The sequence below is a fragment of the Bufo bufo genome, chromosome 6, assembly GCF_905171765.1.
Source record: "Bufo bufo chromosome 6, aBufBuf1.1, whole genome shotgun sequence".
NCBI classification, from domain to species: Eukaryota; Metazoa; Chordata; class Amphibia; order Anura; family Bufonidae; genus Bufo; species Bufo bufo.
Window position 1 is genome coordinate 355,727,988 of NC_053394.1, and position 60,948 is coordinate 355,788,935.

The 60,948-nt window shown below is 45.6% G+C and overlaps 1 protein-coding gene and 1 long non-coding RNA gene across 2 annotated transcripts; one reads left to right on the forward strand and one right to left on the reverse strand.

Annotated features, from left to right (window-relative positions):
* Positions 1-31,593: 31,593 nt before the first annotated feature.
* FOXJ1 (forkhead box J1) lies at positions 31,594-54,312 on the reverse strand. The gene is made up of 4 exons (XM_040435828.1): positions 54,302-54,312; positions 36,147-36,252; positions 35,011-35,555; positions 31,594-33,214 (listed from the first exon to the last, which is right to left on the reverse strand). Exons 3-4 carry the CDS (start codon positions 35,521-35,523, stop codon positions 32,408-32,410), a joined length of 1,320 nt encoding a protein of 439 aa, XP_040291762.1. The 5' UTR covers positions 35,524-35,555; positions 36,147-36,252; positions 54,302-54,312; the 3' UTR covers positions 31,594-32,407.
* On the forward strand, positions 50,161-60,501 carry LOC121003890. Its single transcript, XR_005779618.1, has 3 exons — positions 50,161-50,277; positions 60,296-60,298; positions 60,457-60,501. It is a non-coding gene; the product is annotated as an uncharacterized LOC121003890 (long non-coding RNA).
* The last annotated feature ends 447 nt before the right edge of the window (positions 60,502-60,948 follow it).

Genomic DNA, 60,948 nt, shown 5'->3' on the forward strand with positions numbered 1-60,948 from the left:
GGTAGGGCAGGGACCAGGGAGACATCGCTCTGGTGCCCCACTACAGCATTCAAATGTATCGCTGTCCTGCAGAGATGAGTGTTTCCACAATGAAAGCGCTCATGGCCCTTCTGCTGCCCCCTATTTGCCCCAACCTGTCGCTCCTGAGGCAATCGCCTCACCTCGCCTCATTGGTGGTGCACCCTGGCTCTACCATACCATCTGAAGGGACAAGTTCATACCTCCAGGTTTACAGTATAAAGTCGGTTTCCCAAATGGACAACTTCACATCATAGAACAAATAGTCAGAGAGGAAAGTCCCTGGATAGATAGGTTCCTGCTCTAGTAGATATGGCACGTTCTTGTATCAGTGATTCCCAACCTTATTAACATGGAGGAACCCATAAGAAATGTTTATATTCCAGAGGAACCCTTACTGCCGTTCCTACTTCAAGAAGCTTGGTGTAGGGTGGTAAGCTCAAAAAAGTTGATGTTTATTGATTGCTTTGCCTGTCCCCATGCCAAGCATCTATGACCAGGCTGAAATCAGTTTACCATCCCTCCTCTCCATATTTCTCACTGAACTTGTGGTGATCAGCTGATTGCCAGGGCCACTCCTTTTAGAAGAGTTGTCCAGTTAAGACAACTTCTTTAAAAGTTTTTTTTTTTCCTGAGATCCAGTGAGTCCAGCAAACATAACCTAATTACGCATAACTTGCCTGCAGATAAAATTTTGTGATATACTTTCCATCCTGAAGTTGTGTGGATTTGCTGCTCAGGAACCCAGTCATGTGATGCTCCTCTTCTGAAAATCCTGCTTGCATTAACGTCACATCCAGGCCGGAGGGTCTATGGATGGGACATCACTTCTGCTGTGGATGGGGCTAGAACTATTGCTCTCCCTGGTGCATGCGCAGAAGAGATGGATTCAGAAGTTTGCACATGCACCAGGTGAGAGGAACAATTCTGGTCCTGTCCACAGTGGAAGGGATGTTCCGTCCATAACCCAGGCTGGAGAACTGGTTAAGCATAGGACGTCAATAGAGACAGGATTTTCAGAATAGGAGTATCATGTGACTGGGTTCCTGAGCAGCCGATCCACACATCTCCAGGGCGGAAAGTATATTATGTGTTTATATACAGTATATGTAAGTTATGGGTAATTAAAGGGCATCTGTACCTATGACACTGGCTGACCTGTTACATGTGCGCTTGGCAGCTGAAGACATCTGTGTTGGTCCCATGTTCATATGTGCCCGCATTGCTGAGAAAAATGTGGTTTTAATATATGCAAATGAGCATTTAGGAGCAATGGGGGCGTTACCGTTACACCTAGAGGCTCTGCTCTCTCTGCAACTGCCGTGCCGTTGCACTTTGATTGACAGGGCTAGGTAGTATAAATGTAATCACAGCTGCTCCTGTCAATCACAGTGGAGAGAGCATGGCAGTTTCAGAGAGAGCAGAGCCTCTAGGTGTAACGGCAACGCCCCCATTGCTCCTAGACACTCATTTTCATATATTAAAACATATTTTTTCTCATATGAACATGGGACCAACTGGGTTTGCAAGACCCATCAGGTCCTGGGGAAAAAAAAACTTTAAGAGAGTTGTCCGAACTGAACAACTCCTTTTCTAAATGGACCCCCCACGGTTCAGCTGACACTAGGATATATATTAGATGTACTTCTGCACCGTACATTTCCACTAGCATAGAGCATTGACTTTGATTAAAGTTAGAACATGAAATTAGACACTTATTTCCAGGTTTCCTACACTACCAGGGGCGTAGCTATAGGGGAAGCGGCTGCTTTGGGGCCCTGACCCAGAAGGGGCCCATCCAGGAGGAGGAGGACTAAAAGATTTTGTCAGGGCCCCCTCAACAGTATTACACAATGACATTATATACAGTGACAGTATAGACAGTGTAGGAAACGGATGGAACAGCTGCCGGGCCTGGTCTGAGAGAGCCATCTTTACTAGCCACAGGAATGGGGGCGGCATGAAAGGAAGGGGTTGCGAAAAAATTACTGGGGGAGGCGGGCCCCATTAAAAAATTTGCTGTGGAGCCCAGTCATTTCTAGCTATGCCACTGTACACTACCATAGACGGGTACAGGTGCCTCAGCCATTGGCGTGTGTAGTAAATGAGTATGGCTGTCATCATGGCCGCTCTAATTCCAAGCCATGTCCATATCCTTCTGACTGTCTCTGCTGTATCTGACGTCATCAGTTCTGGCTTTAATCCGTTTTTCCGTCTTCCTTCTTAAATCTCAGTAGTTCATTTCTCCTGTGGGAAGAAGCAGAGCTTACTCGGTGCCAATATCATCTTAACTAAATATCCTTCGTCCACAGACTATTCCAACCAGGAAAGTACGGGCCGGCATTGTATTACTCTGCGGGTGGTGCACATTTTTCACTCTGGTAAGTGACCTGTATTGCTTGTACAAAAAAAAATGAAGGTGACCCGTGAGAGGGAAAGAAGAGGGCAAGAGAGGGAAATTGGTGTTTGAGAGGGAGACATAGAGGGAGCCTTTTCCTCAGACAGCAGCGGAAGACAAAAGGCTGGATTAGCATTCTCAAACAGGGGCAGATTAGCCAAACTGTTTATTCTGCGTGTTGATTTTAAATATTTAGTGTAATTAGCAAGTGAAAGGCAAGTCATTGTGTACCGGAGTGGGGGCGAGGGAGCTGAGACTGCCATGCCGGGCCAGTTTTATGTAGGAGAGCCACCCCAGTGAATGTATTGAAGCGGAGGACTGTAGTAACTCCGCTGGACAGACATGTCAGACTGTGTACATCTACAAGCTGCAGAGGAATGTGCGATATCTTACTGAACAATTAATAGTCACATATTTTAGAATTTAAAGAGTGCCCCCGAATATAATGAATCAAATGCATATCACAGCCACGGTAGTACTGTCTCTTAAAGTAGGACCCGTCACCTCTCCTGACATGTCTGTTTTACTAACTAATGAAAAAGGAATTCTGGAACATCTATTCTTATGACTCTATGATGTGCTATTCCTTTATTATTCCTGCTAGATGTTATGAATGAATTACTGGCAGTTTGCAATGAAGGTCCAGCTGAGTGTTACCCAATTCGGGGGGTGTGTCCCTGCACAGTCTGACACTATCCAATCAGTGCTGCCAGTGCCAGAATGTCCAGGGACACGCCTCCAACTGGTAACACCCAGCTGGACCTTCAATGCCAAACGCCATCAATTCCTTCATAAGTAGGAATAATAAAGGAATGCCACATCATAAGAATAGATGCTCCAAAAATGTTATTATATGGGGGATGCAAGTGGTTATTAAAACAGCCCATACATGCGGCCAATCAGTGGGAACATTCGTAGGGATGATCCCACCAGCAACATAACAGACTAAACTGGCCCATCTGGTCAGTTAAAGGGGTTATCCAACCCCTATAATGCCTCCTCTAATGCCCAGGCCCCCGGGCAGGTTGTACTTACCTTGCTCCCTGGCACCCGCGCCGCTTCTGATGCCCGCATGGCCGCCGCTGCATCTCTCCATTGCACAGATCAAAACATCTGGCGATTGTGGGAGGGGGGAGCCAATAGCAGGCCGCAACGGGGACGAGCCCTCCTAGCATCACCTGCAGTATAATAGTGAAGGCGCAGGCTCAGGAGCTGTGCCTGTGCCACTACTTGCGGGTGGTGGCTGTGTTACACAGCTGGCACCCCACTTTAATAGCCAGGATCGCAGATTACTCTGATCCCAGTCATTTAACCGTTGGTGCTGATCACAGTATCTACGTGGTTTGGGAGTGGACTTTCTCTCATCCACATTGTCATCCATTCCATGCAATTGCGTGGTGTCAAAGGCTTGCCATGGGCCTGTCATGTATGGATGCCTATAAGGACCAGCCAAATTCACAACCTTATATGCAGACAGCACAGTGTTCGTGTCATCAAAGGATTCATGCGAAAAAAGTACATAGAGAAAAAAAAAATCTAATTTTTTTTCTTACCAAGGCCTTCATTTTTATAAGAAGCAAATGAAAAAACAAAAAAAAGACCTAATTGTTATTGTAGCAACCTGTAAAATAATATAGTGACCAAATCTATCCCATACAGTCAACATTATAAAAATACGGCAAAGTTTCTGTTTTTTGGTCATTCCACTTCCAAATAATTATATCAAAAAGTAGTCTATACCCCCGAAATGTCACTAATAAAAACTAAATATAGCGCTGTAGATGAAAAAGTAAGGTGTTTTGCAGTGACACAGGACACAGGAATAAATGAGTTTTAAAAATAGGGAGTTTTTATTGAGCGAAAAAAAGAGTAGATAAACATAAAAAACTACATGAATTTGGCATCGCCGTATTAGTACTGAGCCGCAGAATAAAGTCATTTATACCACATGCTGAAGGCCATAAGAACAAAACAAAAAATGGGTAAACTTGCTGTTGTTTTTTTTTTTTTTTTTTTTTAAGATGCCCCTTCCCCCCAAAAGTTTATAGCAGTTATATAATAGATTAAAAGGAGGCCACTTAAAAATACAACTCTCCTCGCAGAGAACAAGCCCCTCACATCACTAAAGATAAAAAAGATACGGCTTCTGAAACGTGGAGCTCCCCTGAAGTTCAAAAAAGACTGCGTCCTAAGGCCTCCTGCACACGACCGTTTTTCCCCCCGTTTACTGGCCGTTTTTTGCGTTCCGTATACGGAACCATTCATTTCAATGGTTCCGCAAAAAAACGGAATGTACTCCGTATGCATTCCGTTTCCGTATTTCCGTTTTTTCCATTCCGTTGAAAGATAGAACATGTCCTATTATTGCCCGCAAATCACGTTCCGTGGCTCCATTTAAGTCAATGGGTCCGCAAAAAAATGGAACACATACGGAAATGCATCTGTATGTCTTCCGTATCTTCCAAATGTTATGCCCAGCCCAATTTTTTCTATGTAATTACTGTATACTGTATATGCCATACGGAAAAACGGAACGGAAAAGCGGAACGGAAACAGAAACACAGCGGAAACAAAAAAACGGAACAACGGATCAGTAAAAAACGGACCGCAAAACAATGAAAAAGCCATACGGTGGTGTGCAGGAGGCCTTAGGGTCCATTCAGAGGTCCACAAGTGTTTGGTGGGACGCAAATTGTGGATCCACAAAACACGGATACCGGCCGTGTGCCTTCCGCATTTTGCGCACATGGACGGCCCTGTGATAGAAATGCCTACTCTTGTCCAAATGGGACAGGCTCTACCTTTTTTATGGGGCCGCGGAATGGAGCTATGGATGCGGACAGCACAAGGGAGTGCTGTCCGCATCTTTTGCAGCCCCATTGAAATGAATGAGTCCGCACCTGTCCCGCAAAGTTGCGGAACAGATGCGGCCCCTGAACTACGGACATCTGAATGGACCAAGGGGTTTTCAGGATTTTAATATTGATGGCCTATTCTGCAGCGCTGCTCTCATTTACTTCACTACACAATGGATGGGGCTGTGTAGTTCCAGTGCCAACTTCCAGCGCCAGGGATGTCGGACCCCCTCCGATCAGATATTGATGGCCTATCCTAATGATAAGCCATCAGTATTACAATTCAGGAAATCACCTTTAAGAGGTTAAAAAAATGATCCATGATACTTTCTAACCTGATGAGATTTTTGGCCATTTACCATTGCAGGGTTTTCAAACCAAGCCTTGCCAAAATTTCTGTTGACTTTGATATCTATGGGCAGCTTTAGGGCAAGGGCTAATGGCGTCCTTTAGATATGAGGAGGCTAAAAGGGTTATCCTTTAAATGGTGTCAGGTCCATGCACCCCTTTATGCAGACTATGTCTACATTTCAGTGGACCATGAAGTTTAGATTTTGGCCACTGAATCTGTTTACTATGACTGTAGGTTTTTAGTTATTTGATTAGTCCACATTGTCAGAGGATGTAGCACCTAAAGGGGTGCTCTGCCTTCTGCAAATTCTTTGTATGATGAACCATTTTATAATATACCTGCAGTATCAGTTCCTTGGCCTCAGTATTGACACCTGCTGCATCAACAGTTTAGAGGCTCTCAGGAGGTGACCTCTTGATGTAGGATATTGCTGCAGAAATAATGGGATTTGTGGCTCCAATAAAGGTTACGGGAAAACACGGCAGTCCGGTTAGACCTGTAGACGTTAAAAACACAGTTTAAAGGAGTAGATTCACCAATAAAATTTACAGGGGCAATAAGACTGGTAATTATGCAGCAGTGGGAAGCACTAAACTTTAATATGGAGATACACCAGGGGCTGTCGTCCCGCATACACCATGTACTCTAAATGAGACCAAAAAATATGATCAACTTTTTGTGATCTTTCCGTTATTTTTTATCGAGTGCTGAGATGACTTGACCACCATGCAAACCTGCTGTAGAGTTAACACCTGCCGTTGGGTGACTGTCTGGAGCCCCACAATACCCAGTAGATTGCCAAAGATATCTAAAGTTTCTTTAGTCTTCTAACAGGAAGACCATCCGCACCACTGGCTATAAAGGTGGTCCATATCAGTCAGTGAGTAAACCCTTACCAATCTCCTCCCCAAAACACCACTTCTGGGTTTTGAAGTTTTTTTTTTCTTGACTTGGTGGCCTAGCTTCAGGATAGGTCATCAACATCAGATTGCTGGGGCTTCGATACCCATCACCATGACCGATCAGCAATTTTGGGCAGCCCCATTGCTGGAAACTATACAATGGACATATCTGAAAGCAGAAAGCTTCATCCAGTGTGTGGTTTCTGGTGCCCACCTACTGGAGCTGCTTCCCTCTCAGCACTGAATAGTTTCTAGTGCTGGAGGCTACCCAAAACAGCTGCGTGGTTGGGATGCTGGGTGTCAGGTCATCAATATCTAAGTCCCAGAAAACCCCTTTAATGCATCAGAAACCATTAACTCCACGTGGAGCCAGGAAATGATAGTTGCCATTAACATGCCTCCACAAGAAGGTGTTGTCCAGCTTAGAAACTCACCCTATTCAGGAGGTTCTTTTTCAAGGTGGAGAGAGGCTCTTCCAGCCCATTGACTTGAATGGGCATGGTGTAATGCTTTATTTCCCCTGTGGTAGCGCTGCAGGGAAACTGAACACTTACCGTCAGGTTCCTCCACAGAGGACAGTGGATTGCTTACTATCCCAGCAGGAGGACGCTTTGCGATCTGCTGATTGTCAGTGCAACCCTCTTCTGACGAGTCGGGATTCTCCAAAGTGGAGAACTCCCTTAGGCTTATGTGACATCTAGGCTTATGTGACTTGGACATATTAAGTTTTGGCTTTCCGTTTGTGAGATCCGTTCGGGGGTCTCACAAGCGGTCCAAAACGTATCAGTTTTGCCCTAATGCATTCTGAATGGAAAAGGATCCGCTCAGAAGGCATCAGTTTGCCTCCGTTCAGTCACCATTCCGCTCTGGAGGCGGACACCAAAACGCTGCCTGCCAGCGGATCCGTCCTGACACACAATGTAAGTCAATGGGGATGGATCCGTTTTTTTCTGACACAATAGAAAACTGATCCGTCCCCCATTGACTTTCAATGGAGTTCATGACGGATCCGTCCCCCATTGACTTTCAATGGAGCTCATGACGGATCCGTCATGGCTATATAAGACATAATACAACCAGATCCGTTCATGACAGATGCATGCAGTTGTATTATTGTAACTGAAGCGTTTTTGCAGATCCATGACGGATCCGCAAAAACCGCTAGTGTGAAAGTAGCCTAGTGGTCAGGCTACGAATGGCTGCAAGGTAATACACAGTAGTATCTGCTGCTGGTATCTTGCTTGTAGGGCTCAACGACCTATTGTTATCACTGACAGATAACTAAATTGTGTGATATTACGGACAACACAGCAGGAACCCAAAGTAAAGTGAAAAATCGGATCGCTCACAATGTAAGGCCTCAATGGTCACGGCTATGATTATGGACTCGTCTGAAACGTGTTAGTGTTACCTTGTGTGGCCTATGCTGTGATCTAGAAGCAGGAACCCATTCCTAGAAATTTAGCATTAGGATCATTCATCCCTACACCTAAATGCGCTTCTTCAGAAACATTTACTAGAAACGACTGCGAAAAAGACTCGGCAGCCTAATGGCGGTGGGAATAAAGACGAGCGGCTGGGGAATGTGCACTTCTTTTTTTTTTTTTTTTAAAGGCAATTAAGTCGAGCTGTTTTTTTATGGGAGCAGTTCCTCTTTTATTTTGGGCATCTGCGGCTGAACAATAGCCTGCGGTCCAGCTCTGGAGAATCCACAATCACTCAAAGAGAAGGCAGGCATGTCCAGGCAGGCAGAGCCGGGCAGCTCGTGTGACCAGGGTGCAGCAAGTGCCCGTAACCCGTTCAGTACTGATGATTATGACTGTAAAGGAATTCAGTGCCTGTCCCGGGGCTGTCACTAGTCTTCCTATTCCTTCTTCATTCCATATAACGCTCTTCCCTTCTTATGGCCCCTTAGGTCATCCCTGTCCACATCTTTCATTCCAGAGAGAACAGACAATTCTACAGACCCATTTAAATTTTTTTTTTTTTACTCTTTCCAACATTTTTTTTTTCTTCTTCTTCGTTCTTCTCGCTTTACCCCCCCTCCAGCCTCCGACCTGTCCCTCCCCATCTTCTCTTGGTACACAGAGTTCTCTCTCAATAGCTTCTCATTTCTTGCAGGCTGCGGTCTGAGAACACGGTTAACAAGGGAAGGAGAAGCTCTCATTGTCTGAGACTTCACCCCCCTAAATACCTCCTCTGGTTCTGGGAGACTTATGCAATGGAGGCTTTTCCCCCTCCCCGCTCCCTCCCGGTCGGGATGCACTCAAATTACACTCACAAATACTTTTTGAATATAATCCAACATTGCTATAATGAGAGGGTGACACATTAAGCGGTTGTTGTTGACCTGCCTGGCAATAATGGAGACGGGCCATAGACTGCGGGCCACTTTAAATATTGTCATACCTGTTGCGAATATGATGGCGCAAACATGCAAGGAGCCGGTTCTGGCCTCTTTATTTGTAGCTTGGAAAGTTGTTAATCATTAACGCTCAGGTATCTGCCTCCTACAAGGAAAACGCTAGGCCGCCTGCTGTGGCTTTAGTGCGGTGAATCTATGGTCAAGAAAGCTTCCAGGGCTCCCCCCATGCAACCTAAGCGGGGGCGTAGTTATAGGGGATTCAGAGGTAGCACGTGCTCCAGGCCCTGGTGCTTGAGGGAGCCCAAAAACCCCTCTGCCACGTCATAAAATACCAGTATTATAAATGGCACTTGGCAGGTGGCCCCAACTAACAGTGGCCCTATGTTGTAAGTAGGTCCAAATTGACAGAAGGCAAAGACAATATAGCTAGGCCAGCAACACTATGGTGCAGCACAAAATACTGCCCCAGCATCAGTACAGCACGAAACACTGCCTCCCCTACTGCAGCACTCCGCTCTTTAACCCTCCTGAGCACGGCGATACAGTTTAATGCAGCGGGGCTCCTTACATCCCAGCCCACCTGAAAATTTCCTTGTAGAGTCTATGGCCAGTCCGACCCTAATCAGATTGGAGGAGGTCCAACATTCTTTACTACAGATGCTGTAAATCGTCACTGGAACTAAACAGCGCCGTTCGTTGTGTAGTGGACAGAGCTGGTTACTGCAGCATTCACATGAATGGAAGGGGCGCTACAGTTACCAGCTCCACTACACAACTGGCAGAGCTGGATAGTTCTGGAACTGATCGGTGAGCGTGCAGGGTGAACTTGGACCCAAGCTGATCTGACACTGATGGCCTATGCTGAGGATAGGTTATCAGTATTAAAACTCTGGACAACCCCAACCTAAGCATAGATGGGCTGCGAGGTTGAGAGGTGAAGCAAGAAGAACAAGGCCGTAGTGGTGGCCGTGCTTGCAAACTGTAGGAAAAGGTGCCGGAACCGTGCGAACACAAATAGGCTGCTGCTTTCTTTCTATGGTGTGCAAGCACCACCACCGCTGCTACATTGCAGGGTGGTCGTAACCATGGATACAAGCAGCATATAATGGGATGGAAAAATGAATCCAGCCAGCAAAGGAAGCAATATGGATAATAACAATACTTGAGTTAGGCCTCATGCACACGACCGTGGTGTGTTTTGCAGTCCGCAAATCGCGGATCCGCAAAACACGGATGGCGCAATTTGTGGAACGGCACAGACAGCCTTCAATATAAATGCCTATTCTTGTCCGCAAAGCGCGGACAAGAATAGGACATGTTATATTTTTTTTGCGGGGCCGCGGAACGGAGCAACGGATGCCGACAGCACACACAGTGCTGTCCTAATCTTTTGCGGCCCCATTGAAGTGAATGGGTCCGCATCCCAGCTGCCAAAACGGCGGCTCGGATGCGGACCAAAACAAAGGCCTAAGTGGCTTGTATTAACCTTCTCTACGTAACACTATGCTATTTGCTGAAGTGACACAACCCCTTTAAAGGGTTTTCCAGAATTATAATATCGATGGCCTATCAGATCAGCAGTTTTACAACCCCCGCAGTCCTGCTGATCAGCTGTTCTGCAGCATCGTCCACTACACAATGGATAGCGCTGTGTAGTTCTGACACTTGAGCTTCTGCAGAACAGTTGATCGATAGGGGATTTCCTTCTTTTTCATCAATTTGCTGGTAACTAAATGAATGGCGGAACATTCAGAGATTCAAATTTTAACTGCCATGGATGATGTTACAGTCGCAGTCTAACTGCCACCCAGTCTCACAGACAACGCACACACACGGCCCCTCTGCTCTCACACTTTCTAAGGCTGGGCATAACATTTTCAATAGATGGTTCCGCAAAAACGGAACGGATAAGGAAGACATATGGAGTACATTCCGTATGTGTTCTGTTTTTTTTGCGGACCCATTGACTTGAATGGAGCCACGGAACGTGATTTGCGGGCAATAATAGGACATGTTCTATCTTTCAACGGAACGGAAAAACGGAAATACGGAAACAGAATACATACGGAGTACATTCAGTTTTTTTGCAGAACCATTAAAATGAATGATTCTGTATACGGACCGTATACGGAACGCAAAAACAGCCCGTAAACGGGGGGAAAAAACGGTCGTGTGCAGGAGGCCTTACTGTGTGAGTACCAGAGTAGTATCAGATTACTACAGCAGAACCTTCCATACATAAAGGCTGTAGGTCACACTATCAACTCTAACTAGAAACACTTACCTGTAAACACTTTGTCCACTTCCTCATTGTTAGTCCCATAAGGCGTGCGAGAAATGACTTCCTTATGAGATATATAAGTCCCTCATGTACGTGCTGCTAGGACTGGACACAGAATTTCTCATCAGATTGATCCTGAGAATTGGATCCATAGAAAGAACTGCCAGGCTGTGCATAGGAGTCCAGTGGGCGGAGTCACACGATGGGGACTGAGTAGACAGCTGTCAGTCACTGGGTAGGACCACCTACCAGAGCCGTGATCCCAGAAAAAGCAGGGATTTCAATTAATAAACTAGATTGGCACTTCCTGAAGAAAATGCATAGCGCTTAAAAAGAGCTGAAAGTGGGTGTGTTAGGCCTTATGCACACAAACGTATTTTCATTCCATGTCCGTTCCATTTTTTTGCGGACCGTATACGGAGCCATTCATTTCAATGGGTCCGCAAAAAGAAATGGAAGGTGCTCCGTGTGCATTCCGTTTCCGTATTTCCGTTCAGCAAAAAAATAGAACATGTCCTATTATTGTCCGCATTACGGACAAGGATAGGACTGTTCTATTAGGGGCCAGATGTTCTGTTCCGCAAAATACGGAATGCACATGGATGTCATCCGTATTTTTTGCGAATCCGTTTTTGCGGTCCGTATACGGAACCATTCATTTCAATGATTCCGCAAAAAAAAACGGAATGTACTCCGTATGCATTCAGTTTCCGTATTTTCGTTTTTCCGTTTCGTTTAAAGATAGAACATGTCCTATTATTGCCCGCAAATCACGTTCCGTGGCTCCCTTCAAGTCAATGGGTCCGCCAAAAAACGGAACACATACGGAAATGCATCCGTATGTCTTCCATTTCCGTTCTGTTTTTTGCGGAACCATCTATTGAAAATGTTATGCCCAGCCCAATTTTATCTATGCAATCACTGTATACTGTATATGCCATACGGAAAAACGGAACAGAAACAGAAACACAACGGAAACAAAAAACGGAACAACGGATCCGTGAAAAACAGACCGCAAAACACTGAAAAAGCCATACGGTCGTGTGCAGGAGGCCTAAATGGAAAATATAGTCCTTCCTATGAGCACCATTGCCCAAAAGTAAGGTTCACCCCTTCTTGATTGCTAGGGACAGGTTCCTGCATAGTCAAGTCACCTGGCAGAATCCACAGCAGCATCCACATGAAGTACATGGGGTTTTTATGCATGGCTGTTAATTTCACCCTCGCCAAGGGTTGTCCCACGAAAAATATTCTCCAAATTTCAAACCAGCACCTGGATCTGAACACTTTTGTAAAAATTGCGTATAATTAAAAATTTAGCCACTGAGTTATTCAATAAAATTTATCTGTATAGCGCCACCTGCAGTTTTTTTTATTTCTTATTTCTTTGTCCGGCTCACTGAGATGGCCGCACATGCTCAGTTTTAGCCCTCAGCTGCCTCCTGAGTAGAGATGGCCAGTTCGCAGGGTTCGCCCTCGAACACTTGTGGGCTGCCATCTTAACTCACAAGTCCGGCGATGCACAGGTAAGTCCTTACCTGTGCCTGTGCTGCGAGCCGGTCTGAAATGAAATCCGGTCTCCGGGAGCAGGCAGTTCCGAGAACAGCCTCCGGGGGCCTTCATCGGGCTGTTCTCTGAACTGCCTGCTCCCGGAGACGCGGGCCAACACGGCGAACTGTCTATCACTGCTCCCGAGCAGAGTTTCTGACCAGAATTTTTTCTTTTTTTTCCTGGACAACTTATCCCAAAATCATGGACAGCCAACACTTTTTACGGACAAATTGGAAAACCATAAAGAATGATAAACATTATTAAGTAATACATGTCTATAACTCAATATACTGATAAAAACTCATTACCAACACTTACTGTGAGCTGTAAAGTGATGATAATTACCACCAAAATAATCTAGTCAAGTACCACCAGCCTCAAAAAAAAATCACAGACATGTCTATTTTTTTTCACGGACACAGGAAAAAAGTCACCTATTTTTATGGACTGTCCAGAAATTTCTGGACGGTTGGCAACCCTGCTCCTGAGCTGTGATGGGGAGAGAGCTGCAGCAGAAAGGACACACCCGCTTAACTGCAGCAGAAAGGACACTCCCCTTGAGCTGCATTGATATAAATCTAGCAGAGTAATTAGAGTAATGAATGGGGAGATCTCTGTGAGGTACAGGGCTGGTCCTAGCTTTGTAAAAAGAAGACTGCCATGTACTATATGATGTCTGATTTTCATTTTTTACATTAATCAAATCAGAACCTGGCTTCTTCTTCTAGTACCATCTTCCCTAGGGACATCAAGCAGTTGAGCTGGAATTTCGTCACAGGGTCACCAATTCCACAAGGAAATGGTCACCAACCCGTGGCTCTCCAGCTGTTGCAAAACCGGCTCTGCTTGACTGACAGGCAGGTTGTAATGAAATAAGTGCACGGCCTCTGATCTGTCTGCCCCTCCACCAGCCGCGCTCTGTTCCCCTGTCTCTCTGGATTTATGCCGTATTCAGTGATTATGGAATCGCCTTTGAAGAAGTCTATGAGGGGCTTTCTCACATGCTGTTTTCAAGCAGTTTTTGAAGCCAAAGCACGGAGTGGATAGTAACGGGAGGGGAATTCAATAGGAAATCCATTCCTAACTCTGGCTTTAAAAACTGAAGCAAAACCTCATGGGGGAGATTTATCAAAACTGGTGTAAAGTAGAACTGGCTTAGTTGCCCATAGCAACCAATCAGATTCCAGGTTTCATTTTTCAGAGCTCCTTTGGAAAATAATATGATGCATCTGATTGGTTGCTATGGGCAACTAAGCCAGTTTTGATGTAAAGGAAAACGGTATGACGCTCGAATTTTCATGCGGAAAATCCACATGTAGATGGTGCAAAGTAGATGGGACTTTACTCATGGAAATTCTCAAATCCACAGTATGTCAATTCTTTGTGCGAATTTTCAGTCCAGATTTCACCTTTTGCAATTGAAAAAGTGAGATCTGAGGAAAATCTTTGTTAAAATCCATGACAAAATCCACAGGTAATATGCAGGATTTGTTGTGGAAACGCATCAAAAACCATACGAAAACCGTACTTGCATAAATTGTACTGCCGCGTGCATGTACCCTAAGGGCTCATCCACACGACCATGATCAGCCCGGGAAACAGTCCAGGCTGACCGCGGCTCCTCTGATCTGTCATAGTCATCTACAGTTGTGCTCATAAGTTTACATACCCGTGCAGAATTTAGGATTTCTTAACCATTGTTCAGAGAATATGAATGATAACACAAAAACCTTTCTCTCGCTCATGGTTAGTGGTCGGCTGAAGCCATTTATTGTCAAACAACTGAGTTTACTCTTTGTAAATCATAATCACAACACAAACTCCCCAAATGACCCTGATCAAAAGTTTACACACCCCAGTTCTTAATACCGTGTATTGCCCCCTTTAATATTAATGACAACTTGAAGTCTTTTGTGGTAGTTGTGGATGAGGCTCTTTATCTTCTCAGATGGTAAAGCTACCCATTCTTCCTGGCAAAAAGCCTCCAGTTCCCCTAAATTCTTGGGATGTCTTGCATGAACTGCAGGTTTAAAGGGCTTCTGTCACCCCACTAAACAGTTTTTTTTACCTGTCTTCAGTCGGCGCAGGCGCACTGAGAGGAGGACGCTCGCTCGGTCGCTCCTTCCTCAATGCGCCTGCGCCGGGTGTAGATGTGACGTCATCAGCGCAGGCGCATTGAGGATGGAGCGGCCGAGTGAGCGTCCTCCTCTCAGTGCGCCTGCGCCGACTGAAGACAGGTACGGCGCAGGCGCCATATTTTGAATGCAAACAGGGCCAGCAGAGAAAGATCCCGTCCGCTGGCCCTGTCAATCAACATGCGGAGGGGGCGTCATTATGATAGGAGGATGCGGCTGCTACCAGCAAGTAGCCGCCCTACTTGCTGGTAGACAGGTAATTTACATATTATAAAAGTAAGTTTTTAGCAGAATCTACTGAACCAAAATGATTAATCACATTAGGTATGGATAAATCGCAGTATAGGGATTATAAGTACACAAAAAAAATATATGTTTAGTGGGGTGACAGAAGCCCTTTAATGTCTCCCCAGAGTGGCTCAATGATATTGAGGTCTGGAGACTGAGATGGCCACTCCAGAACCTTCACTTTATTTTGCTGTAGCCAATGACAGGTCAACTTGGCCTTGTGTTTTGGATCATTGTCATGTTGGAATGTCCAAGTAAGTCCCATGCGCAGCTTCCGGGATGATGAGTGCACATTTTCCTCCAGCATATGTTGATAAATTACTGCATTCATATTGCCATCAATTCTGACCAAATTTCCTGTGTCTTTGTAGCTCACACATCCCCAAAACATCAGCGATCCACCACCATGTTTCACAGTAGGAATGATTTACCTTTCATCATAGGCCTTGTTGACTCTTCTCCAAAGGTAGCTTTTATGGTTGTGTCCAAACAGTCCAATTTTAGTCTCATCACTCCAAATGACTTTGCGCCAGAAGATTTGAGGCTTGTCTCTATGCTGTTTGGAATATTGTAAGCGGGATACTTTGTGGCATTTGCGTAGTAATGGCTTTCTTCTGGCAACTCGACCATGCAGCCCATCTTTCTTCAAGTGCCTCCTTATTCTGCATCTTGAAACAGCCACACCACATTCTTTCAGAGAGTCCAGTATTTCACCAAAAGTTATTTGTAGGTTTTTCTTTGCATCCCGAACAATTTTTCTGGCAGTTGTGGCTGAAAGTTTAGTAGGTCTACCAGTGGTTTGGTTTCAACAGAACCCCTACTTTTCCACTTCTCATTTAGAGTTTGAACACTGCTGATTGGCATTCTCAAGTCCTTTGATATTTTTGTATATCCCTTTCCTGTTTTATAGAGTTCAACTACCTTTTCCCTCAGATCCTTTGACTTAGAATCCAAACAACATCAGTGCAGCACTGGATGAAAGAAGATGCAAGGGTCTGTCAGGAGTCAAGAAAGTCAAGTTATACACACCCACTAATTACAAGCAAACAGACCACAGGTGAAGATGGTTACCTTTGATAGCCATTGTAACCAGTGATGAGCGGCAGGGGCATTATTCGAATTCACGATATTTCGCGAATATTTGGGCAAATATTCATCATACTGTATATTCGTGAATTCAATAATTCGTGATCTCCAGTCATTATTATCTTGATTGCGAAAATTGGCAATCGGAAAATTTGCGATTAAAATTTGCGATATGAAAATTTTCAATCAACAGTACTCCTAAAGTCAAAGATATTGCAGCCTTCTCATTGGCCCACAAGCAAGAAGCAGTGAGGGATCATGGGTACTGCTGAAAAAAAATCTAGAATATTCGCGATTACGAAGATATAGCACTATATTCTAGGTATTTGCAAATTCTCGAAGTGCCGATATTCTCGATAAAAATTCGCGATTAGAATATTCGCGATCAACACTAATTGTAACCCTTTTGTGTCAAGTTGTGTACATGTTATTAGGCCAAATCACCAGGGTGTGTAAACTTCTGATCAGGGTCATTTGGGGAGTTTGTGTTGTGATTATGATTTACAAAGAGTAAACTCAGTTGTTTGACAATAAATGGCTTCAGCCGACCACTAACCATGAGTGAGAGAAAAGTGTCCGTGTTATCATTCATATTCTCTGAACAATGGTTAAGAAATCATAAATTCTGCACGGGTATGTAACCTTATGAGCACAACTTGTATGATACAGTTTGGGTCAGGGGAGCAGCTGTTGGTCTGGGAGTGGGGCTGACACACGGGCCGTGTTTCCTGAGCTGATCATGGTCGTGTGAATGAGCCCTTATAGGCCATCTGTCAGCAGATTTGTCCCTATGACACTGACTGACCTGTTACATGTGCGCTTGGCAGCTGAAGACATCTGTGTTGGTCCCATGTTCATATGTGCCTGCATTGCTGAGAAAAAGGATGTTTTAATATATGCAAATGAGCCTCTAGGAGCAACAGGGGCGTTACCATTACACCTAGAGGCTCCGCTCTCTCTGCAACTGCCGCACCCTCTGCACTTTGATTGACAGGACCAGGTGTGATGATGTGTTCACATGATGTGTTGCAGAGAGAGCAGAGCCTCTAGGTGCCAAAGTCATCTCATTCCCTTCCACCCATTTCTGGCTTTGACTTCAAAAACTGCCACAGAAATCTGTGTGTGATACCAGCCTAAGGGAGCTGACACATGGGATGGGTCATCCGCAACATTCACGGTGGAATTTCCACTGCAGATTCATTGTCGATTTTGCTGTGGATTTTACCCTCTGCACTGTAAAGGGTGAAACTCGTGGTGGAAATGCGCAGCAGAAAGTGACATGATGCAGATATAAAATCTGTACTGCAGTTTAGGCTACATGCACACGAATGTTCTTTGTTTCTGTGTCCGTTCCGTTTTTTTTTTGCGGATAGAATGCGGACCCATTCATTTCAATGGGTACGCCAAAAATGCGGACAGCACACCGTGTGCTGTCCGCATCAGTATGTCCGTTCCGTAGCCCCGCAAAAAAAATAGAACATGTCCTTATTCTTGTCCGTTTTAGGCATTGTTACAATGGATCCGCAAAAAAAAAACAGATGGCATATGGATGTCATCCGTTTTTTGGATCCGCAATTTGCGTACCGCAAAACACATACGGTCGTGTGCATGTAGCCTTAGGCTGTGAATTTTTCTTTCCAGCTAGTGCATGAGATTTCTTCAAAATGTCATCTACTTTGCTAGTACTGTAACACATGTCAGTCCGCTGGAGTATATCTGTCCCCTCTGGACCCACCCTAAGACTTTTTTCTCACTGCTTTTAAAAAAAATTGCTTACTGTTATAGAACACCTTGGATTTATTAACTTTTTGGTGTCTTAGCAGCTTTATTGTAACACTTTAGACATACAGTACAGACCAAAAGTTTGGACACACCTTCTCATTCAAAGAGTTTTCTTTATTTTCATGATTATAAAAATTGTAGATTCACACTGAAGGCATCAAAACTATGAATTAACACATGTGGAATTATGTACATAACAAACAAGTGTGAAACAACTGAAAATATGTCATATTCTAGGTTCTTCAAAGTAGCCACCTTTTGGCATTCAAGAGGTAGTCCCCTGAAATGGTTTTCACTTCACAGGTGTGCCTGTGTGATTTCTTGCCTTATAAATGGGGTTGGGACCATCAGTTGTGTTGAGGAGAAGTCAGGTGGATACACAGCTGATAGTCCTACTGAATAGACTGTTAGAATTTGTATTATGGCAAGAAAAAAGCAACTAAGTAAAGAAAAACGAGTGGCCGTCATTACTTTAAGAAATGAAGGTCAGTCAGTCAGCCGAAAAATTGGGAAAACTTTGAAAGTAAGGGCTATTTGACCATGAAGGAGAGTGATGGGGTGCTGTGCCAGATGACCTGGCCTCCACAGTGACCGGACCTGAACCCAATCGAGATGGTTTGGGGTGAGCTGGACCCCAGAGTGAAGGCAAAAGGGCCAACAAGTGCTAAACATCTCTAGGAACTCATTCAAGACTGTTGGAAGACCATTTCAGGGGACTACCTCTTGAAGCTCATCAAGAGAATGCCAAGAGTGTGCAAAGCAGTAATCAAAGCAAAAGGTGGCTACTTTGAAGAACCTAGAATATGACATATTTTCAGTTGTTTCACACTTGTTTGTTATGTATATAATTCCACATGTGTTAATTCATAGTTTTGATGCCTTCATAGTCATGAAAATAAAGAAAACTCTTTGAATGAGAAGGTGTGTCCAAACTTTTGGTCTGTACTGTACATTTATGTTTTGGGTGTTTTCAGCTCTTATACAGCAAAAAAAAAAAAGCCATGCTGCATTTAAAAAATAATAAAAAGCCTAAATCTATAAAAAGACCCAAACGCAACACAAAAAGCTGGGGAATAAAAACCCTTCATCTATGGGTGCAAAAAATAGTTTTAATAGGGGCAATAATGTCACCCTCACCGATCTGTTGCTGCTCCGATTCTGCTCCGATCCCTGCTGCTCTCCATTTCCTGGTCCCATCTAGAGATACAAAGCTGATTAAAATGGACGATCTCAACCAAAAGAAGTCTGCTGTGTTTAATATTTTCGTCCGATGGTCCGACTATAGATCTTTTGTTCAAAGAAAGATCGTTTGTGGATAAAAAAATCTTTCTTTAAAAGAAGGTTCTCAGAAAGAACTTTCGTCCATCGCCCAGTTTCATTGAATGTGTATGGCCAGTTTGAACAGCTACATGTTAATAAAATATAATAAAATAAAATAGAATTGTCTCCAATCACTCGATATTGTGGTTTTTGTGCCAAAAAGTATCGAAAACTGTGGACCCCTATCACTCCACACCCCTTTTATTGTCTCTCATCACTCCTCTGGAGTATTGGTAACTCCACAAGTGAGGAGCGAGCGATACCGGCAGCACCGACCATTATTTAAATACACGTCTACACTAGTGTTGTGCCTATGCTTGCACAACACCAAAAGGTGATCATAATCACTACTTTTTCTTTAATCAACTGATCAAAAAACAGTTTTGCCACATAACCAGTTTGAACAACTGTAATGGTCAATATGGACTAAAATGTGTATGGCCTTGTTTGTGCAGGGTTGGATTGGCCATACACCCTACAGGGAATTTTCCTGGTGGGCCGATGATCAGGGGTCACCCGATCCCTCCTCACTACCACTGGCCATACATAAAGATCTGATGCTCTCAGGTACTTCTGTACCTTGCCAGGGGCCACAGGTGCCCTCCTGAATTTAAATGTATTGCTATCCTCACGTGATAACGTTTAATACAGCAGCTGGGCATGGAAGCCCATGGCCAGGTACTTAGTTATGCCCTGCTGTTCACCCTCATAGGCCACTATATGAGGCACTGTACAAATGGTGCAGAGACACAGACATCTCAGGAACAGGATTTGGGTATTTTATTATTTTCTCTTTCTTGACCACTTAGGGAGCATACAACTGCGGCACTATAGGGGTCAGCATGCAGCATGCTGAAGTTGGCCCTGGCTTGGTGCTGTGGTCCACATTTGACCTCCTAAGTAGGACAGAATGTGACAGTTAATGATGGCCGCCACAGAGGGACAGCTTCTGCTGGGGTATTTTGTGCTGCACTGTGGTGTTTGGTTCTGTGGGATAGTACTCTGTGCTGCACTATGTTATTATTGACCCTGCCAACTTGTATTAGCCCCATCTACTTGTGCTGCCCTCCTTTCTGTCAACTTGGACCCACCTACAACATGGGGCCACTTTTAGGTTTTTTTTTTCCCCCAGTTCGACCCTGTATCCATGAAATGATCATTCACCAGATGATTGTGCAACTGATGTTCATCCATCAACTAACTTCTATCTAATGTGTTTGGCCACCTTTAGGCTCTGGCAGATCCTGGGCTGAGGTTTGCCGTCTCGAAGAGTCAAGTATCTGATGAGATGACCTTTTTCCATCCCTTCTTGTCTCCTCCAGAGGTGTTTGGCAATGGAAATAGGGAATAGGAATTGATAATGTATTGCCATATTTCTATAAGGGTGGCCAAACTCATTAGACAGAAGTTGGTTGATGGTTAAACAGCAGTTGACAAGCAATCATCTAGTGAACATTCCTTTCACAGACACGGGCATACGCATTTTAGTCCACATTGGACATTACAGTTGTTCAAACTGGCCATACATGTTCAATAAAACCGGACAATGGGCGAAAGATTTTTCATCTGAATATTGGTCGAACATATCAAACATAGCCGAATTATTCTCAAACGATAGTGGTCTGTCATCGGCTGAAATGATCTCTCGTTGTTGAATTGGATTTTCACCTGTAAGATATGGTTATATTTCGGGACAGCTACCCTACATGGTGGTAGGCATACCTTGAAACTGATTTTGGAGATGACAGACTCCCTTCAATGGGCTTGTACAGGATTAGAAGAACATGACACTCTTCTGTTAAAGGGAATGTGTCATCAGAAAATGACCTATAGTTTAAATTACGTTTTTATTTTTAGCATATTAAGAATTTTTGATGATGCTATTTTTAATTTTCCATGTCTATTTCTATATCTAAGCAAAAGCCATAAATCCTGCCGTTTTCGCACTGGCCACTAAGCCTAATAATAGGAGCCACTTCTTGCTCTGTACCAATGACTTTACTGCAGTTATCTGCTGATCTGTCCTTCTAATCCTGCCTGTAATGATATCACCTCTGTGTACAGGTAAGACAGGATCCACCATTCACAATAGGTGATTGTCACATCTTATCTACTCTTTCCTTGTACAGTGACCTCTGCACAGGTCACAGAGCATGCCCAGAAAACTCTCCCATAGAAGTCAATGAAGTCCCCTCCTGACTATTGTGTCTATGGCCCATGGGGCTGCCGTAAAGCAATTTTCTTAATGCTAACAGCTCAGGCAAGATGGCCGCCCCCATAATCATGTTCAGATAATAGAATAACCAACATGCCACAATGGGCTCATACATGCTGGGAATTGTAGTTCTGCAAGATCTGGCGAGCTGCAGATTGGAGCCCACTGTATTACTGCAATCTATTACGTTTCTTTGTGTGATTTTCCGGTAGAAAAGTGTCCATCTAAGGATACTTTCACAGTAGCGTTATTCTTTTCTGGTATTGAAATCCAGTAAAGGGTCTCAATACCGGAAAAGAAACGCTTCAGTTTTGTCCCAATGCATTCTGAATGGAAAGCAATCCCGTTCAGTATGCATCAGGATGTCTTCCGTTCCGTCCCTTTTACGGTATTATTTTCCGGCCAAAATTCCGGAACACTACCGCACGGCATTAATTTCCATTGAAATGTACCAAGTGTTCTGGAAATTGCAGCATCGCCGTATCCAGTTTTCCAGTCTGCGCATGCGCAGTTCTTTCTAGCTTTGAAAAAGTAAATACCGGATCCATTATTCCGGATGATACCGGAAAGATGGATCGGGTATTTCAGTAAATAAGTTTAACGGATCCGGAAATCCGTATGCAAACGGATATCTTTTTTTTTTTCCGGATCCGTTAAACTTATGGAACTGCCTGCTGGATTCTAACAACGCTAGTGTGAAAGTACCCTAAAATGTACATTGATGACCGTTTGCACTGATCTTGTATTCCGAGACTGTTCTCGGGAGCAGCGATTACCAGAACCTGGCTGCCCACATCTCTGCAAATAATTGTCACCATTAAGCAAAACCTGAATTAACAACCCTGCCCAGTGCAGCTGACTCATGTGACTCCTATTCTTGCTCCATAGCAGCCTTGGCTATAAATCCTTTCCTGGAAGACATGAAGACAATCGGAGGCACCCCCAGAGCGTGGAGCCGAGCCGCAATTCAGGGTTATGGCTTCCTAGCAATACTCCTCCTCATTCCTCTCAGTTAAAGGGAGCTAACAAGAGGCGAAAACATTCAGCTTCTTCCTACCTATAATGGTTCGTAAACCACTTTTTCCCATTGACAGAAGGAAAACTTTTATCAAAATTGTTTTTAGCAGATATTAAGAGCCTGTATATGAATATTATATGTATGTTTTTTTTAAAATGGATGGTTTTCTGGATATCATTTTTTTATCAAAATTGTTTTAGCACATATTAAGAGCCTGATTACCCGTCAGATAACATCTTCTCCTCCCAGCAGCAGTCAACTGACAATTACTATTACTATCTATATAAGAGGTCTTATAATTAGCGTTCACTGGTACAGGAGGACAGTACTTTGTGTTCAGTGGCAAAGCACTGCTGAAAAAAAAAAAAGATAAAACAGGCAAAAATTGTAAAAAAAAAAAAAAAAATGTTTTCTATGAATATTGAGTCAAAAAGATGGAAGCATCCCTTTAGAAAAATTTTAAATAAAAAACATCTCTGCTCAAAAGACATATTAGGTAGGGCATAGTAAATTAATGGGTGGTATGCATTGGGAACCCTTCTAATGCAGAAGATCACCGTTGTCTGCTGCTGTGCTTCCTTTACCCTGCATCAACATTGCATGTCTCTAGTCATATCAGCTAATCTCAGGGGTAGTGGTGGTGGGGGGGTTAACTTGCATTGCAAATATTACCATTAATAAGTAGTCATCGTGCATATCAAGTCCTTGAAACACCTAGCTACCGCAGCTTTACCAGAATGTGGAACCAAACACTAGACAATCCCTTTCGAGATAATACAACTAGCGTCATCAGTAGTGTGGTATTGTAGCCTGCAGAGTAAATAGATTTGCACGTAGCACTCATATGACATGGTTGGAGTGACATGTTGTATGCACTTGGACAATGCAGGCTATAGACGACTGGCCCTTGACAACATGTTGGTGCTCCTTTCTGGATATGTGCACCTATGCATCATACATCATTGCTTTATAACCTGATGAGAACATCTAAAAGGTAGCTTAAAGGGGTTATGCGTGATGGATCATGGTCTCATGTGGTTACCAATTTCGGGATCACGTGCCATACATTGGGGATGTGATCCCAGTTTGGGGTTAGAACCGCAGCTCACAAGCACTTTGGCGAGAGAATCAGACTCACGCTTGCACTGCAGGTTGTAATCCCAGGCTGGGATCACATGCCAAATGTATGGCATGTGATCTCGGAAGTGGCAGCCGCACGGGACTGTGCCGCATCTCGAATAACCCCTTTGCAGATTGTGTTTTGTTTACTGGCAGCAGAGGGAGGCCTAAAAGTTAAAGCTGAATATTAAGTAGGTAAATGACTGGTTAATATAGTTTATCTTGGCGGTCTATACAAAGGAGTTAATGGCAAAAACCCTGCTGGTATTGTGTAGCTAAGTATTTAATAGCAAAATCCTAGTTGTCTAGGGTTCAGAGGGACTTCATCCTAGCTTTCCTGGTGGTCTAAGCTACTGAAGGACTTCATCCTAGCATTCCTGGTGGTCTAGGGTACTAAAGGACTTCAGCCTAGCATTCCTGGTGGTCTAGGATATTGAAGGGGTTAATGCCGAACTTTCTTGTGAACCAGGGTAAGGAAGAGGTTGATGCTGGCCCCTCCCTTTGGTGATCTAGGGTAGTGAGTGAAAGGGTTAGGCCCTGGTTGCCTAGGGTGCTGAAGGACTTCATTCTAGCATTCCTGGTGGTCTATGGTACTGAAGGACTTCATCCTAGCATTCCTGGTGGTCTAGGGTACTGAAGGACTTCATCCTAGCATTCCTGGTGGTCTAGGGAACTGAAGGACTTCATCCTAGCATTCCTGGTGATCTAGGCTACTGAAGGGGCTAATTCCAACCTCTCCTGTGAACCAGGGTAAGGAAGAGGTTGATGCTGGCCCCTCCCTTTGGTGATCTAGGGTAGTGAGTGAAAGGGTTAGGCCCTGGTTGCCTAGGGTGCTGAAGGACTTCATTCTAGCATTCCTGGTGGTCTAGGGTACTGAAGGACTTCATCCTAGCATTCCTGGTGGTCTAGGGTACTGAAGGACTTCATCCTAGCATTCCTGGTGGTCTAGGATACTGAAGGGGCTAATGCCAACCTCTGCTGTGAACTAGGGTAAGGAAGAGGTTGATGCTGGCCCCTCCCCTTGGTGATCTAGGGTAGTGAGTGAAAGGGTTAGGTCCTGGTTGCCTAGGGTGCTGAAGGACTTCATTCTAGCATTTCTGGTGGTCTAGGGTACTGAAGGACTTCATCCTAGCATTCCTGGTGGTCTAGGGTACTGAAGGACATCATGCTAGCATTCCTGGTGGTCTAGGGTACTTAAGGGGCTAATGCCAAGCTCTCCTGTGAACTAGGGTAAGGAAGAGGTTGATGCTGGCCCCTCCCCTTGGTGATCTAGGGTAGTGAGTGAAAGGGTTAGGCCCTGGTTGCCTAGGGTGCTGAAGGACTTCATTCTAGCATTCCTGGTGGTCTAGGGTACTAAAGGACTTCACCCTAGCATTCCTGGTGGTCTAGGATATTGAAGGGGTTAATGCCGAACTTTCTTGTGAACTAGGGTAAGGAAGAGGTTGATGCTGGCCCCTCCCCTTGGTGATCTAGGGTAGTGAGTGAAAGCGTTAGGCCCTGGTTGCCTAGGGTGCTGAAGGACTTCATTCTAGCATTCCTGGTGGTCTAGGGTACTGAAGTACTTCATCCTAGCATTCCTGGTGGTCTAGGGAACTGAAGGACTTCATCCTAGCATTCTTGGTGATCTAGGCTACTGAAGGGGCTAATGCCAACCTCTCCTGTGAACCAGGGTAAGGAAGAGGTTGATGCTGGCCCCTCCCTTTGGTGATCTAGGGTATTGAGTGAAAGGGTTAGGCCCTGGTTGCCTAGGGTGCTGAAGGACTTCATTCTAGCATTCCTGGTGGTCTAGGGTACTGAAGGACTTCATTCTAGCATTCCTGGTGGTCTAGGGTACTGAAGGACTTCATCCTAGCATTCCTGGTGGTCTAGGGAACTGAAGGACTTCATCCTAGCATTCCTGGTGATCTAGGCTACTGAAGGGGCTAATTCCAACCTCTCCTGTGAACCAGGGTAAGGAAGAGGTTGATGCTGGCCCCTCCCTTTGGTGATCTAGGGTAGTGAGTGAAAGGGTTAGGCCCTGGTTGCCTAGGGTGCTGAAGGACTTCATTCTAGCATTCCTGGTGGTCTAGGGTACTGAAGGACTTCATCCTAGCATTCCTGGTGGTCTAGGATACTGAAGGGGCTAATGCCAACCTCTGCTGTGAACTAGGGTAAGGAAGAGGTTGATGCTGGCCCCTCCCCTTGGTGATCTAGGGTAGTGAGTGAAAGGGTTAGGTCCTGGTTGCCTAGGGTGCTGAAGGACTTCATTCTAGCATTTCTGGTGGTCTAGGGTACTGAATGACTTCATCCTAGCATTCCTGGTGTCTAGGGTACTGAAGGACATCATCCTAGCATTCCTGGTGGTCTAGGATACTAAAGGGGCTAATGCCAACCTCTCCTGTGAACTAGGGTAAGGAAGAGGTTGATGCTGGCCCCTCCCCTTGGTGATCTAGGGTAGTGAGTGAAAGGGTTAGTCCCTGGTTGCCTAGGGTGCTGAAGGACTTCATTCTAGCATTCCTGGTGGTCTAGGGTACTGAAGGACATCATCCTAGCATTCCTGGTGGTCTAGGGTACTGAAGGACATCATCCTAGCATTCCTGGTGGTCTAGGGTATTTAAGGGGCTAATGCCAAGCTCTCCTGTGAACTAGGGTAAGGAAGAGGTTGATGCTGGCCCCTCCCCTTGGTGATCTAGGGTAGTGAGTGAAAGGGTTAGTCCCTGGTTGCCTAGGGTGCTGAAGGACTTCATTCTAGCATTCCTGGTGGTCTAGGGTACTGAAGGACATCATCCTAGCATTCCTGGTGGTCTAGGGTACTGAAGGACATCATCCTAGCATTCCTGGTGGTCTAGGGTATTTAAGGGGCTAATGCCAAGCTCTCCTGTGAACTAGGGTAAGGAAGAGGTTGATGCTGGCCCCTCCCCTTGGTGATCTAGGTTAGTGAGTGAAAGGGTTAGTACTGTAGTATTGGATTGTAGAAGGGTTAAGGGGTTATGGTGCGTATTACATTTGGCTTCTTTTTGTCCTACTGTCATTATAAAGATGGTTGCAGGTAGGGGTTAGCAAAGGCTGTATTTACAGTTGTCTCTACAGGGAGTGCAGAATTATTAGGCAAATGAGTATTTTGACCACATCATCCTCTTTATGCATGTTGTCTTACTCCAAGCTGTATAGGCTCGAAAGCCTAATACCAATTAAGCATATTAGGTGATGTGCATCTCTGTAATGAGAAGGGGTGTGGTCTAATGACATCAACACCCTATATTAGGTGTGCATAATTATTAGGCAACTTCCTTTCCTTTGGCAAAATGGGTCAAAAGAAGGACTTGACAGGCTCAGAAAAGTCAAAAATAGTGAGATATCTTGCAGAGGGATGCAGCACTCTTAAAATTGCAAAGCTTCTGAAGCGTGATCATCGAACAATCAAGCGTTTCATTCAGAATAGTCAACAGGGTCGCAAGAAGCGTGTGGAAAAACCAAGGCGCAAAATAACTGCCCATGAACTGAGAAAAGTCAAGCGTGCAGCTGCCAAGATGCCACTTGCCACCAGTTTGGCCATATTTCAGAGCTGCAACATCACTGGAGTGCCCAAAAGCACAAGGTGTGCAATACTCAGAGACATGGCCAAGGTAAGAAAGGCTGAAAGACGACCACCACTGAACAAGACACACAAGCTGAAACGTCAAGACTGGGCCAAGAAATATCTCAAGACTGATTTTTCTAAGGTTTTATGGACTGATGAAATGAGAGTGAGTCTTGATGGGCCAGATGGATGGGCCCGTGGCTGGATTGGTAAAGGGCAGAGAGCTCCAGTCCGACTCAGACGCCAGCAAGGTGGAGGTGGAGTACTGGTTTGGGCTGGTATCATCAAAGATGAGCTTGTGGGGCCTTTTCGGGTTGAGGATGGAGTCAAGCTCAACTCCCAGTCCTACTGCCAGTTTCTGGAAGACACCTTCTTCAAGCAGTGGTACAGGAAGAAGTCTGCATCCTTCAAGAAAAACATGATTTTCATGCAGGACAATGCTCCATCACACGCGTCCAAGTACTCCACAGCGTGGCTGGCAAGAAAGGGTATAAAAGAAGAAAATCTAATGACATGGCCTCCTTGTTCACCTGATCTGAACCCCATTGAGAACCTGTGGTCCATCATCAAATGTGAGATTTACAAGGAGGGAAAACAGTACACCTCTCTGAACAGTGTCTGGGAGGCTGTGGTTGCTGCTGCACGCAATGTTGATGGTGAACAGATCAAAACACTGACAGAATCCATGGATGGCAGGCTTTTGAGTGTCCTTGCAAAGAAAGGTGGCTATATTGGTCACTGATTTGTTTTTGTTTTGTTTTTGAATGTCAGAAATGTATATTTGTGAATGTTGAGATGTTATATTGGTTTCACTGGTAAAAATACATAATTGAAATGGGTATATATTTGTTTTTTGTTAAGTTGCCTAATAATTATGCACAGTAATAGTCACCTGCACACACAGATATCCCCCTAAAATAGCTAAAACTAAAAACAAACTAAAAACTACTTCCAAAAATATTCAGCTTTGATATTAATGAGTTTTTTGGGTTCATTGAGAACATGGTTGTTGTTCAATAATAAAATTAATCCTTAAAAATACAACTTGCCTAATAATTCTGCACTCCCTGTATATCTCAAAGGGAAATAGGGAGGGTCTGTGACCCCTAAGCCCCTTTGACCCATGGGGTCTGTGACGTCTGGTAGGTGAACTCTACAAACCTACGTATCTAATGATCTTTAAAGTCAATATGAAGTCAACATTGTCTGTGACCTAATTGGATTGGATCTGTCCACAGGGAGAATTTTCTGTGGTATCTGCTGTGTTTTTAGGACTCCTCACAAGGACAGTATCATCTCCCATTATCCTTATGACAGTAATCACAGTGGCTTCATTGTCCAAGTCCATACAGCATTTCACCATCTCAGAGCCTTTAAATCTCCTCATGTTGTGAGAGCTTTCTATCGGTTCGTTTATTCCTTGTCATTTTGTCCTATTTGGCATCTTTTGGTGTCCTGGCTGTGCTCTCATGACCTTTCCAAGCAAAAATCAAAGTCACTCTTGCCTCACTGACCCCTAACCCCCTTCTCTGAGGTCACACAGGCTACTAAACCTCTTCCTGTAATGGGACTTCAACCTCGGTTTGAGGCACATTTCCCACATTTCTCTGGTAACCGTCTCTGTTAACATCCCCTCTGCCCCCATTTAACCCTCAGATCCATTAGAAACCAGTGAACTCAGATCTGTCTCGAACACCTGCCCCGCACAACGCAAGTCTCTAGCGCCGATACCCCAATAATAATGCTAGAATCTGGTGGGGGGAAGGACAACACTGTATTGAACAAAAAACAATATCGTCCTGTACAATTCCCTCCATTAAATCAATTATGTGAGATGATCCTTCGGTTCACACTTTTGTTTTGTTTTTATGTTTTTGCCTTCATTCAACTCTATGGGACTGCCAGAGCACTTGTATATCCAGGGGATAAGGCTTTGTAATGGGACAACGCCTTCAAAGGAACACTCCGAGAAAGTTTCCAAAAAAAGAGAAGCATGGATGGCACATCCACATGCCCTGCATTGATCTATTATTGCTTCTCAACGTAATTAATAGTATAAAGCTCCATAATCTGCATACTGTACACGAGGCTTTAGTACACATTTTGATCAAAATGCATAGCCCCACTCACCACGTGCAGTTTACCGCTACATGTGGGTGCCCACTCTAAATTAGTGTGGCATCACATGGCGACCACCACTGAATCAGCAGGTGGCGCGACCCAGCAGTCCAACAGCATCCCTGCTGTCAGACTAAGCCCCCTTGACACTGGACCACATCAACCAACAAAAATTGGCACACTGTGTACCCTAGTGCATGACCTGAGGGCATCAAACATAGCCTATCTATGTTTCTTGGAGTGCACCTTTAATGATCAAAACAAACAAACAAACACTATGACAGCATGGGTAGGGGGGCTATACAGCATTTAGGCAGTACCTGAGGACCCATAGGCCCCTAGTGATTGCCAGGCCTGCGGAAAATGGAAGAGTTAAGGGTTTTCCCAGTGCAGTGCTTCCCAACCATTGTCTTGGGATCTTCAGGTAGGTCTCTGCATGTGGAGCCCCAGGTGTTAGCAGCTAGAGGTACCATAGCACACATACAGTACCAGGGTGATCATAACATTACTAGGACTTGGCACTAGCGTCAAATATATATAATCAGCAGTTAACATTAGGGTACAGGTGGCCATATTATTAATAGACTTGTTCCCCTTGGGACCTACAGAAGGTGAGGACCTCTCCTCTAATGCAACTTAGTATTTCTAGGGAATGTGTCATCAGAAAATGACCTATTGTTGTGTTTCAATATTTTTTTAGAATCTTTAATAAGTTCTTTTTAATGTTCCATGTGACTAGGCCTAACAATAGGTCATAATTTCCTGTTTTGAACAGGTAACTTTTCAGTAACGATTATCATTATCATCACAGGCAGGACTACAGTGACAGATATCACCAATACATATAGATAAGACAGGATCCACCATTCACAATAGGTGATATTACAGCTTATCTACTCCCTCCTGACCTCTGTACGGGTCATAGAGCATGTCTAGAAAACTCTCCCATAGAAGTTATCAGGTCAGCTCGTGTCCATTGTGTCTATGGCCAATGTAGATGCTCTCGAAAGACAGTAAGTCTTAACATATTTTAGGCCTAGTGGCCAGTGGAAGAACTGCAGGATTTTATGATTTTTTAGTTTTTAATATAGTGGTTAGGGATGAGCGAATCATAGAAGTCGATTCGCATAAAACTTTGCTCTAACACTGTACGGAACAGGAGCTCCGTATAGTATTAGAATGTATTGGCTCCGATGAGCCGAAGTTATTGCTCTGCAAAGTCTTGTGAGGGTTCGGAAGTGGTACCTTGGAACTGAACCCAAGTTCAGGAAATGGTATTTTACCAATAACTTTGGCTCATCGGAGCCAATACGTTCTAATACTGCACGGAGCCCCTGCTCTGTACAGTATTAGAACAAAGTTTTATGCGAATCGTCTTCGGATGTTTCATCCGAAGTCGATACGCTCATTCCTAATAGTGGTAAATGTTTAAACAAAAATCACCAAAAATTCTTAAAAATATGTTGATTGAAACAATAGGTAATTTTCTGATGCCACATTTTCTTTTCTAGGTGGGCATTAGATTTAGTGTTTGGTGCCCAGTTCATTTTTGACTTGATAATGATGGAACTATATCGGAGGGTGCTTCAACACGTTTAGGTTTCTAGGTGCAGTTTTTGAAGCCCAAATCAGAAGTGGATCATAAAAGAAGAAAGAGTATAAAGTTCAGATACAACTTCTCGTTTTTGAATTCACTCCTTGTCTTGGCTTCTAAAACTGCGTAAAAAAAAAAATTATTGTGTGGCAGCATCCTAAGGGTACGAGTTTTTTTGGAGCAGGTTTTAAGGCAGATCTGCTAAAGCCAGAAAAAAATTGGAAATATTATTAGAAGGACTTAGTTCTCTTTCCTGGTGGATCCACTTCTGGAATCTTACAGGCAGATCTGCTTTAAAACCGCCTCCAAAAAGATCTGTGTGACCGGACCCTAAGGCTGACACCATTAGATTGATAGAAATGATCAGTATTTTACAAGCCTAAATCAAGTGGCTAGTGGAAAAAAGGAGGTGTGTATGGCCTGGGTGTCTGTATCTGAGAGTTTTTTGATTACTATACCAATAAAGATACTACAACATACCGTAATTCATTTGAAGAAAAATGCATTTATTCAGATTCACAGAAGAAAATTCAATGCACCTTCAGTGTCCGTATACAAGAGTGCTGGATTTTAGCCTTCCCAGTATTCAGCCCCGATTCCCACCCCAATTGAAATTGCATAACAATGTTTAAGCCATTCAGATAGGCGGCAAACAAGTCATAAACTCCTTATTGTTCACTGGTGCCAGCTCTATTCACACACACACACACACACACACACATACATTTGTTCCCCTTCTACGTATCTAAATTCAAGCGAGGCCACCGACTTAACTCTTCACACCAGAGGAGCACCCAACCCGTTGAGGACTCTGGCAGCAAAGGCTTAAAAATATTTTTCAGAAGACACCTCTAGCAGCACCCATTCGCGACTTTACGGTACATCTTACATGGTTTGGACTGGCATCCAAGCTATAGAAACAGAAGGAAGCAGTGGCATGAATTGCCCATGGGGCCAAATAACCCCTGTGGTCATCATGAATTTGCTAGAGGTCAGTACAAACCAAATCAAGATGGTGAGAACACATTGCACATTATTAAGAGTTGATCATACGAGATATCTGTTCACAGGAATTTAAGTCAGAAGAAGACAATACCGCTTTCAAAAACATAGTTTTTTTTTTTGCTTTTATCTGTAGAAAAATAAGTACAAAAGTTTTCTCTTTCTCTTTAAGTACTGTACATTTGATTGAGGAATCGGGGAAGGGTCTTCTCTAGGTCCAGCCAGGGTTCATGCTGTCCTGTAGACCAGTTCTTCCTGGGTTCACTAGAGAAGTGGGTCTTCTGCCGGAGGCTCCTTATCCCTTTGATAGACATGTAAACGTCTGAACGCTCTCCTCTTTACATGAGTTCAAGGTCAGATAAATGTAAATATAAAAATGTATCTATTGATCTATCTGTAAGTATATAATGTACACAAGTCTTTACAAAACAAAAGTCCAAGATGGCCCGTTATTGTAAATAGGGACCCATGGCGTTCCAGTCACTGAGTCCTGGAGGGAATTCTTCATTGAGATCAAACAGCTGATCTAGGTTGGTAGAGTTTGAAAGATAGTCGTTCCTGCCCTCCTCCCATGGATGCTGGAGGAACGCGGTGGCCAGGAATGTCTCATCAAAATCCAAACTGTTTTGGACTGGTACTTGATTCTGCCCCGTAGGGTACCACTGCTGCGGACAGTTAATGTGCTTGCCATGGACTGTGAGGTCAACAGATTGGCTGACTGGGCTCAATGGTGGAGTAACTTCGAGGTCTTCAAATGCAGAGAAGTTGTCTCCAAGGTTTGAGTCAAAAATGACTTCCCAGTCAAAATCTCCTTTTAGGGGTCCCAATTCTGTCTGGTCATCATGGGACAGCATGGGGGAACTGGATAAGCGGGGAGCTTTGAACATCCTTTTAGGCAATGGCTGCTTGCGCTTGTGACCTTTGTTCTCGGCAAGGCTCCATATGTGTTCACCAGCAGAATTCCAGTTTTGTTCACCTGTGGCTTCCTCAAACTCCTTCAGTAGCTGATGGGACTCAGAGCTTATGGTCATAGGCCATACGGAACCCATATTATTCTCAGAGGAAGTGGACTGGGCTCCAGCAAAGGCTGGGTGGATCTGGACAGGCGGCAGTCGTCTCTTCTTAATGGCACCATTCATAAGCCGGTCAGCATACTGTGGATCAATCTTCCAAAATCCACCTTTTCCCGGCTCGTCTTTCTCTCGAGGAACTTTAATAAAGCATTTATTCAGAGAAAGATTGTGTCTGATGGAATTCTGCAGAAGGAAGAAATCAGAGACCGGTCAATATTCATGTACTGCATGAAGAACATTCATCACACATCGTCATCACATCATCTGAAGAAGCAGTGGGTCCGGCCACGTTCTGGAGGAACAGACATAGTCTGGGCAGGACAATTGTATTTTAACAGCATGCAGTAAAGTAAAAAAAAAAAAAAGGCATCAAAATGGTTGCATTCCTTTTTTCCCCTTTAACCTAAATCCACCCCCATCTCCAGCCACAGGGATCCCGGATCTTCCAGATCCGCTATTTACTGTTTAATGAAATTTAACAAGGGGAGAAAAAAACGACACAAACCCCCCAATCCCCTCCCCCTGCCTTTTCTATTCATCCCCCCTTTTGGACTTTGGATGCTTATTGCTTGGCCAGTTAAACATATTTATCATTCTTGCCTCAGCAGTCTCCGTCCTCGCCACCTGTGTGTGTCTGGGATCCCCCCCACCACCAAGGTTTAATTAAACCAGTAAAGTCTCAGCCTCACTGGGGGAGTAGTTTTAATTATTCGCCTACTAGAAAGTTTATGCTCCTGGGGGCCTCTGTGGACCAGATCCGATAGATAGATAGATAGATAGATAGATAGATAGATAGATAGATATGAGATAGATAGGAGATAGATAGATAGATAGATAGATAGATAGATATTAGATAGATAGATATGAGATAGATAGATAGATAGATAGATATTAGATAGATAGATATTAGATAGATAGATAGATAGATATGAGATGGATGATAGATATTAGATAGATAGATAGATATTAGATAAACAGATCGATAGATAGGTGGAGAGATAGGTATGAGAGAGATAGATAGATAGATAATAGATAGATAGATAATAAATAGATAGATATGAGATAGATAGATAGATAGATAGATAGATAGATAGATAGATAGGAGATAGATAGATAGATAGATAGATATGAGATAGATATTAGATAGATAGATATGAGATAGATAGATATTAGATAAACAGATCGATAGATAGGTGGAGAGATAGGTATGAGAGAGATAGATAGAAATATTAGATAGACAGACAGATATTACACAGATGATACATAATTCAGATATTAGATAGATAAGAGATAGATAATAGTTGTAAGAAACTTCTATTTTCACTATTTCTGGATTGCCTCGGATGTTTCTACACGTAAATAGATTTATGTGAAGAAGCTGGGGGGGTCTTCTAGTTTCCCCCTTTCCGGTAATCGCCTCCTCCCACCTCACTGTACAAGATTTCGCCCATAAACCCGTCTCATCTCATCCCTCCCAAGGACCATCTATTACCAGGAGACAATGCAGTGTCAGGGCGGCAGGGCCACACAGATTCTCCAGGACAGGGGGAGGGGAGGAGCTGACATCCACAGTCTAATAGTACACTGATATATGGCGGTGTAGTTACTGACCCTGCATGGGGACCTCCTATGACCCCCCATTGTGTTGTGTGTGTTTTTTTTTTTCAGGGACACTTGTGTGACAAATTTGGGAAAGAAGCATTTTACTGCCTCTGTCTGATGGATCACAGGGGTTAATGTGACACTAGTGATGCTGTGGGATGCTGAATGTACAAAATAGTAACTGGGAAGCGATGGAACTAGAGAATAATTATACCCAGGGGATGACGGGTAAGGCAGCAAGATGCCAACTGCATGCCTTATAGCTCAGGGTGGAATCGGGGTGACTTACATGGAGGTGGGTTCCACATGTATGGGACACCACTGAATCCTCCCCATACTGTCAGTTCTACCATAAGACCTCTTTTTTAGATATTTACCTGCCAGGTGGGGTCTGCATGCCGGAAGTAGCAGAAATTATCAGTGATCCACTTGTAGATGGCAGAAAGCGTGATCTTGGTCTTCTTGCTCGCCTGCATCGCCATGCATATGAGGGTGGCATAGGAGTAGGGCGGCTTCACATGCGGGTTGGTCTTGTAGTCAATCTCCTCCATGGGTTGAAGTCCCAGGTGTGCAGCCCTTGAGGTAGAAGATGAGGTGGGCTTGCCTGGGGTGTGTGGCATTCCTAAGCAGGCAGGATCAGCAGCCAGTGGTGAGCAAGGGGCAGCAGAACCGGGTAAGTGACGGTACCCATGAGGGTCTCCGCTCGACAAAGGGGTCTTGCCCACGTTGGCATTGATGATGGAGAATTCTTGCAGCCACTGTAGACTGGTCAGACTGTCATCCAGGTTCACGGTGCTAGAGAGGGATTCCTGCCCCACTTCGCCTTCCGTCTGGTAGGACAGCCAGTTATCCGCCATGTCTGTGGGCACCGCCATGGGCAAGTCAAACATTCAGGAAGCCACAGGGGTCCGAAGACTTTTCCCTGAAATGAAATAACTTACACGTCAGAGAAGAAACCCAATGGGAGCGGCACCCACATTATGCATCACTCCCAGGCCGGGGATGTTAGGAGTTGTAGTACTGCAACAGCTTGGAGGGCCACCGGCCAGGCTGGGGCTGGGGTTGGGGGGGGGGGGGGGGGGGTTTGTAGTTTTCACAACAGCCGCTCACACTAAAGCGACTGATGCATTTGGGAAAATTCAGTGCAATCCAGGGTCATATTGTGAATGATGGGGGTGATTGTTCATGGAAAAAATTTTTGGGGGAAAAATGCTTTCTAGCAAAATGACAGATCTGATTCTATATTATAAAGTAAATTTCACTCTCTGGAAGTTTTTTTTTAGGACTACATGTCACCAGTTTCTGCACCTTGTGCCCCCTACAGGGGTGATTGTAACAGTAAGTGGGGCACTGAGCAAAAGATTTATACCATACTGATAAATACAGAGGCTTGCCCAGCCATGCCCTAGGTGCCCTCCTGCCCTCTTGTCGCCGTATCTGCTATGCCCATTCTGGTAACAGATCAAGTCCTGCCCTATAAAATGCCCCAGCCTGTAAAAGAATTGAATGTTACCTGATTGACGGATGATCAGGGGACTACAGGGTGGACACGAAGCTTCTAGAAGGAGCAGCAGAGAAGGTGAGGAGCCTCCGATGAGTTATGGCAGCTCTTTTCTTACCTACCACCCTCGGCTGCCAGGCATTAAGTACCAGCGGCTCTGAAAGGCTTCTCTGGGAACTATGGCAACGCCCCGCCCATGTAAACAGCTTTCAGCGTTCTAATTGGCTGCTGAGTCGCCATGGAGAGCGCAGTCATGCCGCCACGCCCCCTCCCACTGGCTGTGCGCTGGACGTGGTGGGTATGTTGGCATGTGCATGGCGAGGGGCAGGAAGGCAGGACGTGGGGGGTAGGGGGCAGGAAGGCAGGACGTGGGGGTAGGGGGCTTATCTAAAAACACTTCCTTTTTTTTTTTTTTTTACCCTCAGGATTGGACTTGTGTCATTGAAATATTTGCCCTGCTGGGGGCGCTGTTTTTGGCAGCCTGTGCTTATTGCAGAGCAGAGGTCGGGGCTCAGGGCATTAGTCATCCTCAGTAATTCAGAGGTTTTATAACAGTGCAACCTGTGGCTGAAACTACAACTCTTAGTGTGCCCAGATAGTCGTTGGCTGTCGTGACATGCTGGGAGTTGTAGTTTCTCAACAGCTGCTCCGTTAAAATTGCATTTTGCACTTTAGTTTACAAAATTTGGGCAGTTCTTACCCAGGGGACCATTCATTTGGTCCAAAAAACGGACACGGTGATTCGCAAACGATGAGGAGCCTTAGTTACGGTCATTATAGGGGCATAACTGGTCGTCATAGGGCCCCAACACCTAGTGATGACAAACCGCCACCGTATGGATAATGACGCCATAAACCACATAGTAGTGCCGCAGACAGGTACACTTTTTGGGCCCCTTCACCCTTCGGGGGCCCATAGCAGCGGCTGTGGCTATACAGATGGTGCACGTCTCTATTGGAGCGTTGCACTTACGTACAGCACAGCACGCTATGGCGTAATACATGGAGTAGTGCGCCATCCGTACGGCAATGGTAGAACGGATTTGCCAGGTTGGAAGCTGGCAGCGCGCCAGGCAGATTTGCCTCCTGGAAGAATTTTTAACCCCTTTGCTCCTGCCAGGCCGAGTATCATTCTCACACTGTGCGGCGGTTGTATTCCTGGCGCAGCGTAGGTCGTACAGAGGGGACGCAGGGATGGAGGAAGAGCAATGTGGGGGTTACAGACTGTGCCCCCAGGAAAATCATTTCTATCAATGCAGTCCCTGCGGCCCCTCTATTCTGCCTGGCAGGCGCAGCGCCCGCCCCTCCTCTTCTCTTGGTGACAGCCCCCGTCCCCTCCGTGCCGTGGCATAGCAAAAGAGGGCCATTCATTTGGTTTTTTTCCCATAGGCAAAAATATGGGATCTGAAAAGATCCCCCAAAATAGTAGGGGAGGCGGAGGGGGGCGGCGTGCCAAAAGACATGCCACCTATTTGCATAATAAGGGATTGCAGGCCATTTACCCATTCAGTGCTGCTGACATAACTGAAGCGGTGGGCAAAGGTGGCCTGGAAAATGGGTTAACTGGATGTGTTCATACAGGACTGTGGAGTGGAGTAGACGGGGGGGGGGGGGGGGGGGAGAGGAAAGTCACATCTATGACGTGGTTTTGGCGGGTAAATGGCTGCGAAGTGGCAGATTTTCCCTCTAAAATCCTTGCCTGCAGCCGGTGGCCGGTGAGCGGGGACCAGCCTCATCTCCCGCTGTATCTGCTGCCTTTTCCCTCCCAGTCCTGGATCTCCCACTTCAGGACATTACCATCCCTTTGACCGTCTGATTGACCAATTTACCCCCCGGGGAGGAGCACCGCCTCCCTCTCTTTGATCACTTTCAGGGGGGAGACAGGTGTCATCCTAAAACTGGACTTATGTCTGGTGGTTGGTTAAGGCTAGGTTCACACAAAGTGTCTTTTGAGCTGAAAAAAACAAAAACGGATGTGGAATCCGATTTTTTTTTTTCCTGGCGCGTTTTTTTTTACACGGTTTTCGCTTTTGGTATTTTCATTCCTGGCCATTTTCAATGGGATTCCGGGCCCAGAATCCACATCATGAATGGACAGGACACCTTTTTTTTTTTGCGGTGGGGGTTTTAAAAAAAAGCTGTTGTATGATTTAGGGCTCATGCACACGGACGTATTTTCTTTCCGCTTCCGATCCGTTTTTTTTTGCGGACCGTGTGCGTAACCGTTCATTTTAATGGGTCCGCAAAAACAACGGAAGGTACTCCGTGTGCATTCTGATTCCGTTCCGCAAAAAAGTAGTGCATGTCCTTTTAGGCCTCATGCACACGACCGTGTCGTTTTTTGTGGTCCGCAAACCGCGGATCTGCAAAAAACGGAAGCCGCCCATGTGCTTTCCGCAATTTGCGGAACGGGTGGCCCTATTAGGCCTCATGCACACGACCGTGCCGGTTTTTGCGGTCTGCAAAAAAACGGAAGCCGCCCATGTGCCTTCCGCAATTTGCGGAACGGAACGGGCGGCCCATTGTAGAAATGCCTATTCTTGTCCGCAAAACGGAGAAGAATAGGACATGTTATATTTTTTTTGCGGGGCCACGGAACGGAGCAACGGATGCGGTCAGCACACGGAGTGCTGTCCGCATCTTTTGCGGCCCCATTGAAGTGAATGGGTCCGCACCGGAGGTGCAAAAAATGCGGCTCGGATGCGGACCATAACAACGGTCGTGTGCATGAGGCCTTATTGTCCGCAAATCACGATCCGAGGCCCCATTCAAGTCAATGGGTCCGCAAAATATACGGAACACACACGGAACATATCCGTATTTCATCCATACTGTAGAAATGCTATGCCCAGCCCATATTGCTCATGTGTTTAGTGATTAATAAGTTACTGTTTCCATTCCGCAAAAAACTGATCAAATACGGAAACCATACGGATATGTTTTGTGGAATAACGGAACGGAAGAGGACTTAAATCAGAGGAAAAAAAGATACCTCAGATACAGAACCACGGATCCGTGATAAATGGTCGTGTGCATGAGCCCTTAGGCTAGGTTCACACAGGGTTTTTTGGATGAAGATTTTGGACCAAAAATCCTCGCCAAAAACGCACGCAGAACTTCCTCATTGCCTTCATTTGGGGAATCCACATGTTGAACCGTGCAGCGTTTCTTTTTTCGCATGTGGTTTTAAAAAGCGCACAGTGGAAAAAAGAAGTGTCCAGAATTCCATAAAAAATGGCTAAGAGTGAAAATCACCGGAATCGCACCAAAACTGTGTTACAACGTGTCAGGAAAAAAACGACGCGGAAAAAAAACCTGCATCCCCTTTTTTTCAGCTCACAAAATACTCTGTGTGAACCAACCCTGAAGGGCTTATGCATGTATTTTGCTGTCCGCAAAATACGGATCCTCAAAAAAAATGGATGACATCCTTGTTACATGCGTTTTTTTTTTGGCGGATCCATTGTACCAATGCCTGTCCTTGTCTGCAAAACGGACAAGTATAGGACATGTTCAATTTTTTGGGCAGACTGGACTTGCGGACATACAGATATGGAATGCAAATTGAATCATTTACGTTTTTTTGCGGCCCCGTTGAAATCAATGGTTCCGTATACGGGTCGCAAGAAAAAACAAACAGACACGGACGAAAAATACGTTTGTGTGCATGAGCCCTTTTAGGTGCGGAATCCTCGTCAAAATCCTGGCCCAAAATCCTCTGTGTGAACCTAGTCTAAGGGCCCCGATACCTCATGTGGATCTATGTGGACTGGACTATATATGTGAGATCATGAGATGAGACCCCCGCCATTTCCAATACGGAGGGGCCATGGTGCTCTGTATTATTATTTTTTCTTTACGTTTATCCTTCTAAAATGAGGGTATGTCCCATAACGTGTTCAGCAGGGTGCATGGCGCCCCCAGCCATAGCACCTCCTAGTGGGGCGCTACTGACCACAAATAGAGGCTATGCTATAAAAGAAGCAGGTGGTTCTCCTCATTTCAACTGTCCTGTTTTATTTCATGGGAAGGGAAGTGTTTCGCGTGGGAGGTAGAGTTCCACTTTAACCTTACGTTTTTGCCCCAGCTTTCGCCCAAAGACTGAATACATGCTAATTCATTTTCTAGGAATAAATATGGCTGTCATATCAGGTGAAAGGTGGACTTCACCCGAACAGCACCCGTATCCTGCTGTGTCCTCTGTTACAGCCAAGCCATGACCACGCGAAAGCAGGTGGACATTGAACATGGTCATCTGCGTCACAGGGGATTTGTCACCAGGACATCTGGACGGCCCCTTCTCCAAGTGAGTACCCTTGACCATCAGATGACCATTTTTGAAGACACCTACATGACACCCACGGAAATAAGTGACTGTGTTAGGCCCCATGCACGTGACTGCATAATACGGATGCGGTTTGTGTGCCATCCGCAGTCTATTTGCGGGCCCATTCTTTTCAATGGGACCTTGGTGGGCATTTTGCAGAACGGACATACAGATGCGGAAAGTTGATGGTCCACGTGCTTTCTGCAGAACATAAACATGTCCTGTAGGTCCTTGAAATCAATGGGTCTGCAAAAAAAAAAAACGGATGCAACACAAACCCCATCCTTATTTGGCAGATTCACAATTTGCGGACCACAAGATGGATATGATCGTGTGCACGAGGCCATGGTCATTCGGAGGCCACTACAGTGGAACCTCATTCTGCATTGGCTCTTTTGAGAGGTCTCCCTCTATGAACTCCATAATCCCTAATAGGGGATACAGAGAAATTCCATTTGAGACTATGCTTGACCACTTAATGTGTATGGGGGTCCCCTGAAGTATGGGGCCGTTGGATTTCAACATGACCAATCCTTTTATTCTTCTGAAGACAATTCAACACCAGAGGAGGCGTCTGGGAGCGGCTCTCCCCCCTCTTCCCATTCAGAACATGGGGGGGTGGTCAACAGGGGTGCACCTAGCTTTTCTGCTTCCTGAGGCGAAAACTGAAATGGCGCCCCCCCCCCCTCCCCCCAATGCCAATTTCTTAACCTAACTCCTTTGCCACAATAAAAGCGCTCATTGCCCATGGCCCTTCCGCTGCCCCCCTCTTGCCCCTACCTGGTGCTGCCTCACCTGGCCTCATTGGTGGTGCACCCCTGGGGGTCGGGAAGGATAGCGTTAGCGATGTTGTCTGACATGGATGTAATGTGGTTGGATATAATGGCAGCCCAGAACTGTCATGCAGGCACCGCCTGAACCTGCAGATGACATCTAATGCATATGTGGGTAACCCAGAGGTCCCCCAACTTGACCTGGGATTTCTGCGTACCTATAGGTTTGTTTCCCTGGCCAGCAACGGGGTATTCCCTTCTCCCCAATGAAATCAACACGTATGGGCCCTGGGAGAATCCAGTGGTCTTCTGCGCAAGCCCCCATTGCTGAACAGAACTCGGGGCTCCCGGATTTGAGATCTACCTTTGCAATTATTGTAAGAATATTTCGAATAATAGATCCCGACACCCGGCCGCGGCTTCTCCCGTCAGGTGTATGGGGGCAGGTTTCGCTGTATGCTAATAGACTGGTCGTACTTTCTTCTCGCCTTCACAGCTTGCATTTCAGGAAAGCAAACGGCAGAGGACACGCATGGGATTAACCATTTCCAGGCTGTAGTCTAAGGCCTCGTGCACGCGACCGTATTTTTTGTCCGCATCCAATCTGCATTTTTGGCAGATCGGATGTGGACCCATTCATTTCTATTGGGCTGCAAAAGATGCGGACAGCACACCGTATGTGCCGTGGCGGTATCTGTGTTTTGCAGATCTTCGGTTTGCGGACAGCGAAACGGATACAGTCATGTGCACGAGGCCTAAATCTTCGCTTCCCCAAGGAGTGTGGCGTTTAGGTCCAGGATCTGGTGTGGCGCAGGCCCTCCATCTAACCACCTCTATATATTATTTCTGTATCCTAGTTTAGGGGTCAACAACCTCCAGCTGTTGTGAAACTACAACTCCCAACATGCTCCCTTCACTTTTATGGGAGTTCCATGAACAAGTTCAAGCAGGTGTGCATGCTGGGAGTTGTACTTTCACAACCGCTGGAGGATGCTGATCTCCTGTCCTAGTGGGGTCACATACTGGTGCCACTTCTTACCATCATCCAGTCTAGATACTTGCTGCCTAGAAGAGGAGGAGGCCTTGTACTGGGCCAGGGATCAGCAACCTTTAGCACTCCAGCTGCTGGGAAACTACAACTCCCAGCATGCAAACATGCTCAGCTGTTCTAACTCCCACAGATGTGAAATGAGGATTCTGGGAGTTGTAGTTTCTGAACAGCAGGAGTGCCGGAGGTTGCTGATCCCTGTACTAGGCGAACAGGCCATCCCCTAATAATCTGGGATCCACTGGATGGATTTTTAACCCACCTGATCCTATAGATCCTTCAGAGATAAGTGGCATCGTACGTGCCCCATAGCCGCTTATCTCCGTTCCCATCCTTGTAATAATTCGCCGGTGCAGCAAACCCCATTGGCGATCTTTACTGTTGTTCTCTTTATCTCATGCCTTTGGTTCGCTCCTCTTCACTTCTGTGCAGTGATTGTGGAGAGGGGGGCCTCGGCAGGCTCACACAGCACGTAAAGAGGGGGATAGGCTCATAGCCAGAGCCGGGCCCCCTTCTCATGGGCCCCATAGGAGTACACACTTGTATTGTGAGATGTCTCATCCCGTCTGATTACATTATTGGGCGCAGAGAAGTCACCGCACGTCCTTCCTCCAGTCCTGCCTCCTTCCAGACCATGATGAACATAGCAATTATTGGGGAAAAAAAGTAAAAAAAAATGACTGATCATAAAAGCTGAGTAACTATCTAACGATAAATCACAAAATTGTTTATACCTAGAAATAAACTGTAGGATGGTTGTCATGGGATTTACTATGAAATGGAGGTAATAGTTTGTAAGCACCGCAGATAGGGTACGGGTACAACCGCCCCCCTCACCCTCACAAGTGGTACCTTGGAACCGAACCCGAATACTGTACAGAATTCCTGCAGTATTAGAACAAAGTTTTATGATGACCTATACTGAGAAGAGGACATCAATATTAACATACATTTTAAGTTAACATCTGGCTGTTACCCCCCCCCCCCCCCAAAAAAATAAATAAAATAAAAATAAAAAAAGCTCCAAAAAGTGCTAGGTGTGAAACCACCTATAGTGATATAACAGTAACATACAGTCATTGCTTTTGTGTTAAAGGGATTTTCCAGCACTCGCATATTGATGACCTATCCTAGGATAGCTCATCAATATCTAATTAGTGGGGGTCCGAGACCCGGTACCTCCACCGATCAGCTGTTGTGTTACCTCTTCCTAGGACAGTGACATCATATTCATCAGTCACTCAACCTAGGCGCAGCTCAGACCCATTGAAGTGAATAGCACTGAGCTGCAGTACCATGCACAGCCACTATACAATGTAAGGCGCTGTTCTTGGTGAGTTGTGAGGAGGTTGCGGGGCTCACAAGAGCGGCACAGCTGATCGGCGGGGGTGCTTGGAGTCTGACCCCCAACGATCAGATACTGATAACCTATCATGAGGATAGGCCATAAATATCGAACACCCGGAAAACCCCATTAAGGTGCTCATACACCTTCAGTAGCTGTTAGCTGACATCTATTGTGACTAATTCCCCCGTACACATGCAGGCTCGGCTTGGTTGAGTGTGCATGTGTTTTGAATTTGGAAAGGAAAGAAAGACACTGCCAGATACCTCCAGTAGTGGAGGACAAAAGGATGGGGCATTGAACTTCAACATGTCTGATCTGCTTTCTCCTAACATCATCTGTTAGGATCAGATAGTCGGCCGGTCCTGCTGAGATCAGCGGGTTGACCCAATGTTTGTGCATGGGCACTCTTGCTGATTAAATTATTTACTTATAATATTTTAATAAGGCTTTGCACGGGTATATTTAATCTATTTCATTTAATGCTTCTGTGTGTCTTTAAAAGATATCGACAGTATCCCCCATAACAGTGACCTCTTCAGCACCCTGCCCCTTTAACAGTGAATTCCACAACCCCCCACCTCTTAACACTTATCCCCCCCCCCCCGCCACAGTGCCCCGCCACTTTAAAATGGGATCTCTACAGCAGCCCATCCCCTTAACTTTGACCTTCACAGCAACCTGCCCCTTTAACAGTGAGTTTCACAGTACCCCACTGCCTTGACATTGACCTCACAGTACCCCGCTGCCTTAACAGTGACCTCACAGTACCCTGCTGCCTTAACTGTGACCTCACAGTACCCCGCTGCCTTAACTGTGACCTCACAGTACCCCACTGCCTTAACAGTGACCTCACAGTACCCCGCTGCCTTAACTGTGACCTCACAGTACCCCGCTGCCTTAACAGTGACCTCACAGTACCCCGCTGCCTTAACAGTGACCTCACAGTACCCCGCTGCCTTAACAGTGACCTCACAGTACCCTGCTGCCTTAACTGTGACCTCACAGTACCCCGCTGCCTTAACAGTGACCTCACAGTACCCCGCTGCCTTAACAGTGACCTCACAGTACCCCGCTGCCTTAACTGTGACCTCACAGTACCCCGCTGCCTTAACAGTGACCTCACTGTACCCCGCTGCCTTAACAGTGACCTCACAGTAGCCCGATGCCTTAACTGTGACCTCACAGTACCCCGCTGCCTTAACAGTGACCTCACAGTACCCCGCTGCCTTAACAGTGACCTCACAGTACCCCGCTGCCTTAACAGTGACCTCACAGTACCCCGCTGCCTTAACAGTGACCTCACAGTACCCCGCTGCCTTAACAGTAACCTCACAGTACCCCGCTGCCTTAACTGTGACCTCACAGTACCCCGCTGCCTTAACAGTGAACTCACAGTACCCCGCTCACTTAACAGTGACCTCACAGTACCCTGCTGCCTTAACAGTGACCTCACAGTACCCTGCTGCCATAACAGTGACCTCACAGTACCCCGCTCACTTAACTGTGACCTCACAGTACCCCGCTGCCTTAACAGTGACCTCACAGTACCCTGCTGCCTTAACTGTGACCTTACAGTACCCTGCTGCCTTAACTGTGACCTCACAGTACCCCGCTGCCTTAACAGTGACCTCACAGTACCCCGCTGCCTTAACAGTGACCTCACAGTACCCCGCTGCCTTAACAGTGACCTCACAGTACCCCGCTGCCTTAACAGTGACCTCACAGTACCCCGCTGCCTTAACTGTGACCTCACAGTACCCCGCTGCCTTAACAGTGACCTCACAGTACCCCGCTGCCTTAACTGTGACCTCACAGTACCCAGCTGCCTTAACAGTGACCTCACAGTACCCCGCTGCCTTAACAGTGACCTCACAGTACCCCGCTGCCTTAACTGTGACCTCACAGTACACCGCTGCCTTAACAGTGACCTCACAGTACCCCGCTGCCTTAACTGTGACCTCACAGTACCCTGCTGCCTTAACAGTGACCTCACAGTACCCCGCTGCCTTAACAGTGACCTCACAGTACCCCGCTGCCTTAACTGTGACCTCACAGTGCACCGCTGCCTTAACTGTGACCTCACAGTACCATGCTGCCTTAACAGTGACCTCACAGTACCCTGCTGCCTTAACAGTGACCTCACAGTACCCCGCTGCCTTAACAGTGACCTCACAGTACCCCGCTGCCTTAACAGTGACCTCACAGTACCCTGCTGCCTTAACTGTGACCTCACAGTACCCCGCTGCCTTAACTGTGACCTCACAGTACCCCGCTGCCTTAACTGTGACCTCACAGTACCCTGCTGCCTTAACAGTGACCTCACAGTACCCTGCTGCCTTAACTGTGACCTCACAGTACCCCGCTGCCTTAACAGTGACCTCACAGTACCCCGCTGCCTTAACAGTGACCTCACAGTACCCTGCTGCCTTAACTGTGACCTCACAGTACCCCGCTGCCTTAACAGTGAGACCCTCACTGATCCTGAGAACAGGGGTCCCGTTTCCCCCGTCCTGATGGAGTGGCAGGTCCAGCATGCACCCTGCAGCTCTATTCATTCTCTACAGGACCACCGGAGATAGCCGAGTACAGCATGCAGCGGCTTTTGAGGAATTATGCTGTTTTTGATTTATTTTTCCAGAATTTTTTAGTCCAGATGTTGCATGGGTTTCTGAGAAATATTTTAGTGGTGTTTTTTTCACCTTTGGTGTAAGATTTTTGGGTCAGAGGCATTTTTTTTATTATAGCATGGGTTTGGCTTTTTTGTCACATAGACCTCCATTGTTTTTTTTTTGTAACATTTAAAAAAGGCACGTGCAATGTGTGTTGGAGTTTTAGAATTTTTTGTACCAATGTATTTTCCCCGTACTGCTCTACTGTATGATGCAGGGGGTGCAAGTACATGGTTTTCTACAGAAAGAAAAAACACAAGGTATAAAAAAAAAAGCCAGTAAAAAAGCTCATGTGTTAAAACACACTATATGGGCAAAAATGAAAACAACAGACGCGGAGCAACGAAACCGGCATCACCCAAACTCACAGCGTGACAATGATTTATGATGCTGTGAGGTCTGCTGTACTGCATGTATTAGGCATTAGTCAGGTACAAACTCCCAGCATCATAAATCATTGTCACGCTGTGAGTTTGGATCAGAGGAGCAATGTTCGGTCCAGGAATTGCAGTCATCACATGGAGCGTGTTTCCCGGACCGAACACGCTCGTATGAAACTGGCCAATGGCTGACTTTAAGAAGCCCAAGCTGTTTGACTTGGGAACAAATCCGTTTTGTTACCCTTCGGTAACAGCTCCTGTAGACTGCGCCCCCAGCAAATCCTAAGAAATAAGGGATTACTGCCATAAGCTCGCTAATTACTGAGTAATTACTGGGAAAACACTGACAGACATGTAACGGTGTCGTTTCTGTGATATTGCTGTATACAGGAATGTCAGCTCAGAATATACAAAGTGCAGTCATGTGCGGAGGTGCAGAGGAAGTCCTTCATGCCATACCCTGACAGAGCCCGGGGTACATGCCCCTGTATCCCGCCCGCTATGACACATGCTGGTCGAGGTGTGGCAAAAGGAAAAAAAATGTCTGGTCGGGATTTCAACATTAGTAAAAAAATATCCAGGATTCCGGCACAGATACAATTGAAGAGACTAGGGAACCGCCGCCAGGTAGCGATTCGCTATTCCCATCTACGATCCCTTTATACATTTCCAGGGCAGAGGCACACACTGCACATGACGTCACAACGTTTTTTTTTCGCATTCTGCACTGAACGCTTGAGGGACAGCGGAGAGTTCAAATGTCCGTTATTTTTCCGTTCTTCTGATCCGTCAGAAGAACAGGAAAAAAAAAAAATGATACTGTTAAAAAAACGGATCCTGTGCATCAGTTGTGCACATTTGGCATCCATTTGAGCCATTTCCGCCTGAGATCCGTTTTTTTTTAGACAGGGAAAAAAGTACTGCATGCGGTACTTCTTTTTCTGTCTAAAAAAATGGATCTCAGACGGAAACGGCTCGAATGGATGCCAAATGTGCACAACTGATGCACAGGATCCGTTTTTTTTTTTTTACAAGATACTTTTTTTTCTTTATTTTTCTGTTCTACTGATGGATCAGAAGAAAGAAAAAATAACGGACATGTGAACGTTCCCTTAGTTGGTCCGCTCCTCCTGCTCTGCAGCAGAGGCACCCTTCAGTGGGGAGTGGGACTAGTTATAGAAAGTGGACAGAAGAAGCATCCTCCTAAGAAAATCTATATACCAGCTGTACACATATATACACCAGAAGATGCTTACTGCAAGCCAGCATGGTCGATGCCACTATATAAGAGAAAATGCGTAACTTATACCAGCTGTATATAATTATTAGAATTATTTTTTTATATAATTATATTAGAATTATTATAATTAATAATACTGAGGCCACAAAGGCAAGGGGTTGGGGGCACCATTTCAATTTCCACCTCAGGCAGCAGAATGCTAGAATCCGCCCTGACCACAACCTTGAACTATGTCTGCATTCTAAGGACGCAGATACAGTTGTGAACAAACAGGGAACATGGTTTTGGAAGAATTTGTCAATGGTTTACTTCCTTACCCCATACACAATGACATAGTGCCATCACTTACTTGAAATTACACCGCCCCACACAAACACACTCCTACAGACAAAGGCCTCATGCACACGACAGTATTTTTTCACGGTCCGCAAAACGGGGTTCCGTTGTTCCGTGATCCGTTTTTGTTTCCGTGTGTCTTCCTTGATTTTTGCAGGATCACCAGACATGAAAAGTGAAAATAAAATCTAAGTCAAGTTTGCCTTGAAAATGATAGGAAAAAAACGGACACGGATCACGGACGCGGATGACAATCTTGTGTGCCTCCTTATTTTTTTCACGGACCCATTGACTTGAATGGGTCCGCGATCTGTTGTCCGTGGACTTAAGATTTTCCCTTGCGCTGCCATAGGATTCAGCTAAATAGGCGCGTCTACGGCAACCGTGCACTTAGAGAGAAAGAACACACCACTGCCTGAATGGAGTCGTTTTTTGCCAACATTTACCTATGCCTGTGCCATGTCCCGCTCACTCCGTTGCCACGACATAAAAGCACCCATGTGACAAAATATTGTTGCAAAAGCGTAAAAGTCGCTTTAGGCCTTTTTATGCACGCTTTGTACAGGAACCCCATTATTTCCTAACAGGATATTTGAGAATGTTCTAAACTAGACAAACCCTTTAACCCTTGAAAGGGAATATTTAGGGGGTCTCCGTAGTATACATTCTAAATGACACATGCACACAGCAAGACGTCATCAACCTCTGCACTTTAATTGATGTAAACATCCCAACTCTAGACCCCAGCTTTAGCTGCTTCTGCCAGTGAAACTGTCACCCTCAGGACTTGTCACTTCCTTTTTAGATGAGGACTGTCACCTGAGAATCAAATACACAGAGGTGTAAGATGGAAACTGGAATGTGTACACCTGGAGTAATGTCCTAGATTTTCCTGGAAGAGTAAGGCCCCTTTCACATGGGCGAGAATTCCGTGAGTTGAACGCATTGCACCCGCAACTGAATCCGGACCCATTCACTTCAATGGGGCTGTTCAGATGAGCGGTGATTTTCACGTATCACTTGTGCGCAGCATGTTCTATATTCTGCGTTTTTCATGCAACGCGGGCCCCATGCAAATGAATGGGTCTGCGCGAAAATCGCAAGCAAGTGCGGATGCGGTGCGAATTTCACGCATGGTTGCTAGGAAATGATGTAAGTAAATTTATAAAAGTCAATTTACTGTATTATTTTCCCTTATGACATGGTTATAAGGGAAAATAATAGCATTCTGAATACAGAATGCTTAGTACAATAGGGCTGGAGGGGTTAAAAAAAAAATATATTAACTCACCTCATCCTGTTGTTTTTCTTTCAGGACCTGCCAAAGGACCTTAGAAGACTTCATAGAAGATTTCCATCTTCATTCAGCAGGACCCGCGCTGACGTCACTGCGCTCACCACGTGGTGAGCGCGATTACGTCACCAAAGGTCCTTTGGCAGGTCAAGAAAGAAGACGATGCCGGCTGCGCAAACAACAGGATGAGGTGAATTAATTTTTATTTATTTTCTTAACCCCTAAAGCAACATTTTAGTAAGCTTTCTGTATTAAGAATGCTATTATTTTCCTTTATAACCATGTTATAAGGGAAAATAATAAAATATACAGAACACCTAACCCAAACCCGACCTTCAGTGAAGAAGTCTAGGTTCGGGACTGGGTACCACAGTCAGTTTTTTATCTCGCGGGTGTAAAACGCATTGCACCCGCGCGATAAAAACTAAACATCAGAACGCAATCGCAGTCAAAACTGATTGCAATTGTGTACCTACTTGCACTATTTTCTCTGATCGCAGACGTAACGCATCCGGACCTAATACGGAGACGCTCGTCTGCAAGGGGCCTAAGGGCTTGGGCACATGACCATTGGATGTTTTGCACTCCGCACATTGCAGATCAGCAAAACATAGATACCGGCCGTGTGCTTTCCGTATTTTGCAGGATGGAACGGCTGGCCCCTAATAGAACAGTCCTATCCTAGTCCATAATGCAGAGAATAATAGGACATGTTCTATTTTTTTGCGGTGCGGACGGATAACAGACCCATTTAAGTTGAATGGGTCTCGATCCATCCCGGCCGCCGCACAGACGTTACCCGTGCATTGGGGACAGCAAATTGCGGTCCCCAATGCACGGAACGGCCGTGTGCATGAGGCCTAAGTCACAGCTGCATGCAACTTGTATTGTGTTCTATAATAGCATGCGACGTGCAACCTGTGCCACAAAAACAAAGTCTTAGATTGTTTGCGACTGTCGCATCACAACCCCATGGACAGTCATTAGATGCAATGTGGCTGTGAAGCTGTATGTATAAAATGTAATTAAAGGGGTTGTCCAAGGATTTCAAACTGATGACCTATCCTCAGGCAAGACATGGCCACCTCACAGCTTACCAAGCACAGCGCCGTCCTTTGGATAGTGGCAGTGCTTGGTATTGCAGCTCAGAGACATTCATTCACTGAGCTGCGCCTTGGCCACGTGATCAATGAACGTGACATCACTGACCTAGAAAGTCTCTTCAAACAGCTGATTGACGGAGGTAGTGGGAGTCAGCCCCACCTGAGTATAGGCCATCAGTATTAAACACACAGACAACCCCTTTAACGCCTAAATCAGTGTATAATTTAAATCTATTACACCTAATTCTTTGTGTTTCAAGGCTATTTAGGTCAGAGAGCATTCCTTAGGCTGGATACAAAGGGGCACATTTACAAAGACCAGCGTTTTCACGTCAGTCTTTGTTTCCCCTTGCGTTTTCGGAGGATTAGCCTAATTTATGACCAGGTGTGCGCCTCGTCATCAATTAGGCTAATCTGTGGCAGTCCATGCGCCTTGCGGAGAAATTATGCCGTTGTTTTTAGCCAACATGTACATGTTTCCTGGTAAATTTGTGAGGATTAGAGTCCCCGCCCTGACACCCAACTGTGCGAATTAATATTAGCAAACAAACTAAAATAAAAAATTAATAAAAATTACACATTTTTAATGCAGTTATACACTAATACACATATTTAGTATACCCATCACTGTCAAAACATGTTCTATAAATGCTGTATATGCCCCTAAGGTAAGACATCGGTAAACATTAAAAAAAAAAAAAAAAGTTTTTTTTTATTGGTTCTTTCAAGGCTCCATATTGCTACGTTGATACAAAAATAGAAAAAAAATGATATTCCAGAACGATGAGACGATAAAAATCTCAAAATTTTGCGTGGTCCTTAATTCCCCAAAATTTAAAAAAAAAAGGCAGGCAGTTTTTAGAGCTGGAGCAGCTTGATATACCTTTAGGGCTCTTTCACACGAGCGGATCCCGTGCGTGGAATCTGCTGCGTGAAAGAGAGCCAAGCCCCGTTCCGGACAGCAGAGACACGGAGCATTAACATGATTGATAATGCTCCGTGCCTCTCTGTGATCTTTTTACTACAAAATCACGGCTACAACTTTATCTCATTGTGATTTTGTCGGAAAAAGATCACAGAGAGGCACGGAGCATTATCAATCATGTTACTGCTCCGTGTCTCTGCTGTCCGGAACGGGGCTTGGCTCTCTTTCACGCAGCGGATTCGACGCACGGGATCCGCTCGTGTGAAAGAACCCTTAGGCCCCTTTCACACGGGCGAGTTTTCCACGCGGGTGCAATGCGTGAGGTGAACGCATTGCACCCGCACTGAATACCGACCCATTCATTTCTATGGGGATGTGCACATGACCGGTGATTTTCACGCATCACTTGTGCGTTGTGTGAAAATCGCAGCATTCTCTATATTGTTTGTTTTTTCACGCAACGCAGGCCCCATAGAAGTGAATGGGGCTGCGTGAAAATTGCAAGCATCCGCAAGTGCGGACGCGGTACGATTTTCACGCATGGTTGCTAGGTGACGATCGGGATGGGGACCCGATCTTTATTATTTTCCCTTATAACATGGTTATAAGAGAAAATAATAGCATTCTTAATACAGAATGCTAAGTAAAATAGGCATGGAGGGGTTAAAAAAATAATAATTAAACTCACCTCATCCACTTGTTCGCGCAGCCCGGTATGTCTTCTTTCTTCTTCTTTGAGCACCTGGGAGGAAAAGGACCTTTGGTGACGTCACGGCGATGTACCATGTGATGGACCATGTGACGGGCCATGTGAGGAGCGCAGTGACGTCACCAAAGGTCCTTTTCCTCCCAGGTCTTCAAAGAAGAAGAAAGAAGACAAGCCGGGCTGCACGAACGAGTGGATGAGGTGAGTTTATTATTTATTTTATTTTTTTTTTTACCCCTCCATCCCTAATTTACTTAGCATTCTGTATTCAGAATGCTATTATTTTCCCTTATAACCGTGTTATAAGGGAAAATAATAAAATCTAGACAACACCGATCCCAAACCCGAACATCTGTGTCCGGGTTCGGGTCTGGGTACCAAACATGCAGATTTTTCTCACGCGCGTGCAAAACACATTTAAAACGCTTTGCACTCTCGCGGAAAAATCGCACATTTTCCCGCAACGCACCCGCATCCTATCCTGCCCTCACACGCGACACCTGTGTGAAAGAGGCCTTAGTGTAGCAGTAAAACTACATTTTATCTCTTTAGGCCCCATTTACACGACCGTATCCATTTTGCCGACAGCAAGCCACAGATCGGCAAAACACGGGCACCAGCTGCGTGTCCCCCTCATCGCTTCAATGGCTCCGCAATTTGCATGTTGCAGACAAAGATAGGACAAATAGATCGCGGACCCATTGAAGTCAATGGGTCCGCACTGTGATGTAGGGTGCACACAGCTGGACCCTTGTTTTGAAGATCTGCGGTTTACGGTCCGCAAACCGGACTTGGCCGTCACACGATTGTTTAAATGGGTCCTTATTCTGAGCTATGTATCTGTATATATGCTGCCCTGCAGATCCCACGAACACTGCTGTACTGCACTGTAATGATATGTTCAAATGGGGTGGATACCTCAGGTATTTGCTATCGCAGATTTTCGTGTGGCAAATCCACAGCGTTGTACTGTACCAGCAAAGTTGATGAGATTTGACCAGTGGCGCCGATCTGAAATCTGCAGCGTGTCAATTTATGCCACAGATCTCCGGTGCGGATTTCTCCTATAGCAATGCATATGGCAAAATCCTCATGTAATGCATGCTTTTTTTTTTTCAAATGTGAAAGAACACAGGTCAGAATTGTGGGAGAAATTTGGGCAACTGAAAATCAGTTCCACGTACCTGCATCGAGCACATGGATTTCTGCAACAAGTCTGCCACACGTGTGTATTCATTCTAAGGCTACATGCACACGACCGTATGTGTTTTGCGGTCCGCAAAACACATCCGTATGCCGTTTTTTTTCCCCATTGTAACAATGCCTAAAACGGACAAGAATAGGACATATTCTATTTTGTTTGCGGGGCTACAGAACGGACATACTGATGCGGGCAGCATTTTTTGCGGACCCATTGAAATGAATGGGTCCGCATCCTATCCGCAAGGAAAACGGAACGGACACGGAAACAAACAACGTTTGTGTGCATGTAGCCTAACTCTTCATTCTATAGAGCAGGGATCAGAAAACTGTGGCACACCAGCTGTTGTGAAACTACAACAACTCCCAGCATGGACACTCGCTCGGCTGTTCTTGGAGCTCCCATAGAAGTGAATGGACCATGCTGGGAGTTGTAGTTTCACAACAGCTGGAGTTTTCTGATCCCTGCTATTGAGTAGCATTTTACGGTCACAAAAAGTCCTTAGGCACTTGTATTTGGGGGCAATCCAGCATTTTTTTTTTTTTTACCCATTCCATAGAAATCAATGTAAATTGACACAGTTGCAATTTAGAGTCGAGAAAAATTCCACCAATTTCTATACAAGAAATTGACATGATTTGCGTCTCACAAAAGCAACATCATAAAACGTGAGCCACAGCGCAAATTTCGGAGGCGTCCGTCAGCAGCCGTTGTGTAGCGCAGGATTTCCTCTCCTGCAGAGCTGGGTCTAGTCGCCTCCTGCCTTCCCTGTTGTGAAAACAATGATCTTCTTGTGTTTCCGGCCCCCAGCATACACGGCCATGTCTGCCAAGTCTACCTTCATTGACAGGGGCAGAGCTTTTGTTCAGCAGCCTTGTTAAATGTAAATGTGCGATTGTTCTGGCACCTTACAAGACAAAGAGGGAAGCGGCTTACGGAGGACTCCGCATCATTTTCCAGAAACTCCTTCAGCTGCTGTTTTTGGTAGCGACCCCGGATGAGACTCCCTGAGATGATGCGTCTTCAAGGTTTGTCAGAAGCCGCTCATGTCAGTATCAGGCATGTGAGAAGAGCATGGTCGACAGACATCATAGGGCCCCCTCTAGCAAAACTAAGAACGACCTCCTCCCCACAGAGCTCAATGACAGCCAAAAGCACTGATTTCTGGCAGCGGATTAATCCCTTCCCTCCAGTGAATTAAACATGCATGCTTGGCCGTTCCAAGTCTGGGAGGAGATGGGAGAAATAGCTGGCATGTGCAGCTTTACTTGGCAAACAAGCCACTTCTACCCTTCTGAAGGAGAATAGTTTTGGAGAAGTTTTTTTGAAGATGTTTCCAATCAATGGCAGCTGCTAGATAAGATGAGGACTGCAGATGTAGACGGGTATACAGTAGCAGGGTAGAAATGGACAGGAAAACGCATGGTCAAGATACAAAGGAGCTCTTAGAAGCCCTGCCTCTAATGCCACCAGATGTAAGGCAGCTATCCTAAATATCAGTGTTGGACATGACTCGGATATTAAATAAGCCAGCATCTCATCTGCAGACGGCTGTTTCGGGGTGATTGCCCCTCATCAGTGCAGAGCAGAGAGTACTGGCTGTACTGGGTGAGAGGCCTAGGTCAGGATTTGGGGGGTACTATCTCTTCTAGAGGCAGAGCTTGCTAAGTAAGAGCTCATTTGCATCCCTTTCTTTCCAGAGGAGCATGTACGGCCTATAAGTCTCCTCGCGCCCATTAAGGAGCTCTCCGGCAGGAGAGATAATTACCCCCTTTCCCCTCAAATCCTGGTCAAGATGCAGAATTCACATTTAGGACTGAAGATGAATTGGAACCAGAAGTATAGGCCAGAAGAGAAGAAGGGTGCAGCGCTCAGCAATCTCCGGCAGTCCTATAGACCAGGGATCAGCCATCTCCGGCAGTCCTATAGACCAGGGATCAGCCATCTCCGGCAGTCCTATAGACCAGGGATCAGCCATCTCCGGCACTCCAGCTGTTCTAAAACTAGAACTCCTAGAATTCTCCTTTCAAGAATAGCCAAGTAGGTGTGCATGCTGGGAGTTGTAGTTTCACAGCAGCTGGAGTGCTGAAGGTTGCTGATCCCTGTTATAGACTATGAATGGAGTGGCGCTGAGCATGCTTGACTGCTGCTCCACTTAGACCCCTTTTTTCGTGATCGAACAGTGGTCCCAGCTTTCAGACGCCCACCGATCAAAAGCTTATCCTGTGAGTAGGTGATTCGTTGTCATTCTGGGAATACCCCTTTAGACACCAGTATAGATATACAGTATATACCGACACTTCATTCAACTGCCTCTGTCATTCCGTCTCTGCCTGTTTGGGTAAATTTTTTGAGGCATACACAGCAGTGTACGCGTGACCCCAATATATTTCCATAATCCAGTGTGACTCTATATACAGCCAAGGGCGTGACTAGAAAAGACTGGGCTCCATAGCAAAATCTTGAATGTGGCCCCAGAACTTTTTTGCAGTCACCCGTCCCATGGCTAAGCAAGACCGCCCATATTCGCCATACAATCCCCCACCGACTCAGCCATGTAAAAAATAGGAAAATATAATACTTACTAGTGCTGGACAGGAGGAAGAGTCAAGAATTTACTTTACAGAAGACCGTCTGGGCCCTGTATGCCCCACCAACACAGTAGTGATGCGTTGTGGTCCCCTTCAAAGTGGTTATTCCCCCGCACAGTAGTCATGCCCTCTGAGTGCCCATACACAGTAAAATCCCCCCTCGCAATAGTGCTGGCCCTAAAGTATTACTAGAGTAAAAAAACAGTAATACTCAACTAGCGCTGTTTCCCTAGGGAATGTAGCACATCCTGCTCTCCACAGCAGGCGCGATACAGGGCTACGGCTGCTGAGCGGGGCAGGAGGGCACTGGACGGGGAACGAGACCTGGGTTGCAATGGAAGAATTATTAGTGTGTGAATGTGTCAGGCCCCCCTGCTAGGGGTGGACTGGCCATAGACCCTACAGGGAAATTTCCCACCCAAGCGCTCCTCAGTGCCGTTGGCTAGGTACATCACAATCCGTTGCCGTACAGTATTAGAATTTATGGGCTCCGATGAGCCGAAGTACTAGTTGGAACCGAAGCCGAGTTCGGTTTCAAGTTTTAAAATGGTTTTCCACTTTAAAAATCAACTACCAAAGTTATTCAACGAAGTCCCGCACGACTTCGTGAATAACTTACTTTGGCTCATCGGAGCCCATACATTCTAATACTGTAAGGAGACGGATCTCTGTACAGTATTATTCCGAAGTTTTGAACGAAGCGACTTCGGATGAAGCATCCAAAGCTCGCTTCGCTCAACACTACTAGGGAGGCTGGTCACCGCCGAGGAGAGATGCAGTGGCGGCCTGCAGGGATCCGGAGGGATGCAGGTGCCGGGGAGCAGGTAAGTATGCTCTAAAGGAGGGGCCTGGACATTCTGTGGGTCATTATAAAGACTGGATAACCCCTTTAAGTTCCCAGACTGCCCCTGCTACTGCTAGTCCCATAGTGGCTACTACTTTGGTGGTAATTCTGCCCCTGTATACAGCAGAAGAGGCATTGCATTGCTGTGGCTGAGGGACGGATACTTGTTTCAGTATGGCCGATTATAAGGTGTATGATCTAAAGGCAGCAGTGCGCCATCTTGTGGTGATAAACCTTCACTGCAGGTAAAGCAACAAAAATTGTGAGCCTACCCAAAAAAGTGTTATATTGCCTCCTTTGCTGGCTGGACTCATTTTTCCATCACAATATACCCGAATTGTATTCAGGGGTTACGACCACCCTGCAATCCACCAGTGGTGGTCGTGCTTGCAGACTATAGGAAAAGGTGCCTCTCTGGTGGCCGGGACCATGGGAGCGCACATAGCCTGGTGTGGTCATAAGCATAGATACAAGCCGTGTATAATGTGACGGAAAAATGAATCCAGCCAGCAAAGGAGGCAATATGGACAATCACAATACATTAGTAAGTGCCTTGTATTAATCTTGTCTACATGATGAATGCCATTTGCTGAAGTGAGACAACCACTTTAAGGCAGGGGCGATACGGGGATCTCGGCCGTGACACCCGTCATGCGACCAAAGATGGCTGTGTAGCGATTGAACTCAATGGGGTGACTATGTGACTTGCAAGTTTCTTGTAAATGCAACCCCAGAATTTGTGCTCCTGTCAAATTGCAAGTCGTGCTGTAATCCCATTGAGCAGGGGCGTCGCTATAGGGGAGCGGCTGCTTTGGGGCCCTGACCCAGAAGGGGCCCATCCAGGAGGAGGAGGACTAAAAGATTTTGTCAGGGCCCCCTCAACAGTATTACACAATGAAATGATATACAGTGACAGTATAGGAAACGGATGGAACAGCTGCCGGTCCTGGTCTGAGAGAGCGATCTTTACTAGCCACAGGAATGGGGGAGGCATGAAAGGAAGGGGTTGCGAAAAAATTACTGGGAGAAGGGGGTCCCATTCAAAAATTTGCTGTGGGGCCCAGTCATTTCTAGCTACGACACTGCCATTGAGTTCAATAGTTGCACTGCAAGACAATGACCTATGGTCATAGTGAAGATCACAGTGTAGTCCCAGCCTTATGGCCAGGGGCGTAGCTATAGACGAAGCAGGGGAAGCGGCTGCTTTGGGGCCCGAACTCAGAAGGGGCCCACCCAGGCGTAGGACTAACAGATTTTATTGGCAGGGCCCCATCTACAGTATTATACACTGACATTATATACAGTGACACAGTAGAAAACAGACGGAGCGGCTGCCGGGCCTTGTCTGAGAGAGCGATCTTGACTAGCCACAGGAGTGAGGGTTGCAAACAAGTTTTTGGGATTGTGTGTGGGGGGTCATTTAAAAATTTGCTGTGGAGCCCAGTTATTTCTAATTATGGCTAGATATACCATTAAAGTCAAATTGTTGGGAGTCTGACTGCCAGGACCCTCACTGATCCCAAGAACAGAGAAGCCGTCACACGTGTGCAGTCACGCAAATGGGGAACATGGAGACACAACAGTAGAAAATCTGAACTTACTGGCAAATATAGTGGATATGCCCTAAAAGACTTGTTAGAAATCCCATTAATCGCAGTGTACTGTAACATAAAATAATATTTTTTTTTTTTTTTTTTAAAGTCTATCGCAATCTTTGTAAAAATGAAGCGGGTGCATACCAAGAACCTTAAAATGAGGTGTTGAGCAGAACAGGGGCAGAGCAGGCAGTGTGTCAGCAGATGATGACCTGTCCTATTGTACTAAGCACTGAGGGGTCATTAGGACAGCAAAGCCTTTGATGGAGCAGCGACTCCTGGAGCTCTCATGTCTCACCTGCAGAACAGGTTTTACCTTCTTGAATTGAAGGGGGTTAAACGTGTCCAGCGTGAGGCGTAGACCCAAGCCCTTACCGGGATTTATGGCAGCTACTTACAGTCATTATCTACAATATTGTCAGTTGTAAGACGTCAGTCCTGTTGAGCCGCTGAACAATAGTTAATGTAGTCAGCGTCCCCTGGACGTAATTCCTGTATAAGGCTGGCCACATCATTATCTGTAGTACCACTGCAACCCACAGAGCCATAGAACCCAATGTTAATCTAAGCACAACTTTAGGCGGTCTAGGAGTCATAACCCGAATATAAATGCTAAAATACAAGGGGATCTACCTGGATTTGTTCCCATAGATGCGATTCTTTTAGCACCATTTCTGTTTTTTTTAAAGGGATTGGCGATCGTCTAAAAAATATCTTTGTAATGCCCGACCTTCTGGGCACTATACTAGAAAAACCTAAGCCCCCTCATGTCTTACCTTACCCACTGCCCAAAGATCCAGTACAGGTGCCCTGGCCAAATCTTCTTCTGTGCTTGCGCTGAGAGCATTCAGGACATGCGCAGGTACATCAAATTCTGCTGGATGTATCTGCATACGCAGCAGCTACCATTGACCCCTGTTTACACATTGAACAAGGATGCTCAGGTAAGGGTACGTTCACATCAGTGTTAGAACAGCCTGCCGGAATTCACCGTATCCTGCATAGTCAGAAAATGCCGGGAACCACCAGATCCCCATTGACTATAATGAGATCTGGCGTAAATGCCGGGTTTCTACCAAATAACGCACAGGCTGCCGGATTGTCAGTAGTGTGAACCTAGGGTAAGGCCTAAGTGGGCTTTGAGTTTCCTACGCTAGTGCCCACAACTTTAGGACGTTACAGTGTTTTGATTTTTTTTTTTTTAGAAAGTGTCCAATCCCTTAAATATTTGTTCTTCACCCTGGGTCTATTTTGCATATGGGTTGGGGCTAAATAGTTAATGGTGCTTTCCCAGATTCTGATATTGAGGACCTATCAGATCGGCTTGGGTCCGACGTCTCGACTGATTAGCTGTTTGAGGAGGCAGAGGTGCTCTGGTGAGCATCGCGGCCTCCCAGGAGCTTACCAAGCACAGCGCCGTACATTGTATAGTGGCTGTGCTTGGTATTGCAGCTCAGCCTCATTCACTTGAGGGACTGAGCTGCATATAGGCCACGAGACGTCACTGACCTAGGAAGAGGCCGCTGTGCCGCAGCCTCTTCAAGCCCAGTCAGACCCCCACAGATCTGCTATTGATGTCCTATCCTAAGGATAGGTTATCAATATAAGAATCTTAGGGCTCATGCACTCAACCGTTGCAGTCCGTTTCTAACGGATCCGTTGTTCCGTATCTGAGTTTTTTTTTTTCTGTTTTGTGGCCGCATCTGTTCCGTTATGCCACAAAACATATCCGTATGGTTTCCATATGCGATCCGTTTTTTGTGGATCGCCAACGGAAACAGGAAGTTTGTTACTGTAATGTTTGCAAACAGTAAACACATGGGCAAAGTGAGCATGGATCCGCAAAATACGGATGCGTTCCGTATATTTTGAGGACCCATTGACTCGAATGGAGCCACGGACAATAATAGGACATGTACTACTTTTTTGCGGAACGGCCAAGCGGACATACGGAAACGGAATGCAAACTGAATCATTTCTGTTGTTTTTGTGGACCCATTGAAGTGAATGGTTCCGCATACGGTCCGCCAAAAAAAACTGAACGGACACGGAAAGAAAATTCATTCGTGTGCATGAGCCCTTAAAAAAACCTCTTTCTTCTTGGCATGGCTGATGGTGAATTTCTTGGTACCAGTGTGAAACCAATGTATAATGTGTTTTATTATACACTGCTCAAAAAAATAAAGGGAACACTTAAACAACACAATGTAACTCCAAGTCAATCACACTTCTGTGAAATCAAACTGTCCACTTAGGAAGCAACACTGAGTGACAATCAATTTCACATGCTGTTGTGCAAATGGGATAGACAACAGGTGGAAATTATAGGCAATTAGCAAGACACCCCCAATAAAGGAGTGGTTCTGCAGGTGGTGACCACAGACCACTTCTCAGTTCCTATGCTTCCTGGCTGATGTTTTGGTCACTTTTGAAT

Coding starts and splice junctions, on each gene's coding strand:
- FOXJ1 (XM_040435828.1), bottom strand. CDS start 35,523: ATGTTTGACTTGCCCATGGCGGTGCCCACAGACATGGCGGATAACTGG. Junction 33,215..35,010: donor ATGCAGACCCCACCTGGCAG/GTAAATATCTAA, acceptor TTCCTTCTGCAG/AATTCCATCAGACACAATCT.